The sequence below is a fragment of the Leopardus geoffroyi genome, chromosome A2, assembly GCF_018350155.1.
Source record: "Leopardus geoffroyi isolate Oge1 chromosome A2, O.geoffroyi_Oge1_pat1.0, whole genome shotgun sequence".
In the NCBI taxonomy this organism is placed as follows: Eukaryota; Metazoa; Chordata; class Mammalia; order Carnivora; family Felidae; genus Leopardus; species Leopardus geoffroyi.
Genome location: NC_059331.1, coordinates 2,482,556 through 2,552,353, shown reverse-complemented (window position 1 = coordinate 2,552,353; position 69,798 = coordinate 2,482,556). Strand labels below are relative to the sequence as shown.

Genomic DNA, 69,798 nt, shown 5'->3' with positions numbered 1-69,798 from the left:
TGCCGTCGCTGCGACCCGGGCACGGCCCTCGACAGTTTGCAAGACGCGTCTCCGGGGTCAGCAGCTGACCGGATTTCCTGCACCGCTCAGCGGGGAGGAGGCCGTTACTCACGCCCCGCCCCGCTTTGCCTGCTCTTTGACCAAACGGACAGAGACTGAATGAACTTGGCGGCTTGATGACGTTTGAGGGTCTGACACACTCCTGACTCCTCGACGGACAGGACATGATTCACGTATCGAGGCTGCATTCATTGCTATGGACACATCGTGGCCACGTTCACGGTCTCCTTCTGATTGGACGAGGAGTGAAAATCAGACCACTTCCTGGGTCCCTGAGCGTCTCTGGGCCACGGGCGCCACCACTTCCCCTGACTTCGGGGACACCGAGTCTCGCTGAGGCTGGGATCCCGCTCCCATCCGGGCCCCCATTCTGAACGCCGGCCTGCGCCCCTCAGCCATCTTGGGGGCTTTGATGTTCTGAGCATAAAGGGACCTCTTGAGAATCATCCGGACACTCTGCTTCAGAGGGGGGGGGGGATCCCCACCAGCTGGGGCTTGTTTGCTTCCTGTCTCAGGTGCCTCACTACCTTTCACCCACTTAGGAGAAAGTCTTTACCCTAGTGGAGCTGAGCCCGACAGACGCCAAGCTCTGCCCTCTGGGTTGTGCGGACCCTCCCGCCGGCCCTGCCCGGCTTCCTGTGCCCAAGGGCGGTCGGCTCTTGTGTTTGGGGGCTCCTCGCGGGTGGGGCTGGGGCTGGCCTTGTTTGGAGTTCCCGGATGACCCAGCTTGGGGCTGAGCCCAGAGGCAGGTTGAGGAGAACATGGCGAATTTGACAGAATTTGCCCGGCTGGCTTGTGTTCTGGGCGGAGGCCCTGACTCTCAGTCTTTCCCTGCAGGCCGGTGAACCCCGGCCTCTTTCCTCTTCAGGATACGTCCCGGGGTGACACCTGCCCTGGCTGATTACTGGCTCCCGATCCCCCCTGCCTCGGCCCTCCTACCTCTGTTGATAACACCGCAAGTTTGTACAAGAACGTTCTCAGTCTCACAAGGCCAGTGCGGCGTGACTTTCCGGGGACCCGGGAGCTGGGCGATGGGGACTCGGGACTCGCTGCCCTCACCTCTGCTCTGGGGCCGCAGGCCTCTTCTCCCGTTCCCAGCTCTGCCCTTCACTTGCAGGGGGACTTTGAACACGTCACCCCGTTATCTGCGTTTTCAAGTTCATTGTGAAGTTCCCGCCATTCTTTCCGCCACCCCCGGGTCCCCATCATCACTGGCCTGACGCTGTCCTAGCCTCCCCCCTGGTCTCTGGCTGCCACGTCAGCCCTGGACGACTTCTCCCCCACAGGAGCCCAAGGGAGCTTTTAAAAATGTGAAACAGGCCTCCTCTGCCCACAGCCCTCCAGGGCTCCCACCTCCCTGGGGTGGAAGCCCAAGTCCTCCCTGGGCCCCCAGGGCCCTGCACGACCTGGCCTGCTCCCTCCCTGCCCTTCCCTCCTCCCTCTCTCCCCCTCGATAGCTCTGTTCCAGCCACACGGGCTTCCTTGCTGTTCCTTCAACAGGCCAGGCCCAGGCCGGCCCCACGGCCTTTGCATGGGCTGTTCCTGCTGCCTAGAATGATGGTCCCCCTTCTCGTCTAATGAATTCTCTCATTCAGGTCTCACCGGGTCTCAGAGCAGAGGTCACCTCTTCAGCGAAGCCCTCCTAGATTGCCCAGTCTTATCGACCGCCTCCGGATCCTTATAACCCTTTCTACATTCGTGGTTGTCTTACTTTGCACTGCCCCAAGGGGACAGGGATCTTTGTCTGGGTCACTGCTGTGCCCCCAGCACGGAAAGGCGGTAGGTGTTTAATACATGTTGGCTGAATGGGGAATGACACATAAAACCAACGTGTGCCGCTGCCCAGAAGTGTGGGGAAATCTGCCCTCGTGGATCCCAAGATGGCGACACCCTGACCTTGAGGAAGGCGTCCCACCACCCCCAACCCCGCCCAGGTCAGATGGACCTGAGAGGCAGCGGCTCGGAGGGGTCGCGGAGGTCACCAGGCGCCGTCTCCCCCCCCCCCCCAGCAAGGCCCGACTCTCCCCAGGGAGCGGCAGGGCCCTGGCAGAGAAGCCTGAGACATCCAGGCCCCAAACCGTTTTCCCAGTGGCGGAGCCTGAGAATCAGAGAGGGGAAGCCACTGACCCGAGGTCACAGAGAAGGTCCAGGTCAAACCCAGGGCTGTATGGCTGACGGAAGCTTTCAGAGTCTGGCTGTGGGTGATGGGCCAGCTCCTGGGGGGACTGAGAGACCGGCGAGCGGGTCGGTGGAGTGGACAGTGGTGTGTTGGCCTCATGGCCTTGGCCGTCCCCCACCCCCCCCCGGCTGGATCCCCTCTCCGGGTCCTGGTCACACTGCCTGGAAGCTTCTGGAAGGGTGCTCGGTCTTAGGGGTGGACGCTGCAAGGCATCCACTCCCTCCCTGGGGTCAGGGGGGCCCAGAAGCGAGGCCAGGGTCGCCTTCGGTTCACCCACCTGGGGGCCCCCCTCGTCGCCCCGGCCCCCAGCCCTCTCTGCGCTCAGAACTTCGTGCCACAGGCCCCCGGGGCGACAGGAGTCACGGCCGCGCCAACACCAGCTCTGCACCCTGGCTGGCTCCCCGCCGCCCGCCGTGCCCTCCGCGGCCACCAAACGGGCGCCTTCCGGGCAGCCTCGGCCACGCTTCCAGACTCCGGCAGGGTGCTCCCTCCGTGGTCCGGCCTCGGTTTCCCCGCTCTGACCACCTCGCCCCCTTCTGCGGACGCCCGGGGCGGGACGGCCCGGCCGCAGCCCCGCCGGACCGCCGGGCCCCCCGAGTCTCGGGTCTCGGGGAGGCCCTCGCCGCCCCCGCCCCGCGCCCCACTCACCATCCACCACATCTTGGCCGTCACGTCGTAGCACAGCTGCCACTTGACCGAGGTCTCTCCCGGCTTGCTGGACACGGGGGGCCCGGGCACCTCCATGCTCGGCCGGGGGCGAGGGCGGCCGGCGCGCGTCACTCGGAGCGCGGCGCGGGCTGGGCCGGCCGCCGGGGCTGGGGGTCAGGGGAGCCGGCTCCCATCGGGGCGTCGGAAGAGGCTGCGGCGGCCCCGGGGTGGGGGGTGGGGGGCGGCGCCGGGCGGGGCGGCGGGGACGAGGATGCGCTAATCCGAGACCCGCCGGGCCATCCCCGCCGAGGGGCCACCCGCAGCCGGAGGCGGCCGCGCGCGCGCGTGTGTGTGCGCGCGTGTGTGCGCGCGCGTGTGGCGGCGACCCGCCCGAGCGTGGATTTGTGAATGAGGCTCCGACTGGGCATATGCCCCCCCCCCCAACCCCCCGCCCGCCCCCGGAAGGCGTGTGTGGCTTGTCCGGGCTGCCCCCCGCCCCTCTGCCTCCCCCGTCGCCTCCGTCAGGGCAGAGCGCCCGGGGCCACGGGGAGCCCCCTCCCACCCGCCCACCGCCCCATCCCGGCCGCCCCGGGAACAGGCCCGAGGCCCGAGGCGGTGGGACGGCGGAGGGTACGTCTTGAGGGGCTGGAGGTGCGCCCTGGATTTGGGGGGCGGCGAGGGCTGTTCAGCTCTGGCTGCGCGGATCTCTGATCTCTCTCGGCCCAGTCGCTGTCCCTCTCTGGGCTCCCCGTCTGGAAGCGTCCGGAAGCGGGCAGCGAATCGCCGAGGTTGGGGGTTGGGGGGGGGGGTGCAGAGAAGGGGCTGCTGTTCTCATGATTTCGGCTTTTCCTTCCTTGTCCCAGCCCCTGAGAAGAGGCGCGCCTGGGAGGTTCCTTCGGTTCCACAGCCTGATCGTGGCCGTGCATTTATGGAGCTCCGAGTGTGTGCCCCGTCTCCACGAGACCGTCAATGTTCTGTGTAAGTCCGTTGTCCCGGCCCCACACTGGGAGTGTTTGGGGGGTGGGGGCTGAAGGCAGACGGCAGGAAGGACTTCCCGGGCGCTCCGATGTGGCAGGGACAGGGGCTGGCTGGAAAGCGTTGCCTTTGGGTTGCCGGGTGGCCTGGCGGTGTGCCGGTCGGGACCCCACGCAGGAAGCAGGCGGGGTTTAGCAGGTGCTTGCACGTACATGGGGACCAAGGCTGAGCCAAGCAGCATGGCACACGGGGAACGTGGCTGCCCAGGCTCACCCTCTCTGCTCTGTCCCCCAACGACCTGGACCATTCTTCCTCACACGGGGCTCTGACTGGCCCTCTCATCTGCCTGCAACCCTCCATGGTTCCCAGCGTCCCCCAGTTCAGTCCCCAGGCCTGGCTTCCCTGCGTCCCCTCTGCCTGGCACACCCTTTGTTCTTTTGTCACCTAGGGACTCCTATGCATCCTTCAAAACCCAGCCCGACATTCCCCACCTCCCCCTGAGGGTGAAAGTTAGAGACAAAGAGAAACAGAGATACAGAGACAAAGGGAGAGACAGAGATAGAGTCATGAGAGAGTTAGAGAGAGAGAGAGAGAGAGAGAGAGAGACCCAGCCCTGCCCCGCCCACCGTCTGGGTCACACACTCTTCACTCGCACCCTGAGAGGCCTGGCTTCTCAGCCATATTTTCCTTCGCAAGAAGATGCCCACTGTGACCCACTCCCTCCGGTCCCCGGGCCCCACCCCGGGCACACAGGATTGAGACTATCTGCGCCAGCTTGGGGCCCCGTGGAGGACAGGACGGGGAGCTGAGTCCTCGCCGGGACTCTGGCATCACCCGGGGGGGGGGGGGGCCGCGCGTGCAGTGGGCTGTGATGGCTTCCAGAGACCCAATTATTGGGACCCTCGTCATTCGCAGCAGCCATTTCTTAACCACTGGCTCTGCTCCGGGCCGACGGTCACACCCTCCCAAGGGCCGTGTGAGGCCAGGACTTTGGGTGTCCCTAGTTTACAGACAGGGAAACTGAGGCTCAGAGAAGTCTGGTCAGGAGCCTAGGGACACACGGCAAGTAGAAGTCACCCCCGAGGTGTGGGAGGGCGGCACCTCCACCCAGCAACTCCCCTCCCCTCCTGTGGGCCTCAGCTCAGACGTCACCTCCAAAGGGAGGTGACCCCCCCCAGCCCCGTTTAAAATCGCGCCCCCTCCCAGCTTCGCTATTCTTTGTCGCGATTATTTCTTGTCTGTGTCCCCCGGTGGCGTGTCAGCTCCGGGAGGGCGAGGACCTTTGCCCGTCTTGTTCCCGCTTTGGCCTCAGTGTCGGGAACAGCACCTGGCACAGAGTCGACGCTCAGTAATATATTTGTTGAATGGATGAATGAGGGAATAAATAAGGGGTCAGGCCTTTGCCAACAATGGCGTTTCCTGCTGACTGTTACAAAAGGCATTTTCATCTTGCCACAAAAGATGCAGGTCTGGCAAGAGGGGTGGGGAGGGGCCAGGGGCCCGGCGAGGCCACGCCCCAGCCGCCTCACCCAGCAGAGGCCAGCGCAGCCCCGCCCAGCGGACGCGGTTCGCCCACATGCGGGCCCCCGCCCGTAACTATAATTTGCCTCAGTACCTTGTGGTCGCAGGAGACAATTACCCCACAGATGTGCGGTCGGAGTAAGGCATTCAGACGGCGGGTCAGAGCCCGGGCCTTGGCGGAAGGCAGATGTGGAAAGCCGGCTTCAAACAAGGAGGGGGGAGAGAGTGCGCGCGAGAGAAGCAGAGAGAGAGAGAGAGAGAGAGAGAGAGAGAGAGAGACTGGGGGAGAGAGACACAGAAGGTGAGGAACAGAGACACGCACACGGGAGAACGGAGGAGAGGGGGGAGTGAGAGAGAGACACACAGTAAGAGGCAGAGACGAGGAGAGACAGAGAGACAACACGAAACAGAGAGAAAGACGGAAACACAGAAAGAACCAGGAAGGCCCGGGGACAGGCACACCCCGGCCGCCGCGGCAGGCTGGGGGGCTGCTGGGTCACATACCATCCGCTCCCAGCCCCACGGGCCTGGCTTCTCAGCTACAGTTTCTGCTCAAGGAAATTGAGACCCCTGAGGACCGGCCCAGACCCTCAGCAGCACCTGAGCTGGGCCGGGGCCTGGGCCTCTGCGAGCTCCCCTGCCCTGACGACCTATCCCCCCATACCAAGGACAGAGGGCCCAGGTCCACAAGCCTTTGCCCACTCTGTGCCTCAGTTTCCCCAGCTACCAAATGAGCAGGCTAGTTTAGGGAAGCCCTGCTCTCTCCCCATGTTGCCCACGTATTACTGAACATTTTTTTTAAGTTTATGTACTTATTTTTGAAAGAGAGAGAGAGAGAAAGGGAGGGACAAAGGGAGAGAGAGGATCCCAAGCAGGCTCCGGGCTGTCAGCACAGAGCCCAATGTAGGGCTCGGTCTTAGAAACTGTGAGATCATGACCTGAGCCAAAATCAAGAGCTGGGTGCTAACCGACTGAGCCACCCAGGCACCACTGAACATTTTTCTTTCTTGTTTTTTAAGTTTATTTATTTTTGAGGGAGAGAGAGAGAGAGAGAGAGAGAGAGCGCATCCCAAGCAGGCTCCGTGCTGTCAGTGCAGAACCTGATAGAGGGCTCGAACTCACAAACCATGAGATCATGACCTGAGCTGAACTCAAGAGTCAGACGTTTAACCCACTGAGCCACCCAGGCACCCCAAACACTTTTCTTTTGATCAAGCTATTTATATTAAAAAAAGATGCAGATCTATTTTTCCTTCCCTTTTTATTTTCATTTTAGAGAGAGGGAGAGCAAGTGGGGAAGAGGGACAGAGGGAGAGAGAGAATCACAAGCAGGATTCACACTCAGCATGGAGCCTGACTGGGGGTTTGATCCCACAACCCTGGGATCACAAACTGAGCTGAAATCAAGAGTCGTACACTCAAACTGACTGAGCCACCCAGGCACCTCGAGACTTAGATGTATTTAAAGAAAAAAGGATAACTCACCACTCAGGCTGCCGTGAGTCAAGGTCAGCTGTAAAGATAAATGTAACAAACACCTCAATCTTATCCAACTCTGACCTGAGAGCAAGCCTAAAGCCTGCTCTCTCTTTGTTAAGAAGATAACCAAACATTGGAGAGGTGTTACAGACAGGTCAAGAGCATCCAGGGGCTGTGGGGCAGGAGCAAATGATCTAACACATGTGTAATCAGAATCCCAGAAGGGAAAAAAAAAAAAAAAAAAAAAAAAGAATCCCAGAAGAAGAAGAGGCTGAAGAATATTTTAAGAGAGAATGGCCAATAACTTTAAAAAATCAAAGACATTAAACCACAGATCCCATAGCTCAGAAAATACCAACAGAATAAATACCTACCCAAGCACATACTCAGGTGTCATATTCGAAAAGCATAAAATTAAAGGTACAGAGAAAAATTTTGAAGGCGGCCGAGAACAAAAAGACACATTACATACAGAGGACCATCAATAAGAATCACCACAGATTTCTCATCTGAAACTGCACGGGCGAGAAGACAATGGACTGATATCTTGTGGATGGGAAAAGACTGTCAACCCAGAATTTTATACCCAACGAAAGTATCATTTGAAAATGAAAGGAGAAAGGAAGGCTTTCTCAGCAAACAAAACAACTGGAAAAATTCGTGATTAGCAAGACACTCACTTTAAATATAAAGACATGGGGCGCCTGGGTGGCGCAGTCGGTTAAGCGTCCAACTTCAGCCAGGTCACGATCTCGCGGTCCGTGAGTTCGAGCCCTGCGTCGGGCTCTGGGCTGATGGCTCAGAGCCTGGAGCCTGTTTCCGATTCTGTGTCTCCCTCTCTCTCTACCCCTCCCCCATTCATGCTCTGTCTCTCTCTGTCCCAAAAATAAATAAACTTTAAATATAAAGACAGATAAAGTGAAATGATGGGGGAAATGTATGAGAGAACACGAATTTAAAATATACTGGAGTGGATACATTAAAGCCAGACAAAGCAGACACGGTAGCAAGGTACATACACTGATGATGGGGTCAATCTGCCAATCCTGAAAGTGTGTGTTTTTACACACATACAATCAGCAAACGATCTCACAAAGGACAATTACAATACAGGAAATGAAAATGAATAGAGCTTAATGGAGAGTTTGGCGAACCTACAATTATACTTGGAGGCCTCCACACTATTCCCTCGACAATTGATGGGGAAAATGGACAGGAGGTTGGCAAGGCTGTGGAGGACCCGCTGTCAACCAGCTTGAAACGACATGGACAGAACATTCTATCCAACAACAGGACAGTGTGCATCCTTTCCAAGTTCATCTGGACCATTCCCCAAGAGAGACCCTATTCTTTCATTGTATTCACCAAAATAGGGTGAATGAAAAGAACCTTAATAAATTTAAAAGAATTCAAGGCCATAACAAAACTATGTATCAATAACACGAAGACATGTGAAAAAAAAAAAACCCTCTCCAAACAACCAACTTCTTAATAACCCAGATCAAAGAGGAAAGCATAAAACTTGAGAAAATACTTTCAAATATAATTATTTATTTATTTTTGAGAGAGAGAGAGAGAGAGAGAGAGAGAGAGAGAATGAGTTGGGGAGGGGCAGAGAAAAAGGGAGAGAGAGAATCCCAAGCAGACTCTGCACTGTCAATGCAGAGCCCTATGCGGAGCTCGAACTCATGAACTGTGAGATCATGACCTGAGCTGAAAACAAGAGCCAGATGTGTAACTGACTGCACCACTCCAGGTGTCCCGAGAAACTGCTTTTAATTCAATGAAAATACAACGTATCAACATTTATGGGATGCAGCCAAAACAGGACTTCGGTGAAAAATTATAGCAGTAAATGTTTATATCATAGATTGTGTGAAAGTGCTTAATGCCATTAAGCTGTATGCCTAAAAATGGTTCAAATGGTAAATTTTATGTCACACTTGCTTTGCCACAACTGAAGGAAAAACACAAGAGGGAGAAAGTAACCTGGCCATGAGAAGGAAACCATCACCTTTGCCATATTCTCTTGGTTGGAGCAAGAGGGGGGTCCTGCCCTTGCCCAAGGGATGGCATGATCCAAGGGCAGGTCTCAGGGGATCAGATGCGCACAGCGCTCTTCTCCGCATGGGACAGACTTACCAGCTCAGGAACTTTCCCCCGACCCTTGAACCCCACATGACCTTCCCGTTGGGTGGCCAGCTGGATTTCATCCTTTGCAATCACATGACTCAACGCTTGCTCGTGCCTTCCTGTAGCCCTTGTGCTGGCCCTTGACCCCTTACCCTCACCCTTCCAGACCCCCCTGAAATGCCACCTTCCATGGATTAGGACCTTCCATGACCACCAGAGGGCTCTTTTGTGTCTGCCTGGCTTTGTTCAGGCAAACTTCTTCCCTTCTCTGAGTCTCAATTTCCCCACCTGTAAAATGGGTCTGATGATGTTTTCTTTGCAGCTTTGTTGTGAGATTCAATGCGATGTCAGATGCCTCCTAACCAGGGCTCTGGGCGTGAGACATTCATTTATTCATTCATCAGACTTTTATTGAGCACCTTCTGTATGCTAGGTCCTGTACTGAGCCCCGGGGAACACCGCAAGACTGAGGCAGACCCCAAGCCTGCCTTCAGGGAGCTCACAGTATGTTGGGGGAGATGGACATTAGATAATTGTATATTGTCATATTTAAATGATAAAGGTGACAAATCCTGACAGGGGGGGTTCTGGGAGCTCTGGCCTCATCTAAGCCACACCACTGTTTGCCTGGAAGCCAACATAAGCCTCCTCTTTTTACTCAGCTTCCCCTGCACTATTTTCTCCATCAGTCTCGTCCTGAGGAACATCCGCCTGGAGATGTCGGGCAGATTCTTGGATCAAGAGCTGGGCTCATTTGAGGCTTTGATGGAGGGCAGACAGGCAGAGAAAGAATAGGCCCTTGTTCCTGTTGGGCTGGCTGAGGGCCTGGGGTTCTTTCTGGATCCTGTCCCCAGAACCTTGCCACACAATCCACCCACCCACACAGGACCCTCCGGCCAGGCCCTGGATCTGTCCACGACCCCCGGTGCTGAAGCTCCGGCTGCACGCAGCAAACCCGGTGCTGGAGTGAAGTGCTTGGCAGGGAGTGAGCGCTCGAAACCTATCCCAGGGCTTCACCCAGGTGCCATTGGTCTGAGCCGGTCTCTATGCCCGGCACACCCCAACTTGCATTGTATAGACCTCCAGAGAGAGGCAGGCTCCCTTTTCTACAGGCGGTTACTGTACCTTTAAGGATCACTCACTGCGTCACTCTTTTTTTTTTTTTGGAAATTAATGTTCTTTTTTTTTTTAATTTTTCTAACGTTTATTTATTTTTGAGACAGAGAGACAGAGCATGAACGGTGGAGGGTCAGAGAGAGGGAGACACAGAATCCGAAACAGGCTCCAGGCTCTGAGCTGTCAGCACAGAGCCTGATGCGGGGCTCGAAGTCACGGACCGTGAGATCATGACCTGAGCCGAGGTCGGCCGCTTAACCGACTGAGCCACCCAGGCGCCCCAATGTTCTTTTTTTATTTTTTAATTTTTTTCAATATATGAAATTTATTGTCAAATTGGTTTCCATACAACACCCAGAGCTCGTCCCAAAAGGTGCCCTCCTCAATACCCATCACCCACCCTCCCCTCCCTCCCACCCCCCATCAACCCTCAGTTTGTTCTCAGTTTTTAACAGTCTCTTATGCTTTGGCTCTCTCCCACTCTAACCTCTTTTTTTTTGTTTTGTTTTTTTCCTTCCCCTCCTCCATGGGTTTCTGTTAAGTTTCTCAGGGTCCACATAAGAGTGAAAACATATGGTATCTGTCTTTCTCTGTATGGCTTATTTCACTTAGCATCACACTCTCCAGTTCCATCCACGTTGCTACAAAAGGCCATATTTCATTCTTTCTCATTGCCACGTATTACTCCATTGTGTATATAAACCACAATTTCTTATCCATTCATCAGTTGATGGACATTTAGGCTCTTTCCATAATTTGGCTATTGTTGAGAGTGCTGCTATAAACATTGGGGTACAAGTGCCCCTATGCATCAGTACTCCTGTATCCCTTGGGTAAATTCCTAGCAGTGCTATTGCTGGGTCATAGGGTAGATCTATTTTTAATTTTCTGAGGAACCTCCACACTGGTTTCCAGAGTGGCTGCACCAATTTGCATTCCCACCAACAGTGCAAGAGGGTTCCCGTTTCTCCACATCCTCGCCAGCATCTATAGTCTCCTGATTTGTTCATTTTGGCCACTCTGACTGGTGTGAGGTGATATCTGAGTATGGTTTTGATTTGTATTTCCCTGATAAGCTTCTGCACAGCAAAGGAAACAACCAACAAAACTAAAAGGCAAACAACGGAATGGGAAAAGATATTTGCAAATGACATATCGGACAAAGGGCTAGTATCCAAAATCTATAAAGAGCTCACCAAACTCCACACCCGAAAAACAAATAACCCAGTGAAGAAATGGGCAGAAAACATGAATAGACACTTCTCTAAAGAAGACATCCGGATGGCCAACAGGCACATGAAAAGATGCTCAACGTCGCTCCTTATCACTGCGTCACTCTTGACGTCACAACTACCCAGGGTCGATAGACTGGCTGGAGTTCCGGCTGCGGATTGGCTGATGGATCATGAATATGTAGATCACCTCCACCTCCACCTCACTCTGGTAGGCTCGGGGAAAGAGAGGGGGCGGGGTGAAGGCGGGGCTGGGGCGGGGCGAGATGCTGGGGGTGCCAATTGGGAATTTTGTGCATTTTGTTTCCTGTTGGACCTCCAGGACCTACACCGCGTGTAGCATACAGTAGGCGCTCAATAAATGCTGGCAATCCAGCAGGACTGATGTCTGGGAGTTCACTTTCCTGATTTGGAAGGAGGTTCTGTTTTGCCTTGTCACCTTACATTAAGTTGACAACGGCTGTTATTTATGTGCCTTAATTAATCTCCCTGATGGTCTCCCCAGTCCTGGATGCGCACTATCGTGAGTCCCATTTTGCAGATGAGGAAACTGAGGTTTGGAGAGAGAAAGAGGTTGCTCGAGGGCAGGCAGGCCCCGACTTGCACGTACTGAGAACCCAGAGGTGAGCGTCCCAGTCCGTGTCCTGGGGGTGGGGGTGGGGGGGCCCGCAAGCCCCGTTTGACCACCATGCACCCTGCTTGCGTCCTCTCTGCAGTCCTGAGGCCAGCCAGGCCAAGGGCCCCCTGTTCCGTCACTAGGACCTGGGAAATCCCTACCTGTCCACCTTAGCCACGGGTGTTCTCTGTGCTCAAGAGACTATGTGTGCCTCCATCCCAACCCGGCATCTCAGAAGCCAGGGCGGGGAGGAGAGAGAAGGGCTGGCGGCTGGACCACTGTCAACGTGGGGAGGAGCACGGCGAGGCGGGAGGTGGGGCTGATCCCGTTGACTTTAAGGGATAGGGTAGCCCTTGTACCCAGCAGAGAGTCCAGGGGTCCCCTCACCACCCCCTGCAGCCCGCGGAGCACTGCGTGGCACACAGTGGGTGCTCAATAAATGCTTGGTGGCATTTCAAAGTGGTGACGCCAATCCTGGACGAAGGCGTGGGTCTCTGCTGCCCCCTGCTGGTGTCCTGGGAAGAAGGCTTCGGAAAGGAAACTTCAAAGGGATTGATTTGACACCTGCATAGCGCTTCCTCAAGGCTTCCTTAACATCAACTCATTCGTTCCCACAACAACCCTCAAAAGGTGGTGTCCGATTAGCCTCATTTTGCAGAGGGGGGGACACAGAGATCTGAGCTGAGGGATTGGCCACTGGTCTGACGAGTGTCATAGTTGGGATCCAAACCCTGGGCAGAAGGCCTCCAGCCTTAACCACTATGCTTTTAGGACGTGTAGTTTTTACATTTTTATTTAAAAAAATTTTTTAATGTTTGTATTTTGGAGAAAGAGAGACAAAGCGTGAGCAGGGGAGGGCCAGAGAGAGAGGGAGACACAGGATCCGAAGCAGGCTCCAGGCTCTGAGCCGTCAGCACAGAGCCCGATGCGGGGCTCGAACTCACAGACCGTGAGATCATGACCTGAGCTGAAGTCGGACGCTTAACTAACTGAGCCACCCAGGTGCCCCTCGTTTATGTCTTTCTTTTTTCTTTCTTTTTTTTTTTTTTTTCAGCGTTTATTTATTTTTGGGACAGAGAGAGACAGAGCATGAACGGGGGAGGGGCAGAGAGAGAGGGAGACACAGAATCGGAAACAGGTTCCAGGCTCTGAGCCATCAGCCCAGAGCCTGACGCGGGGCTCGAACTCACGGACCACGAGATCGTGACCAGGCTGAAGTCGGATGCTTAACCGACCGCGCCACCCAGGCGCCCCTATGTCTTTCAATAAAATGTTATCATTTTCTCTCCAGATTCTTCTGAGGCTCATCCTGGGCATTTTGAAGCTTTTGCTGTGCTTGATGAGGTTTTGTTGATGTGTTAGCTATCATAGCTGCATAGTGACTTCTCTTAACCTCAGTGGCTTAAGCCACTCATGACCCAAGTTTCTGTGGGTCAGGAATCTGGGGGTGCTCAGCGGAATTCTGGTTCAGGCCTCTCATGGGCTGCAGTCAATGGGGTGGCCGGGGCTGGGTCTCATCTGAAGGCTCGACGGTGGAAAGACCCACATCCAACCGCGTGTGGTCATTGGCAGGACTCAGTTCCTCACGGGCAGCTAGCCTTGGCCATGTGGGCGTCCCCGTAGGGCAGTGGAGCAGGTATGTGAAACATAGATACTTTCCCCAAAATGCCTCCCACACCTGCCTCTTCCATTCTTTACAAAATGTATTTAAAATGAGGGGCGCCTGGGAGGCTCAGTCGGTTGAGTGTCCCGCTTCAGCTCAGGTCATGATCTCTCAGTCTGTGAGTTCGAGCCCCGCGTCGGGCTCTGTGCTGACAGCTCAGAGCCCGGAGCCTCCTTCGGATTCTGTGCCTCCCTCTCTCTCTGCCCCTCCCCCACTCTTCCTCTGGGTCACAGGGAAGCCAGCTGCCAGGTCACGAGCAGCCCCACGGAGAGGCCCACGTGGTGAGGAGCTGAGGCCTCCCACAAGCAGCCCCGAGAGGGCGTCAGCAAGAACGGCTCTTCCGGCCCCGGTCCAGCCTTCAGATAAGGCAGCCCCGGCAGGTCTGTGTTGACCACAACCTCGTGGGAGACCCTGAACCACCCAGCGAAGTTACTCCTGGACTCCTGACCCACAGAAACGTGTATTGCTAAATTGGGGGTGGGGAGAGATTTGTTTTGAGCGACAGCGAACCAACACACCCTGGGTGTCACTTTGCCTATGCCCCTGGATGAACAGTGACATCACAGCAGGGCTCGGCCGCCCCAAGCATCCCCCTGTTCGCTCCATGGAGACACCCAGCCGGAACGGCCGTATTGTATGGCTGCAGGTTCCAAAACGTTCAACAACTCTGAGTTACACTTCAAAGCTTAAATTGGAGTATTATAATGACCTGTATTACAATCTCATACATTTGAATTTTAGCCACTCCACACGGAAGTGAGAGAGCCCAGTGGTTCCGAGACCAGCCAGAGAGCCAGGATTCGGTTCCTGCTGTGCTGCCTCAGGCAGGTGCTTAATCTCTCTGGGCCTCAGTTTAGGAGCTCATAGAATGAGGCTATCATCGGGACATACCTCCCAAGGTGGTGGCAGGTGAAGTGAGTTCAGTCACATAAAACGCAGCCCAGGGCTGTCCGGAAAGACACAGAGCGATTGAGACCTTGAAATGTGGCTTAACTTGGCTAAAGAAGTGAATCTATGATTCGGTACATCAATTTAATTTTTTAAAATTTATTTATTTTGAGAGAGAGAGAGAGAGAGAGAGAGCTCATGCAAGAGGGGAAGGGGCAGAGAGAGGGAGAGACAGAATCCCAGGGAGGCTCCACGCTGTGGGTACAGAACCCAATGCGGGGCTTGAACTCACGAACACTGAGATCATGACCAGAGGTGAGATCAAGAGTCCGATGCTTAACCAACTGCGCCATCCAGGTGCCCCTTGACTTAAATTTAAATAGCCAAGGGGTACCTGGGTGGCTTGGTCAGTTGAGTGTCCGACTTCAGCTCAGGTCATGATCTTAGGGTTCAAGAGTTCGAGCCCCGTGTTGGGCCCGCTGCTGTCAGCACAGAGCCCGCTTCGGATCTTCTGTCCCCATCACTCTCTGCCCCTCCCCCGTTTGTGCTCTCTCCCTCTCTCTCTCTCTCTCTCTCTCAAAGATAAATAAATCTTAAATAAATTTAAATACCCACATGTGGCTAGCGGCTACTGTAGCGTATGGCTCAGGCTTGACACAATGCTTGGCAAATAGTAAGCGCTTAATAAATGCTGGGTAGGAATGTTACCCTGCCAAGTTATCTGCCAGGGTGCCGATTTCCATCCCATAGCAGCATGGAGGTCACCCAGTTGTCCTCCTCATACCTGACTCTGATCAAGAGCCTCTCCCCCGCTCAAAGCCCTTTTGTGGCTCCTCACCGCCCTCAAGATGATGGCCCAGCTTTGCTAACCTCACCGTGGTTACGACTTTTGGCACACTCTGCAAGTACTTTTTCTTGCGGGGATGGGCACTTCTGGTTTTTGCCCACCTTTCTCCTCGACCAGGGGCTTGGGAGGATGGGGACAAGGTCTGGCACTGGGTAGATGCTTACTCACCAGAGGCTGTCTGGAACTGAGTCTCTGTCGCCTCGGCATCCGCTTCTCCACCCAGGGCCGCAGTCAAGTCTTAGCCAACCGTCCAACCGCCACAACATCTCGGCCTCTGAGCCTTTGCCTAGGCTGTTCCTTCCACCCAGAAAACCCTTCCAGGCGGACTCAGCCTCATCTTTCCAGCTCCCACCCCGACTGGGCCTCGTTCTTTCTGCAGTGCTCCCTGCTTCTGAATTTCCTCAACTCCAAAATGGGATGCGTTATCGATAAGGTTAAAAGACAAGGCTACTTCCGGGTGCCTCATTAGTGGGGGCATCAGCTGCGGGGGTGGCCGTCTCCACTATTCACGCCCCCGCCCAGCCAGACCCTGTCCCGGAGCCTGGCGTCCCCCCAGCGAGGCCTCCCCAGGAGCACGGCAGGCCCCTCCTTCAGGCCTCACCTCCGGAACACCACTGGGTCCTCCGCTGCTTCGGTCCAATTGCGGGATTTGTCTCTACCGCGCAACTGGCGCGGGCGAGGGTGCAGAGAAGGCGGAGCCCCGGGCCAGGCTGGCGGGGCCGCCTCGGAGACTGGCCTGGTGGCGCCTCAGGGACCTCGACACCCAGCGACCCAGCAGGTCCCCGCGCTGTACCCAAGGGGACTCAAGCAGGAGCTTTCCCGCACACGCGCGAGTATTCATAGCGGCACGATTCACGATGGCCAAGAGGCGGCGACACCCCAAGCCTCCGGCAGACGAATGGCTACGCGCGTCCACCGCGCACGCGCGCGTCCACAGATGAGCGTGTCCACTGCGCACGCGCGCGTCACTCAGCTGCGTCCACTGCGCACGCGCACGGCCTTCGGCCGCGAGCAGGAGCCAGGCGCCCACACCCGCTTCCCGGCGTAAGGATCTCTGAACACACGACGCTCAGGGAGAGAACCGGCCACGAGAGGCCACACGGGGTGTGAGTCCACATTTGTGAAATGTCCACAACAGGCTCGTCCACGGACGGGAAGGGAACCAGGGGCTTGGGGAGGGGGGGGGGGGTGTGACTGTTAATGGGGTTGCTTCCGCAGGTCAGAATGTCTTGGTATTAGAGGTCATGTCCGCACAACCTTGTGAATGTACTTAATGCCGGGTTGTAAACTTACTTTAAAATAGGAAGAATGGTGGATTTTATGTTCCATACATTTTATTTCAATTTATCTTATTTTTTAAGTTTATTTAGTTATTTTGAGCGAGAGTGAGAAGGGGAGGGGCAGAGAGAGAGAGAGAAAGAGAGAGAATTCCAAGCAGTCTCGATGCTGCCAGTGCAGAGCCTGACGCGGGGCTGGATGAGATCATGACCTGGGTTGAAACCAAGAGTCGGGCGCTCAACCGACTGAGCCACCCAGGTGCCCCGATTTTACTTAAAGAAAATGCATATTGTGTAGCGTCCCTCTCCTCCGCTGGGCCACCTCCACGAGGGCAGAAACCAGAGCCACCGGGTCTCCGGTCTGCTACTGCGGCAGCCCTGGTGGCCAGGACAGGGATGGGGACACAGTAGGTGCCCAGTGTTTGCAGAATGAATGAGCGCGGGAACCCACGAACACAGGCACCTGATCTTCTGGAGGAGGAAAGGTTCCATTTCCTCAACTTCTGGAAGAATCAGATGGATTCTTCAGACCTCCCTTCTCGGAATATCTCCTCCCGCATCCCCTCACTTGAAACCTGGGTTTTTCTCTGGCCCCGCGGAAACTCGCTGGGGCCAGACGCACGCGGGCTTTTGTGGACGAGAGAGGGAAAATCAGGGAGGACCCGGTCCTTTAGCAAGTAAAACTTTTATTAAATAAACTTTCAGTTTCTCCAGACCGAAGAGAGGCGTTTGGACATTAAGATGATGGTTGCAGCTTCTCACCTGAAACACACCACAGTGCCAAGGACCTCTCCAGCCAGAAATGCAAACCCAGTCCACCCAAAGTTCCCTGTAAGTTCCTTTCTTGTCTTCCTTTTCTCTGTGTGTGTGTGTGTGTGTGTGTGTGTGTGGCGATTTGTCTCCAAAAGTCGGTTTGCAAGTTGAAACTTCATGAAATTACTCGTAGCAGAAATAAAGTACATCGTACAAATCACGTAGGTCTTCGATGTGGAGTATAAAAATGGTATTTACAGCCAGTAAACATGGACCAGAAGGACGCAACGCCACTGCACGCCAGCACGCTCTCCCAAGCAGGCCTGGCCGGGGCTGGGCAGGTGCCGGGGACGCGGACGAGGCCCCCTCGTGGCCCCTGAGCACACGCTTGCACACGCAGACGCACAGGACACAGGCACGCTAGAGTGTCTCGGAACAATTATCAAACTCTGGAATATCGAAACAAGTTGGTCATAAGATTTTTTTTTTTCTTTTCCTTTTTTTTTTTTTTTTTTTGCTATGTGTTTTTTTTCTTTTTTTTTTTTTTTTTTCTGGGTCAGTCAACACATTTTGGTAGAAACAAAAGGGAAGGCTGTTTTTTCTTTACAAATTTTTTTTTTTTTTCTTGAGCTTATGAAGTTCTCTGGTGCCTCATTTGGCAAGAGGCCCCACTGGACGTCCAACGAACTTGACTCTGTGCTTCAAGATGGGTTTTCGCGGTTTGAGTAGCTATACAGAGGCGCCCCACAAGACCTCCCTCCCCGCCCCAACTAGGAAACAAAAATCCACTGTTGTCTGATTTTTTTTCCCCATTTTTTTTTTCTCTTTTCTTCTTTGTATCTTCTCAGAAAGACCAAAATTCAAAAAAAAAAAAAATTATTTGTAGAGGTATCTCTGGTAAAGGGGTGCTGGGCCAGAGCGGGTTGGGTTTGTCCAACGCGCGTGGCGATCTTGGTCATGAGATCGTGAACTCCAGGCTGGTGATCCGAAGGCAGGGAGGGCGGCTGCCTGCCCTTGGGAGGGGGCACGAGGGGCAGGGGGGCTCCCCCGACCCTGTCTGCCCCTGACGGAAAGCTAAGGGCTATTGGTCACATGAGTAAGGCTATGACGGGGGTGGGGGTGGGAGGCCAGGGGGGGTCTCTTCTTTGCCTACGTCGGGGAAGGCAGGGCCCTGGGGTGAGGGAGGGGGTAGGGGTTCCAGAAGCTGCAGCTAAGACCAGGGACACTCGAGCTGGCCGAGCCCAAGGGCCTGCGAGAACGTCGGTGGCAGGGGCCCAATGTCCTGGAGGTATATCGCGTTGGCTGATGATTCCCAGTGCTTCTCCGTGCCCTGGTCTGACATGACAGCGGGAGGTGGGGACACACTGGGCTGCCCGGTCATCCTCAGCCCTTCTTATGTCCCTGCTGAGTGACCGGGCCAGGGTCACCTTCTCTTGGATGGAAGGAAGTCGGAAAAGTTTGGTCCCATGATCTATACTCAAAAAATATATATACTGTCTATAGCTCTATATATATATGCATATATATATATATAGGAAAAGTTGTGATTTAATTTGGGGAAGCCACCAAGGGTGGGGGCAGTGAAGCCCTCGGCCCCCAACTCAGGAGCCCCCCTCCCCAGCTGGGGCGGACCACGAAGCCCCCTTCCCACTCCGTGTGGCCCGCAGTAGTGTTTCACATTAGGGGGCAGGCGGGGGGGGGGGCAAGGGGAGACGGGAGGGGGTGGGGCTGGTGTCCAAACTTGGTTGTAATTTACGGAAAAGTCCGGGGTCGGTTGGAAGCGGGAGGCCCTCCTGGGGTGGGAAGGCCCCTCACCTGGCGGAGAAGGGAGGGGCGTTAGGGTGCGGTGATGGGGGGCATGCAGGCCGACGACATCGCCCCCCACCCGCCCCCTTGCCCTGGCCAGGCTGGGTTCCAGGAACCCAAGGGCCCCTGTCTGCTCAGAGAGAGTCCATTTCCAGGTTCAGAGGCCAGCGGTCCGCCTTGGAAAGGACTGGCCACCGAGGCTGTTTCCTCATCTGGCAACCCCCCGGGGGCAAACAGTTGTGTTTATTCTTGTCTCATCTGGTCTCCCCTGCTCCCTGCCACGAAGGCAGTTCTCCCCCAACCCCCGCCCCGTTTCTGGTCATTCACAGCTGTGTCCCCGAGCGCTGTCCCCAAACAGTGCCTAGCGCATAGTAGGTGCTCAGAAAGGATTTGCTGTCCCAGGGTGTTAAAGTGCATGGGTCGCCTGTTAGTTTTCTGATCCCATGACCTTCGACTCTGCGGGTGCTGATTTGGCAGGGTCTGAAAAGCATGCGCAGCCCCTAACTGAGCATCTACTTCGCGCCAGACCCCAGGCGCGGCGCTTTGATGACGACGGCGCTCATGATTAAAAACAAAACAAAAACAAAATGAAAACCAATGATCAAGAGCTTTCCAGGTGGCGGGTCCTGGGCTCAGCTGGGAAAACACCGCATCCCCGAGCAGATCCTCCCTGCTGCTTCTGGGGAGGCGACTTTCGTGAACCCATTTCACAGATGAGGCTCATCAAGGCTTGTGGTCAGTTATGTTTCCCTACTGGCCCCTCAGGCTCACTGTTCATTCCCCCAAAGAAGGTGCTTAGTTGTTGATAAAGTTGTTCTCTCTGGTGGCAAAATACACTCTTGGGGATTTGTTGGGGGGGGGGGTCTCTTTGGGGGGGGCATGCTGGTGAGCGGGGCAAACATTCCACTTTTTCGCCAGTTCACTGAACGCGGGTGACACCAAATGAGGAACTTGGACAGGGGCCCAGCTGGGAGAGTCACAGGACAGGACAGAAGCCCCTCCCTCGCAGCATGCCCCACCCCAGACCAAACCTGGCCTCTCAAGTGAACTTCTATTCATCCTTCAAAACCTTCTGGAAGGATTCCCCGACCCCCCTGTACCCCGGTTCCACCCTCTGTCCCAGCCCCGATCAAAGGGGGACTGGAGGGTGACTCTCTAGCTCTGTCCCCACCATCCCAACCTGGGGGCTCCTTGTGGTCTCCAGCGGCATCCCCCCTGGGGGGTGGGGAGGGCATGGAGAACGAGGGGGTGTTTGGCCAAGACGGGGGGGGGTGGGGGGCGGGGGCGGGTGGGGCCGCCTGGCGGCTCACCTGGGCCAGGCCCGCAGCCTCCGGGCGGCTGTGGGCGCGGTCAGTAGGGGTGTCCCGGGTCTTTGGGCCGCTTCAGCTGCACTTTGAGTCTCTTCATGCCGATCTGAAAGCCGTTCATGGCCTGGATGGCGGTCTGCGCGCTGGCCGGGTTGTCAAAGCTCACGAAGCCTGTGGAGACCGGGGCGGAGCCGCGATGGTGGGCCACGTGGGCGTCCTCTGCTGGCTCCAGGGCGGCAGCCCAGGCTTCCCTGGGGTCCTGGGGGCGGGGCGGGGGGAGGGGCGGGGGGGGGAGGGGAGGGCTGGCCAGGCACGCAGCAGCCCGGGCCTGGTCCTGTCGCCCTCTGCACTTGCTTCTGGGGATGGGACGCTTGCTCCTTACCTGGGGTCTGCTGTGCTGAGACTTCCCGACCAGCGGTGGGGGACAGGTGAGGCCGCATCCTCCCTCCCTCCCTGTCCTGAATGGGTGCCTCCATCTAGACCCCGGATGCTAACCGTGTGGCCCCTCCAAGACCACTATCCCTCTGGGGTCCTGACTGTGCATGGGACTCTCTCTCCCTGTCTGCAAATGTCCTGGGTCTCTCCTCTCTGCCCTTCTTTTCTCCCTCCCTCTGCCTTTTATCCCTCTTTCTCTATCTCTGTCTTTGTCTCTGGCAGTCTCTCTACCCCTGTCTCCCCTGAGGCCATGAGAAACATTCCAGCCTGGGGTTCCTCAAACTTCCACCCCCCAGACCACCCTGCCCTACTCCTGGCCCCTCACCTCTTGGTCCTCGATGGTGTGGAGGCCACAGGGGCTGGGGGGCCCTCTGGGGCGAGGGTCTGCGTGCACAAGCATTTGGAGGTGGGGGTCCCTGAGCTCCGTGTAGGAGGCCGGGTGGGAGGTCAGGCGGAGCTGGGGGCAGGGCTGAGCAGTCTTGCTGAGGCCCATGGGGAGCCATGGGGGAATGAGGAATTAGGGAGGGGTGACATCTTATCTATCATCTCCCCTAACACCTGTGCCCCATCATATGGATGAGGAAACTAAGGCTCAGAGAAGGCATAGGACCCCTCACTGTGGACAGGGACTGAGTGCCCCCCCCCCATTTCCGTCTTCCTCCTGGAAGCAGGATGCAGAGGAGGGACCTAGGCACTGGCAGAGGGTCCTTCCTGGTGCGGCTGCTGGGCCACTCTGTGCCTCTCTTTCCTCCAAGGATAGTGGGGCAAAGCTTCTTTTTTCTTTTTTGGAGATTTTTTATTTTTACATAATCTCTCCACCCGACGTGGGGCTTGAACTCACAACCCTGAGATCAAGAGTCACAGGCTGCAGCAACTCTGAGCCAGCCAGGCACCTCTGGGGGCAAGTCTTCTATTTTGCGGCTGGACACGGAGTATATACAGGAAGTGCTTAATAGGCAACAGTTAGCCTTTTGAATAACACAGGGTGGGATTAAGAGTCCCGAGTTTGGGGTCAAACAGACTGGTTCTAATTTAGGTTCTGTCTCTTTGCTGCTGTGTGAACTTGGACAAGTTGCAGTGCCTCTCTGAGCCTTAATTTCCTGTGTCCGGGGACAAGGAAGTCCTCCCAAGGCCTTGCACGACGTCCCCTCCCTGCCCTCCCCTCCTCCCTCTCTTCCCCTTGCTCACTCTGCTCCAGCCACATGGGTCTCCCCCTCGCTGTTGCTCCAACATGCCAGACAGGTCCTGCCCCAGGGCCTTTGCATGTGCTGTTCCCTGGAACCCTCTACCCCACATATCCCTTGGCTGGAAAATCTCCTCATTTGGGTCTCAGTTGAAACATCACCCCCTGCAGACCAGTTTCTATTTCCTTACTGATGGCGTTCTGCATTCCATCTATAGCCCCCTGGCCTATGTCCCGCTTTATTTCCAGCTCCTACCCAGAATCCTGTGCTTTTCAACGCCCTCATCGCTGACCACAGGCGGTTATTTAAATTTAGATTTAATTAAACATTCCGTTCTTTGGTTGAACTGCCACACTTAAGGTGGCCGGTAGCCATATGTGGCTGACGGCTCGGGTGGCAGAGAGGCGCAACATTCCCACCGGTGGAGAATATTCTGTTGGACGGCGCAGCAGGACTGTGAGCTTTCGAGGGCAGGAACTTTGTTGGTTTCCTTCACTGCCGTGTATCCGCACCCAGCACGGGGCCTGGCACGCCGTAGGTGCTTCATAAGTGCTCAGTCTAATCCACAAATGTGATCCCTTTGGACCACACTTGTCTCATGGCTGACTACGCCCTCCCTGGCCCCTGTTCCTTGGCAAGCGGAGTGGGGGACGGGGCGGGCGGGGGGGGGGGGGGGTGCCTGCAACAGGGACTCACCAAAACATTTGCTCTGGTTGGTGGCCCGATCCATAAACACCTTGGAGGAGATGATATTGCCGAAGGGCAGGAACATCTGCGTCAGCTCCGTGTCTCCAAACTCCTGGGGGAGGTGGTAGATAAACAGGTTACAGCCTTCGGGACCTGCAGGTGGGGGAGAGAAAGACATAAAGCCCCCAAGGAGAGGAGGCGGACCCCCCCGGGGGAGGGGCGCGGGACCGGAGCCCACATCCGGCATCTCCAGCTGTTGGAGGACGGCGCCGTGACGTCAGGAGGGAGGGCGTGGTGATGGCGGGGAGGGGCGCGCGGCGTGTGCCTACGTTTGCCTGTCTAATCCCACGCTTGGGGCCTGCGAACCTCCGGTGGCCCTCCGGCCCCGGATAATTTACAAAACTCAGCCGGTCCCTCCCCCCAAATCTGAGATGAATCCCTCAATGCCAGACCCTGGATAATCCCCAAATCCCAGACAACCTGAACCCCCTGAAAAGCCCCTGAAACTCCAGACCATTTACAACAGGAGATGAATTGTGTGTGTGTCTGTGTGTGTCTGTGTGTGTGTGGGGGGGGGGGGGGGTATACGGACACCCTGTACTATCTTTGCACCAATTCTGTAAATCTAAAACTGGTTTTAAAATAAAATGTTCATTTTCTTTTTCCCTACAAGTCCGATGATCACAGAATACGGTACGACAACCAATTCCTGGTCCCAAACCCCAAATATCTAGATGTTTTTCAAAACTTTGGCTAATCCTCCAAACCTTGAATCATCTTCGAAACTCAGACGACACAAAAGTAAAATCAAGTAAAAGAAAAAAAAGAAAATTCTCTCGTCCCCAAACCCACATATCCCGAGACCGCCAGGTCATTTTAAAATGATATACTACACCACCCGGAAAGAATTTTTTACCGGCACAGCCACCTCTCCAAACCATCCCCTCTCCAAATAATCCCCAACGCATGACTCATGTAGAATCTGGAAATAATAATCCAATTAAAAAACCTTCACTGTCTGGAGTCACGAACATTCTCCAAACCTGCCCCTAATCCCCAAGCAACAGATGCCCTTCCCCCACAGCCCCCACAAACCAAGGGAGAGTCCCCAAACCACCAGAATTCCCTTCACCCCAGAAATGAGCACTCCCCGCCCTGGCAAATGTTAAATCCCAGATGACACATTCACATCCAACCCTTCCTTCCTGATTAGGACCCGAGTTCTCATCATGCTTGTTTTTAAAATACAAGCGTGTTCCCACGTGATCATCGCGACTGACGCGGATGGCACGGTTTTGACCGTAACACAAATTTCACGTTCGCTTGTGTGCTACCTCATGTCCACGACACGGGAGGTGAATGCAGAAGCCGCACCCAGCTGAGTGGGACCTCGCGGGAAAACAGTGTACACCCCCCCCCCCCCCCGACACACAGGTGGCTCCAACACCTACCACTTTCTCGGGCCCCCAAGCGTGTTGCGAGCCACACGCATCCCCCTCTGGGGATCCGACGCCCCTTCTGACTTCAGACAAGCCTCTTTCTGTCGCTTAACAGCACCTCACAGCTGCAGCCCTGCCTGTGTCCACGTCCACGCGCGAACGAACGTGAGGTCTTTTCCAAGAGAGAGTGCCACATCTATTGTATTTTTTTTAAGCCCGCTAACATGCATACCGCTGTGCTATCATTGCTCTTAGGGTTCTGTCTCTTGTTTTGTTGTGTCACGGACACAGCTTTTGAATGGTGCAGCCTGACCCCATTCAAGCAGGAGCCTTGCAGATTGTATTGCGAGGGTCTGCATGCTGGGCAGACTCCCCAGAACCCGCGGCTTGACTGCATCTGAGCTAACGTTTACCTCCTGGGCCCAGGGTTGAGGGAGGTTGGAGAAGGGGGACACCCAGGTCTGGGCCATCAGACCTGAGACACCCGGGCCCTCCCTGGGTGGGGGGGCGGGTTTGGGGGGGGCAGGCCCTGCCAGATCCTCCCGTGTGCTGTCTGTGACTTTGACCACAGAGCCCCCTGGAGACAGAAAATCTGGGAACGGGTAGCAGCTGGTGGGCAGAGCTGGGGACCCCTCAGCCCAGGGCTCACCTCCAAAGCTCAGCGCCTGGACCCTGGCAATGCCTCCCCGCCTTTCCCAGGCCAAGGGCAAGGGAGAAACGGGGCGGGGCCTCAAAGAACTCAGTCTGCGGGACTCCCCTGGCCACGGGAGTGTCTGGGGGCTTTTCTAGCTGGTCACCTCTCCCCCACCCTCACTGGCCGCATGACAAGAGAAGGGGCCTTGGGGGTGCTGAGCCACACTCTGTGTCAGGACGGGCCCCGTCGGAATACTTCCCAGTAGCGCCTCTCGACGCGGATGGCTGCTCCCGCTGCAAGCGAGGAAACTGAGGCACAGGGCAGCGAGGCGCTTTCCTTATAATGTCACAGTCAGTACTGGGTGCATCTTAACCCCGGTTGTCCGACTCCGGAATCCACCTCCTCCCTCCTTCCACTTCGCTGGGGAGGCCTCAGCTCACCCCAGACACCTCCTCACCACCGCCCCCCACCACCTCGAAACGAGTGTCCTTTCCAGAAATTCAGAGAACCATCCACATCCCGTCTTGCAGAGGAAGGCTGGTGGGAGTGGGGTGGGAGGAGGGCCACCGCTAGTCCTAGGGGGTCGAAGCTAGCACGGTTCCCACATTCCAGAAGAGGAACCCAGGTCTGTCTGGCCCGCGGGCCGCACTCTTAGAAAGCCGCGGTTCCCTGAGGTCTCGGGGTCCTGGAGGTGGAGGGGGCGGTCAGAGAGGGCTGGGCTGGCGCCCGGGGGAGGTCGCGGCCCCCTCACCTTCTCGCTGCTGCTGCTGCAGGAGGGGCGGCGGCTGGGGGACGCTGTGCGCGATGGGCGTGATGGCCGCGGTGGGGTACATGGCTGCGGAGACCGGGAGCGAGACACAGGGCGGAGGCAGGTGTAAGGCCGGTGGGCGGGGCGGCTCGAGGCGGGCGGGGGCGGGGCCACGGTGGGGTGGGGCCACAGTTGCCTTGGGAGCGGAGAGGGGCGTGCCCACGACGGGGGGGGCGGGCCCAGGGAGGGGCCAGGGCAAGGGGAAGAGTGGGGCGGAGCCATGATTCGACGGCGTGGGGGCAAGGCCTCCTAGCGGGAGGGGGCGTGGCCACAGCCGAGGCCGGGCCTGAAGGAGGGGCCAAGGCCACAGGAGATCCGAGTGGGTGGAGCCAGAGCTTGACCAGAAGGCCACGGCTGAGGGCCGGGGCCCTGGCAGGACCCAAGAGGCGGGACCAGAAGCTGCAGGGGGCGGGGCCAAGACCTGGGATTGGGCCAGGGCCAGAAGTAGGAGGCGTGGCTAGGTGCAAGCGGGAAGGCCGAATGAGAGGGCGACCGCCGAGGGGCGGGGCCAGAGGCGGGGTGTGGCTAGGGGCGTGGCTAGGCCAGGCGGGAAAGCCGGGGCCCAGGGGCGGGGCCGCGCCCGGACTGGGCTGGACTGCCTTCCGTACCTGTGTACTGCTGGACTCCGGAGAAGGCAGGATGGAGGGTCTCGGCCACGGTCGGGCTCTGAGCTGCGGGGCAAACGGAGGGACTGAGTGGGACGGGGGCAGCAGAAGTCTTCCAATTACCCCAGAAACTTCGGAGCCAAAAGGAGAGCAACATCCGCCCCAGCTTCACCTCCGCATTAACCTTTTACAGGTGTGGCCCCCATTTTACAGGTGGGAAAACTGAGGTTCAGAGAGGTGAAGCAACTGGCACGGGGCCACTCAGATAGATAATGGCGAAGTCGAACAGGACTCCAGAGAGGTTAACCATCACCCCCATCTCTCTGTCCCCATCTGGACCCTTTCCCTCTTCCCTTTTATTCTCTGGATTCTCCAGGACTTCAGGCCTCTGCTCCCCATCACCCCCCACCCCCATCCCTTTCCCTCTCTCGCACCCCCCCCCACATGTCACTCATCAGACACCCCCTGGATCCCTCATGTGGCTGTGACCACCCATCACCCAACTGCCCCAGGGCGGGGAGGGGGGCGGGGGCGATGGTGGAGGTAAGGGGAGGGGAGAAGTTGTCCAGACCACTAGAGCTGGTGCCTCCGGGGGGAAATTCAGCCAAAAGATTCTGCTCGAATGGAGAGAGGCTGCTAGAGGACGGGGTGGTGGTGGGGTGTGCCCCTAAAGGGGTCACACGCACCAATCACTCTGTATTGATGGAGAAGTTTTGTATCTTGATTGTGGTGGTGGTTACCCAAATCTATACCTGTGATAAAATGGCACACAATGCCCCCCCCCCAACACACATACAACAAGCGAGTGCACGTACAAAGTGGCACCCTCTGAGTAAGATCTCCAACTCCTGTTGAGTTCACTGTACCCCACCAACGTCAGTTTCCTGGTTTCAACAATGTGCTGCGGTTATGTAAGATGTTAGCATGGTGGGCGGGGGGGTGGGGGTGGGGGACTGGGTTGGAGGTACCGGGACCTCTCTGTACTATTTTTGAAACTCCCTGTGAGCTCGAATCATTTCAAAATAAAAATAAGTTCTCCTCAATGGTGGAAACACAGATACTGCCAGATACTGGCAGATGCTTGCCTGGGGATTGTGGTCTAAGAAAGGGAAAGATGGGGCCCCTGCTTCAAGGCAGGGCCGAGCCTAGCTCAGGGCATGGTTAATACTGAATGAATGAATGAATGAATGAGGCTACTGACGTCTTCCTAAACAGCAATGATTAATAACTAAGATTGGTGGTGCTGCTGTTCTCAGTACAGGTGACACGTTCAGCATTTTATATACTGAGTCCACTGTCCGTGCAACCTCATGCGATGTCTGATGTTATCTGCCCCATCTCCCGGGTGAGCAAACTGAGGCCCAGAGACTCATAGGGCCGCCAAACTGGAATCTGCACCCATAAATGCCTGGGTATAAAGTTCCCATGCTTACGCACCCGGCTACAGCCCCCTTCTCTGTGCCCACCGCTCACATCTGTCCAGCTGAGACCGCCTCTGTTTCCCAGGCACCAGGGCACAGGAACTCGCGCTTGTCCCAGAGATGCCTTCCCGGCCCCACCCCCTCTCCTCGGCCCCTAGGGGAACCACTCACGTTACCTGGGTAGGGCACAAGGCCATTGGCATACACGGTCTCTAGGGCAGGGTGCCCCCCAGGGAAGGGCACGACACCTGCGAAGCCATTGGTGATGGGAGCCACGAGCCCGGGCACGGCAGTGGAACCAAGCAGCGGGGGCGAGTGCAGTCCTGTGGGGCAGAGGAGCGCGATGGGGAGCCTGAGCCTGGCCCTGGCCCCGGCCCCGCCCTGCCCACGATCCTCAGGCCCCTGGCGGACTCTCACCAGAGGCAGGGGCGATGGGTGTGGCAGGCAGCCCGTTAAGGCTGACGGCGCCGATCTGCTGGATGTGGCAGGGTGAGAAGGCCACGCCAGGGCTCAGGTAGCTGCCCGACGTGGACAGGACCGTTGTCTGCTGCTGCATGAGCTGGGGGTGGAGAGGGAGTCAGCGTGCACAGTCGGGGTGGCACCTGCCCTGAGGTCATGACGCCCTGGGGGAGGCCTGGCCCTCTGGTAACTGGCGGGGGTGGGGGAGCGGTCAGCCTGGCTGTCGTGGCTCAGGCCTCAGTTAGGAATTGTGGGGCTCAGCCTGGGATCGAGGGTCAGTCTAGGATCAGGGTTCAGTCTTCAGGTCAGGGCTGAGTCAGGAATTTGGGCTTGGTCCGGGATCAGGGATCAGCCAACACTGAAGTCAGCCAGGGTCGGGTCTCAGTTGGGAGTCAGCCTGGATTTAGAGGCTCCTTTTGGAGCTAAGCATGGGGTTGTGTCAGTCCAGAGTTGGGGTTCAGCTTGGGCCTGGGGCTCGGTTCGTGGCTGGAGGGCTCAGCTGGGGCTGGGGCTCAGGAATCAGCCTGGATCTGGGGACTCGGCCATGGCCAGGATAGGACCCCGAGTCGGACAGGTTGGGCAAGAGACAGGAAGAGGAGCAGAGAGGCAGCGGCCCTCGACAGAACGCAGAGAGAGAGAGAGACTGAGCTGAACCCCCAGAGTGGCCTTGGGAGACAGAAGTGCGTCTGCCGGGGCACTCACAGCCTGGGCGTAGGCACTGTAGGGGCTGAAGGGCAGGGTGAGGGACGGCGTCAGGATGCCCAGCTGGCCCACCATCTGCTGCATGCGCCGGAGCGTCCGCTCCTTGTCCGTGTCGGCAAACTTGACCACCAGGCTGGAGGAGGCACCCTGCAGGGGCGGCGGCGAGCAGGGAGGGAAAGAAGGAGGGAGGTAGCCAGGACTCTGGGTTCCTGGAACCACGCCAGCTCAGGGCCTTGGCCGCGCGGTGTAGGTGCCGGGACCTCTCAATCCCGCCCGTGGGCCCGCCGCCGCGGGACACGCACGTCGCAGCGAGAACAGCTCAGAGCTCGGCGTCCTGGGTCTCGCACTTGACCGTGCGGCCGCCCGTGCGCACAGGTGGGGCCTCTGGGCCCGGGGGGTTGTGTCTGGGGCCCGGACTATCAGCCACACTCTCAAAAGTGGAGAAGCCGACTGCTGGAGAGGAACGACGGGGACCTATAACTCACTCACACCTGAGAACAGGTGAGACACCGACCATCAGAGAGGTTGCCCCCTTTGATGGCGAGCTCACTCCCTGAGGCACCTCCTCACTGGTCAGCTCCCTGCAGGAGAAAGCCTGAATGAATCCTGCCACTCTAGGGGCTAAAACTGATGCCCGAGTACCCAGCGAGCAAGGGACCGGAAGCTCTGACACTGCCCTGCCCTTCACACCTAGTTTTGTGGGGTTTACTTATTTATTTTGAGAGAGAGAGACAGAGACACAGAGAGACTGAGTGGGGGAAGGGCAGGGAGAGGGGGACAGAGAATCCCAACCAGGCTCTGCGCTGACAGCACAGACATGGGGCTCGAACTCACGAACGCTGGGGTCACGACCTGAGCCGAAATCAAGAGTCGGATGCTTAACCGACTGAGCCCCCCAGGCGCCCCCTGCACACCCATTTTGAGACCAGCTGAGAGCAGAGTTGGTTCCGGAAGGCCTGTCGTCCCCTGGCAGATTTGGACATTCACGTACAGTGATGGTGGCCCCCGGCGCCTGCTTCCTAGAGGGCAGGGCCACTCCCAGAGCCGGGCTGCTCCTCCCCGGCCTCTCCCTGTGCCAGTCCTGCCCCCTGCCCATCCCCACCCTGGCCCAGGGGACGTGTCCAAACCGCCTTCCCTCCCCTGTCAAAACTTTCCATGGCTCTCATCACCTTAAGAAGCCGTGCCCCTCAGCTTTGGACCGCAGCCCCTCCAGCCGCCCCCCCATCCGTGTCATCATCCCCCACGCCCCACACGTCCCCCTGCTGGCCTTGACAAAGCCAAACCACCTCTCGGGATCTCGCCCCTCCAGGACACCCTCTTGTACACCCACACGCGTACACACGCTCACACACACACACACACACGCGCGCGCACACTCACACGCATACCCACACACGTGCACACAAATGCCACTCACGCAGACCTACACGCTCACACACACGCATACACTTGCCCTCACATATTCCTGCAGATGCACACATACGCCCCTGCCCCCCCCACGCCCCCCAGGGACACTCACACATACACACGCAGGCACTCAATACACACACGTGCCCCCACCCACGGACGTACTGCACCGTCGACTCGCACAAAAACACCCACTCGACACACTTACACGTGTGCCAGCACACACACTTATCCGCACATCTTCTCACACGCACACAGCTCACGTGCACGTTAACAATCACCCACTGCCAGGCACACACACACGCACTCACACCCACGGGCATGTGCGCACGCCCACGTATTCTCTCCCTCGCACACACGTGAACAGGCACACACGCGCTAGTCCACGCGCAGCCCCACACTCACTCGCACGCTCGCGTCCTCGTACGCCCCGCGCGTGCGCAGTCACCCTCGTGTGCGTGCGCCCGCCCACGGCGCCATCAGAGACGCGCTCCTCCTCCGCCTGTGCCTCGCTGACGACCAGCCAGAGGCCGAGGACGGCTGGGACGGTGGCGAGCGTTTCCGTCCCTGTCCCCTCCCCCCTCCCCCCTGCCCGCCCCAGGGCCCGGGACAGTCCTACTCACCGGCATGGTTTGGCTGCCGTGCAGCGCGTGGATGGCCGCCTGGGCCTCGGTGTGGGAGGAGAACTTCACAAAGGCACAGCCTGCCCCAAGAGAAGGAAGGAGAGTGCGTGAGGGCAACGGGGTCTTTCCGGGGGGGAGGGGGGCAGGGGCCGCAGGAGAGGGGACCGGGAGCCCTGGACGGCCAGTGTCAGACAGGCAGCCGGAAGGCCAGTCAGAACAGAGAGACAAGCAGTCATGTGTCCAGACAGACAGCTGGACAATAAAGGGTCAGGCAACGAGACGAGCACACAGCCAGCCACAGAGGTCCACATCAGCCAGTTGGCCGTCCATTCACTCAGAAAGCCAGGCAGCCACACAGCTGTTTGTCACACGCACAGTCAGACGGATGTCGCGAAGGGGTGCACAGTCGGGGAGGCAGGCCCTGCCCGCTGGAACAAGGGAAGGGCACGGGCTTCGAGAACACCCGCCAACCCCTGGCACCATGAGATCCAGAGCTGAAATCGGATATGCAGAGGGATGGTGACAAACCTTCAGACACAGGCACAGAGATACAGTCCTGTGGGTACATTCAGACCCAGACAGATATGCCCATGTCACCAGAGTTAGAGAGATGGGGACAAGGAAGAAAGAAAGAAAGAAAGAAAGAAAGAAAGAAAGAAAGAAAGAAAAGGAAGGAAAGAAGGAAGGAAGGAAGGAAGGAAGAAAGAAACCAGACAGGGCAGACCCAGCTGGCTAGTCACACAGGACCAAATCAGAAATCGGGCAGACAGATAGCCAGGGACCACCAGACATAGGTAAATTCAGACACACACTCATAGGGAGAGACCACTAGACATAATTCCAGAGAGAGTACTATGGAAGAGCCAGGCAGGTGGGGTGAGACGATGGAATGTTCTGGAATTAGAGAGTGGCAATGGTTGCACAATTTTTTGAATATACTGAAAAGCACTTCACTGTACGTTTTAAAAAGGGGAGTTTTACAGTACATGGATATCAATTTTTTAAAAAAGAGAGAGAGCCAAGCAAATAGGGACCATGGGATACATTCAGTCCTAGAAGAGTAAAAGTTGCAAGAGCCAGAGACAGGCAGGCTGAGAGTTGGTGCCAGACAGATGGACCAAACGGGAAGAATCAGGTAGACAGACAAACACCACCAGACTCATGAAAACCCAGACAGCAATAGTCATTTAGACACTCAGGCATAAAGAGTCAGAGACTAAGAGAGGCAGGCGTCCATAGTCACATACAGCCACATGGGCAGACAGGGAAACATTGGAGACCATGAAAGTCTTTCCTGGATGGTACAGCCAGGATCAGGCCGACAGTCCACAGGAAACTGTCCCACAGAGCCAGGTGGACACAGGCAGCGCATCGGGACATGGCACACAGTTAGGACCCCGTGGGACGTGACAGTCCCGGCCACCCAGTCCGCGCCCCCAGCCGCCCTGCCCCACTGCCTTCAGGAGTCAGTCCCGGCCCATCAAGTACCTGTAGGCCCCACCCCCAGGAGCCAACCCCGCCCTCCCACGTGCCTGGCCCCGCCCCCAGGAGCCAGTCCCGCGTTCTCAAGTGTCCAGCTCCACCCCCGGGAACCAACCCCGCCCTCTCACGTGCTCTCCTCCACCCCCGCCTCCTGGAGCCAGTTCCCACCCCTTCAAGTATCCTGCCCCGCCCCCAGGAGCCAGTCCCGCCCCCCCACGTGCCCGGCCCCGCCCCCGGAGCCAGTCCCGCCCCCTCAAGTGCCCAGCCCCACCTCCTCAAGTGCCCTGCCCCCGCCCCCAGGAGCCAGTCCCGCCCCCCCACGTGCCCGGCCCCGCCCCAGGAGCCAACTCCGCCCTCCCACGTGCCCGGCCCCGCCCCCGGAGCCAGTCCCGCCCCCTCAAGTGCCCTGCCCCGCCCCCAGGAGCCAGTCCCGCCTTCTCACGTGCCTGGCCCCGCCCCAGGAGCCAACTCCGCCCTCCCACGTGCCCGGCCCCGCCCCCGGAGCCAGTCCCGCCCCCTCAAGTGCCCCGCCCCTAGAAGCCAGTCCCGCCCCCTCAAGTGCCCCGCCCCGCCCCCAGGAGCCAGTCCCGCCCCCTCAAGTGCCCAGCTCCGCCCCCAGGAGCTAGTCCCATCCCCACCTACGCGCCCAGCCTCGCCCCAGGGCCAGTCCCGGCTCGCCGGTCACCTTTGCTGCTGCCGTCAGGCCCGCGGAGCACGGTGCATTCGTCGATGACCCCAAAGGGCTGGAACAGCCGCAGCACGTCCTCTTCCGACTGCTGCTTGTTCAGCATCCCCACAAACAGCTTCCGGTCCCCTGTGGGCGGAGACACCCCCTCAGCCGAGTCCTGGCCTCCGGGAATTTCTCGGTCCCTCCAACCGAACGGAGGCAGCAGGGCCCGGGGGGAGCACTGCCGGCCCCTGCTCTGCCTGTGAGCGGGAGGACACAGCCACGAGCTTCCCCGCCCCGGGTCTGTCCCCCCTCCCACGTGCGCTGCTCGGGCGCATCTTGGAGCCTTCGCTCACGCAGTGCGCCCCTCCTGGAACGTCCTCCCTTCAGTCCTCAGGGCCACCGCTCACTGCTCCCACCCTCGGGCAAAGATGCTCTCTCCCTCCTCGCCTTCAGAGCACCCACACACAGTGCTGGCGTGAGAACTGCCTGGCCTGGGCCCCTGTCTGTCTGTCTGCCATCTCGATTTCCCCGTCGGGGGTGAGCGCCGCTGGCTCCTGCGTCCTCCAAAGGAGCCGGGCAGGTGCCTGCCGAATGAGTGAGGGCATGTGTGTGCACAGGACCGGGTGCCTGGAAGCCTGGAGCCCCCGTCTGGTGGGGTTGGGGTGGGTGCCTGGCTGCAGGCCTGGCTGGGCCGGCGTCTGCCGTATGAGGCACCAGAGTCCTGCTCCCTCCGGTAACTGCGCTGCCCCCCTGTAATCAGGAACGTGGCAGCTCCGTCTCCCAGGGATGCCGAGCTGGGTTACTATGGAAACCTGTTCTCTGGCAGCTGTCACTCATGAGGGTGGGAGGGAAGGAGGGACAGACGCGGAGAGACTGAGAGTCGGGGAAAGAAACAGGTGAGAGAGAGAGAGAGAGAGAGACCGAGAGAGACAGTAAGAGACAAAGCGAGACCCAGAGAGAGGAGTACGGAGAGAACCAGAGAGACAGAAGGAGAGAAAAAGATAAGGAGAGAGGAAGAGGTCTGGAGAGGGAGAGAGGGTGAAACAGAGAGAGGAAGAAGGAGGAGGAGAAGAAGAGAGAGGAAGGGGAGGGGGGAAGGGGAGGAGGAGGAAGAGGAGGAGGGGGAGGAGGGGGGAGGGAAAGGGGGAGGAGGGGAAGGAGGAGAAGGAGGCGGAGAAGGAGGAGGAAGGGGAGGAGGAGGAAGAGGAGGGGAGGAAGAGGAGGAGAGGGAGGATAGGAGGGGGAGGAGGAGGGGGAGGAAGTGAAAAAGGAGGAGGGGGAGGAGGGAGGGGGAGGGGAGGGGGAGGAGGAGGGGAGAGGAGGAGGGGAGGAGGGGGAGGAGGAATTACTAAAAGAGGGAGAGAGAAGGGGAGAGATGGAGAAACACAGAGCCCCTCTCCAACCCCTGCCCTACACTCGCAGCCAGCTTGGAGAGTGTGAAACAGGCCCCAACCCAGATGGGCTGTCCCGGGCTCCTACACACACACAGGAGTCCTAACAGCCCTGCCCCGCACGCCACCCAGTCCAGCTGAGATGGGGGCGGGGAGGACACTCGCCAAGAATGACGAGCCCCGATGCCACTGGGGACAGCCGAGCACGCCCCCGTGGGCAGGTCCCCGACACGGTCCAGACCTGCAGCCGGAGAACCCGCTCGCCCAGCCTCGAAGGTCAAGCACACACGCTCGAACACGCACGCCCACGCACAGACACGCGCACCGGCAGGCAGGCACCCCCACCACAGGAGCCGCAGACACGCGCGTGCACATGTGCACGTGCTCACGCACGTCTGTACACAGGCGTGCCAAGGCATGCGTGCTCACACGCACACGCCCACGCCCACGCACAGAGAAAGCGATTCCCCTCAGGGACCCCCTTCAGGGATCCCATCCCGTCTGCGTCAGAAGACCCCCAGTTTTGCACCCTAGGGGAGGGGTGTATTTCAAGCTCTAGGGGCCAGCGGCGGGACCCAGCCAGACCCCCTACTCCTGACTCCTGGGCTGGGAAGAGAGGACAGAGCCCCCCTGCTCTCCTGCCCCTACCCTAGCTAGGGGACTCTGCCTCTCCCACCACCATTAGGCGTGTGAGCGGAGAGGTGACGGCTACATCCTCCTGATCAGAGATTCCCCTCCTTCCCCGGCTCCTCCGCCGACCCCCGGCCTGGTGGCCACGGACAGATGACAACTACCTCCGCGGCTTTCACTGTCCGCAGGCTTCACCTGGATCGGCCGCGCCATCTGTGGAGAGAGAGGGGAGGAGGAGGTCAAGGCTGGCAGCGCGGCGTGGCGGGGGGGGGAGGCTACGTCCGAGCCCCGCCGGGCACCCTGCCCCCCTCCCCGGGCTCAGCACCCCACCAGCTTCCAGCAGCAAACCAGCCAGACTAAACGGACACACAGTCCCAGGTACAGGGCTTCACTCATGCTGCCTGGAAAACTCCTACTTTACCTTCAAAACCCAGTAACAATATTTCTTGCTGCAGGAAGCCTCCTTGCCTTCCCAAGTGCTGTATGCTCCTTGGAAAGATGCCCAACTCCTCTGGTCCTGTGTGTGATGTGACCTTGCAGTTTCTCTCATCAAAGACTGGAGTCTATTTCCCCACCCTCTGCATCTGGACTTGGCCTTGTGACTTGCTCTGGCGAGCGGAGTGTGGTGGCGGGGAAGTGGGGGGAGTTCCAAGCCCCGGCCTCGAGAGACTCTGCAGCTTCCTCTTTTGGGACCCGCGCACTGCCAGCTGGACAAGCCGAGGCAGGACAGGAGGACGGGAGACCTCAAGCACTGAGAGGCCCAATGACAGGCAGCCTGTGGGAGGAAGGCCTGTCCTCTCCCGGCTCGCCCCGCAAGCCCTGACCGACGGCCACGGCACGAGTGACCCTGGAGCGACCAGCAGAAGAACCGCCCAGCTGAGCCCTGTCTGTGCTCGCCGACCCGTGGAATCATGACCAAATAAGAGGGTTGAGTTGGTTTGTTACTGAGCACCAGCTGACTGACACCAAGGCAACTCCTTTTAGCCAGCTCTCTGAGCCTTGGGTGGGAGGACTGTCGTACCTGAGTGGGCCAGCTTTCAATGTGGACTCGGTGTTCTGGACCCTCCTGTCCTCCACCTCCAGCACCGAAACTGACGTTCGATGGAAGAAATCCTCCTGTAATCCCCACCCCCAAACTCACCCAGCCATGGGGAGGAGCTAAGGTGGGTATCTGAGAACCAACTCAAGGGATGTGGGAAGCGGGTGACATTCGCTTCTCCACTGGTCTGAGAATGGGATCCTCCTCCAAGCCTGGTGCTTCTGGCGAACTCTTACTCATCCTTCAAAACCCCGCTCGAAAGCCCCACGCAGGCAACCCTTCCTCCCTCTGCTTCGGGGCAGCGAGTGCCTGGGTCTTGCGTTCTCGCGGCAGCAGGGAGAACCAGAGAAGCTTGCCGAACTGAACGGACCAGGAGGAGGCGGCCAACACACAACAGCATAGAAGGGCACCAGGCCTGGGGTTGGAACACGTGCCCGTCCCAGACCCCCTCCAAGGTCAGACGGTCCCCATGGCCATTCGGAGAAGGTGCTTGGGGGACGTCAGCCCTCTGGTCACTGTGCAGCTGCCCAGCGAGCTGCAGCTTTCCCCAGGTTTTACAGATGTCAAAACCGAGGCCAGGAGAGGTTGTCTGTCCAAGGTCATGGCGGGTGAGTGAAGGCACTAAGCCTCCCTAGACTTCAACTCTAAGGATCTTTCTACCCAGTCCCGTGAGTAGAGACCCCTCTCCAACTGTGAACCCCCAGCTCTCCTTCCCCTTCTCTTAGACCCCGAACTGCCCCACACCCCCAGTCTGAGTCCCCTCCCTCACCCTGCACCCTCTTTCCCTGCGCCCCCCCTCCCCCTCTCCAGCTTCCCTACCCTCTCTGAGCCCCTCCCCGTTCTGCGCGCATATGGGCGGCCTCAATTTGAACTCAGCCTTGGGAGCCCCAGAAGCAGAGAGGCCTTCCAGTGTCCCCAGTTCCTGCCACCCACGCAGCCACATCCTCAGAGGGACCCTGACCACCTGGGAAAGGCTCTCCCTTCCCCCACCATGTCCACACACACACACACACACACCCCGGGCCCTCTCCACCTGGGTACCACACCCAGCTAGCTGGAGGCGGGAGGGGAGATTTTGTTCAACCAGATGGGACCAGGTTCTGGGCTGCGGGCAGACTGAGGTTGTGAAGGGAGGTGGGGGGACAGGGGGCACCTGAGCTCCAGCCTCCTGTTCGCCCCCCACCCCTCCCACCCCGCCTCCGCTGGCCCTCACCTCCCCCCCCCCCCCTGCCGCCCAGCACCTTGGGCAGATGAGGATGGGGTTGCCATGGCAACGCTGATTCACCACACGGAAGCTGGCAATTGTTGTTGCCATGGAAACCGCCTCTTAGGGGCGAGCCCAGCTCCTGCCTCGCGCAAAAGAGATATTTAAATATAATCTTCTGGAGACGATGCGCTGAGGGAGGGAGCGAGGTGGGGGGGCCACGGGGAGGGAACCTGTGCCCATCCCCGCACCCTCCACCCCCGCCCCACTCTCGTGGCCTGGATACCTGCGCCCCATCTCCCCTCCCGCCCCCCCCCCCCCCCCCCCCCCCCCCCCCCCCCCCCCCCCCCCCCCCCCGCCAGCCCGGTTGCGGAGCCTGGGACCTTCCGCCTCCTGGGAGGCCCCTTCCCCCTCCTGGGTCAGCTCGGCGCGGGGCAGCCGCGGGGGTCTGGGTCTGGTCCCGAGAAGCCAGGCGGGCAGTCAGTCCCCTCCTCCCCGGTCCCCCCCTCGAAAGCCGAGGCTCCGAGGCCTGGCCGTCCGCACCCCGCGGCCCGCCTTACCCACCGGCCTGGAGACGCGCGCCAGGCTGGCCTCGTGCCGCCGCCCGCCCGGCCCCGGGCGCACAGGCGCGCACACGCCGCACGCACGCACGGGCCCCGCGCCTCGCTCCCCGCGCCCGACGACGCCCGGCGGGCGCTGACGATCCGCCCGCCAGAGGCCGGGCCCTGCCGGCGTTGCCCGCCCGAGCCGGGAGGAGGCGTGCGGGGCGGGGGGGGGGGGGAGCTGGGTCTCCCCACACCCCTCCTGTCGCCCCTGCCCGCCCATCTGGCTCTGCCCACCTCCTTCCGGCTCCCTCTCTCCATCTGTCCCGCCGAGGTCTCTGCCTAGTGCCCTCCCTCCCTCCTCCACCTTCTCTGGCTCCCCATGGCTGCGTCCCTTCCCTCCCCCCTCTCGTCCCCCTTTCATTTATTCCACAACATTCCCAGCGTGCCCCATTAGGAGTCAGGCTGCAACCCCAGGGAGGACCCCAGGAATCTGGCCCAAGGGGAGACACAGGCAGACGCGGGCACTCCCAGACTTGAGAGGTCAGGATTGAGCCAGAGCTAGGGATCAACGGCTGCTGGAGACCCCAGAGCTCAGGGCAGTGAAGAGCCCAAGGCTACTGGGGCCGCACTGGAGATGGAAAAGTGCAGTGGGTTTTGAAGTATGAGTAAGAGTTTTTTTTTTGGGGGGGGGAGACAGCTTCTCATGCTGGAGGAATACCTACACCCCCTGACTCATTCAGTCTCCAAACAACTTTATGAGACGGACACATTCGCGTTTTGCAGATGGGCAAACCAGAAAGGGAGAGGAGAACGTCAGAAGCAGAGTCCGGGTCTCCTGATGGTTTCCTCAGGGTCCCCTCGATATGCAGCCAACCCTTCAGCCAAGGGTCCTGTGGGCTGGGGCTCTGGGGGGCGTCTGTGTCTCTGGGGGCGGGGCGGGGGGGCACACATCACGTAGCTGAGGTCCAGTCCTTGCTCTGCCCCCAGCTTTTGCTGGGTGACTTCAACCAAGTCGTACGTCGTTGAGAAACCGGAATCCCTGCGTCTGACCTGTGTGTGTTACAGATGGGGAAACTGAGTCCGCTGGGGGAGGCGCCTCTGGTAGTCAGGCTGGGGCCCCGAAGACGGTCCTTTAGAAGACGTGGGGGCCCGGGAGAGGCCCCAACCGGGTTGTTTCTGGGTAGTATGGAGGAGAAGAAAGCAAGGTGGGGCCCAAGCCACCATTACAGCCTCCCCTTCTCCCGCGGGGGCCCCGCCAGCCTCCGTCAAACACCCAGAGCAAGCCTCTCTCCTGCTCGAGGCGCTGCTGTGGCTCCCTACTGCCCCGGGAGTCGCATCCTGGCATTCCTCCTCTGCCTTCCTCCCATGCCCCCGGGACATCACTGCAACTCACCGCCCCCCCCCACACACACACACACCCCATCCTCACTGCGAACAGGCCCCTCCGAGGCCACCTCTCCCTGAAGGCCACCTCTCCAACTCCACGTGCTTCAATGCTTTGTCAAGGCATCACCTTGATTGTGGCACATGCCCCAACACACACACATCGTCCCTCTTGGGTGACTTCCTAGGGGCAGGGCCCGAGGGGCTGTGCGCCCCTCCCCCACCAGAGGCCCGGCCCGGGGTCCCCAAATGGCAAGTGAAATGAAATGAGACAAAACCTATGGCTTCCAGACTCCGCAGAAAGTGAAACCCAGTCCCTGTCCCCGTGGGCAAAGAGCAAGCTGGACCCGTGCTGGGCCCAGCGCCCCGTGCGGGGAGTAAGTCAAGAGCTTGTGCCCAGCTGTGTCTACGCTTCAGGGGGAGAAGCCGGGCTTGGGAAGACGAGACCGGCCCAGAGTCCTGCAGGCTTGACTTGCCTGCGACGGTTCGTTCGTTCGTTCATCGTGGATGTGCCAGGCTCCCGTTGCCAGGCTCAGCAGCTGGCAGGTGTCACGCCCAGGGCCCTCAGTCCCATTGACACTTCTGCAATCCCATTCACAAATGAGGAAACTGAGGCCTGGGAAGGTCAAGCCACCGTGGGGCCCCTTGAGCCTTCTCAGGTTCGGCTTGGCTCTGAGCCAAGTCGTGGGATGTGGGAGGGGGTCTTGCGGGGGGGGGGGTCACCTCAGAAGCCCCTGTGTGCATAGAAGGGGTGTCAGGAGGGGTCCGTCGGGGGGATCCGCAGCCAGACGGACAAACCTATCCCTTTCCAGGGTGCACACAAGAACAGGGGGGCAGCCGGCAGAACTGGGGTGTCCTCCGCCCCTCGAGACCTTCACGAACAAAGGACGGATGGTGTCGTCTCTGATGGCACGGCCCCCGAGAGACCCAGCTGGACCCGCTGTCCCCACGGCCCCCCGTTCCAGGTCCAGGAACCCCATCCTGGGGTCGGACGGCCCAACGGAGAACATCAGCTCGATCTGCGGCATCTGCCCAGCGTGGACTCCCGGGCCCTGCGGTCCGTTCCGGGTCCTATTCTGGGCTTCTGTGATTAATTTAGGATCCTACTCCAGAATGCTGAGATTTGATTAAAACCGCATCCCCCACGGACACCGCTGTCACACGCGACACGGGAACCGGTCTGCTGCAGAAGCGGCAGCGTGGCGGGGGGGGGGAGCACAGAGCCAGCGCGGGACCCGGCGCCCCCCCCACCCTCCCCGTCACTCTTCCTGCAACCCGCGGACGAGGCGTCAGCTCTGGCTCTGAAAGGCTGCCCTGGGGGGGAGGAGGTTCACCCGCAAGTCAACCCCCTTCGTGGCTTGGCGGGGAGGTGTCGGCCACGGAGGCCACAGGCCTAGGTCCTCGGGGGTCCCAACTCCCGAGTCGGCGCCCAAAGGAGACGCGGCACGTGTCCATCAGAGACAAAGCACGGCAAGATCTCTCTCGAAGGTAGAGATCTCTCCCGTCGGTAACGGCCCACCCACAAGACAGTGGCAGGTTGTGTGGGCCCGCTGTGGAATACTACACGGCCACGAAAAAGCACCAGCCACTGAGAGACCTGGTGAAGACAGGGGGACACTGGGTCTCAGCAGCTGCACAGTCAGTGACAGAAAAAAAATGCAGGGGGGTAAAGACGACATATGATATGATTCCAGTCGCTTTAGGTAAAAAGCAAAACGGGAAAAGGTTACCCGGTCTTCTAGAGATATATTTATACGCACGAAGAACGTGAGCAAAAACAGGGGTCGGTTACCGTGAAAGTCAGGATGGTGACTCCTCCAACAGGAAGACGGGGGCTCAGGCGTGGGGACATGACAGGCATGGTTTCTGGGGACTGCTAGAGATCCTCCCTCCCCCCCCCCAACCACGAGCCCGTATCAAAAAGAGACCCCCAGACTCCACAATCTAGACATATGATGACATTGCATCATGTTCCTGGTTCTAGAACATTCTAGGTCTAGAATGCCCTGTCTAACGTGGTAGCTGATCCCTGGTCTACATCTGTGCTATCCAAAACAGTGGCTGACTCCTAATCTAGGATATTCTAAGTCTGAACGCTCCAATACAGGAGGTGACCCCCAGTCTAGAACATTCTACATCTGCTGCCTAACACAGTAGGTATCCCCTGACCTAGAACATTCTAGGGGCACCTGCGCGGCTCAGTTGGTTGAGCGTCCAATCATGATCAGCTCGGGTCATGATCTCACAGTCTGTGGGTCCGAGCCCCGCGTCAGGCTCTGTGCTGACAGCTGGGAGCCTGGAGCTGCTTCGGCTTCTGTGTCGACTTCTCTCCCTCCGCCCCTCCCTTGCTGTGCTCGCTTTCTCCCAAAGATAAATAAATAAATGTTTTTTAAAAAGAACATTCTAGACTTGAGCTGCCCAATGTGGGAGCCACTAGCCACGTGTAGTGGTTTAAGTTTAAAACATTTTTTAACGTTTATGTATTTTTGAGAGAGAGAGAGAGGAGAGAGACAGAGCATGAGCGGGGGAGGGGAAGAGAGAGAGGGAGACACAGAATCCGAAGCAGGCTCCAGGCTCCAAGCTGTCAGCATGGAGCCCGACGCGGGGCTCGAACTCACGGACCGCGAGATCACGACCTGAGCTGAAGTCGGACGCTTAACTGACTGAGCCACCCAGGCGCCCCCCAAGTTTATTTATTTTTAATTGGGGGGGGGGAGAGGGTCAGAGAGGGAGAGAGAGAATCCCAAGCAGACTCCATGCTCAGTGGGGAGCCCAGTGCGGGGCTTGAACCCACGAACTGTGAGATCATGACCTGAGCCCAAATCAAGAGTCAGACACTGAACTGACTGAGCCACCCAGACGCCCCCTCCTGGAAACATTTAAATGTTAAATGTGGCTCGCGTTCTAGAGCAATGCGCACTGCTCTGGAACCTTCGCTGCTCCTTATTCTCCTGATCAGTGGATGCCAGCAGCATCTCCCAGTCATGACAATCACAAGTGTCCCCAGACGTCACTCAGGGTCCCTCGGGGGCAGAATCGCCCCCCGGGCTGAGACCCCTCCTCTGACCTAACGTAAACTCCTCCACGAGACAGCGGAGGCTCCGCTGTGTCTCCCGCACTCAGCAGCTCGCCTGGCACATTCCTACCTCCCGGCTCGGCACACGCCGTCCCCACGCCACCCCTGTCTCCATCTGCCACAATCTTCCCCATCCCTCGAGACACGACGTGGCTCAAATGCCCTCTCCTCCGAGAAGCCGCCTTGTCTGCCGCCCGAAGTCACCAGTGCGGGGCCCCGGCTCCCCCCACCTAGAGCCACCGCGATGCTGTCCCGGCCGCCACACATTCGCTGCTCATTTTGTGCTCGCCCGTCATAGTGGGTTGAACGGGGACTTCCCTGAGATGTGTCCAAGTCCCAACCCCCAGAACCTGTGGAATCTGGAAAAGGTGTCCTCACAGATGTGATTAAGTCACGGATCTCGAGATGAGTTTTAGGGTGAGCCCTAGACCCATCGACAGGTGTCCTTATAAGAGAAGGGCAGAGGGGGAGGGGAGACGTATCGACACAGAGGGCGGCCACGTGGCCACAGAGGCAGGGATTGGGGTGATGCGTCCACAAGCTGGAGAGCCACCGGGAGCTGGAGAGACGTGGAACAGAGTTCCCCACAGCGTGGCCCTCCCGCCACGTCGCTTTCAGACTTCTGGCTCCCAGAAGTGTGACAGCATAAATTTCTGTCGCTTTCAGCTCCCCAGTGCATGGCGCTTTGTTACAGTGGCCCCGGGTCACTAACCCGCCCCCCCCCCCCATTCACTCCGACCCGGAAAGCTTTGCTCCAAAAGCATCCCGAACCCCCCATCCCTACCTCCGCTGTCCCTGCCCCAGCCGCTTGCCCGAACAACCACAACTCCCTGCGGTCCCTCTGGCCCCTGATGCTCAGAGAAGGTCCTTGAGCTTCCTGTCGAAACAGAACCCGCATCCTGAGTCTGAAAATCGCTCTAAAAGTCCCCCCCGCCCCCGTCGCCTCTGGGCTCCGTGGTGTCCTCACCACCGGAAGTCCTTTCATTGGGGTGTTCGTTCAGGCGCTCAGTAAATGTCTGTTGAGTGAACCCATGGGTGTTGAGGACTCGAGGGGCCCCCCCTCTAGGGAGAGACCCCCCCCCCGCCTTCTTCTGGCTTCCCTCCCGGCTGCTGATGGAGCCCAGAGCCCAGCTTCGGCCCCCAACACAGAGGGCGCTGCTTCCCAGGCCCCCAGGGCCTCAGGCAGTGGAGGCAGAGGCTGGCTTTGGCTCTCAGTGATTCCTTCAGTAAAATGGGAGAAGAGAACTAAGAATGACTGAGCTGGGGCCACTGCTAGAAATCTTAGCGGGTCTCCAGGTGGGTACGGATTTCTCCGGGCAGATGGCTCAGAGCCCCCAGCCAGAGCCTGGTGCCACGCGCCGGAAAACGGTCCACGGACACGGAAGGGCTGGGCGCCCACACGGGGTCGGCCGTCAAGTCCCCATTCTGCCGTTGGCTGGCTGCTCGACCTTGGACAAATCCACTACGAAACCGGTTTCTTCCTCTAGGCGCCCAGAGCCCCCAGAGGTTCCTGCCAGAGGGAGTGTGGCAGACAGCGTGTCGCCCCACGACGAGGCGCGAGGCGGTGCCCTCCTTGCGCCCTGGGGGAAGCCGGCCGCCATGCGGTGAGGCTGCTCAAGCTGTCCCCCTTGGGAGGAACTGAGGCCTCTTGTCCACGGCTGCCCCAGGGGCCAGCACGGAGGCGGACCCCTGAGTCCCAGTCAGGAGAGACTCTGAGCCACGACCCTGCGGCAGACTCGCTCCCTAATTCTGGCCCCCCGGCCACTGGGATCACGAATGCTGCCTGTTTGAAGGCACCAGGTTGTGGAACAATTGTTAGGCCACAGGAGATAACTAATGGGGTCCACAGAAACTCCACTGTGCCCCCGGGGGCCAGCCTGTATGGATGCACCTGCCCTCCAGTCCCCAGTTGGTTCGGGGAGGTGATGGCAGAAGGTCCGATGGAGGGAGAACTGTGAATCCTTTCTCGGATGTCACCTCCTCCGGGAAGCCTTCCGTGACCCCCTTCTCTACAGTCTCCTCCCTCCACCCCACCCCGTTATACTCTTCCAATGCTGAAGACCAGAGAGGTTAAGTCACCGGCTCACTGCTGCTCAGCAAGGACTGCTTGCTGCCACGTCACCTCCACCCCTCTTGTCTTCACCCCAAAAGGGGCACTCTGTTCTTGACTATGAGGTTGAGGCCAGCCCCTGGGCCATTTCCGGTGCTTGTTCAGACCCAAGTCAACCCTTGCCATGATGGCATGCTCCTGGCGGGTGCACCCGGTCAGCCCTGTTGCACCCCGATTCCCAGCACTTGTGTCTGCAGATGTCACCCAAGCAGCCCCCAAATGTCCCTGATGCTGAAGAGTCCACGAGAGTCCCAGAAGGAAGGGTGAACACCCCAGAGCCCATGGGATGCCGTGGGTCTCACTGTGCCTCCTTCGATTTCCGTGAACAGACGCTGCCTGGGGACCGGGCTCAGCTGGCTCAGGCCGACCGCCCTGCCTGCACTGGGGGCAGGGGCTTCCTGCCCACCCCAAGAAGGCAGGGCTGACAAGGGAGAGCCAGCGGAGACGGAGCCTGGGCCAGCCTCCCCTGGGGGTGGAAAAGCTGCCCAAACACCCCCTTCATCAAGGGGCCGTAGCTCTATCTGCTCGTAAGGATGAAGGGTAAGAAAATCCCTTTCCTTTTCATATGGAGAAGCAGGCAGCGTCTAAGCTCCTCCTGGAGGCCCTCAAGGCCCTTAGGACTTGCCCCGTCCCCTCGCTGCCCTCCCCTCCTCCCCCTGGCTCCCTCGCTCACTCTGCTCCAGCCGCACAGGCCCCCTTGCCGTTCCTCCAACGTGCCAGGCACGATCCTGCCTCAAGGCTTCTGCACATGCTGTTGCCTTTCTCTGCTAATGCTTCCTCGTCCTTCAGGTGTCGGCACAATGACACTTGCACGCTGGGCCAGGCCTTTGTGCCGTGTGCAACCTGCACGACCACACACAACCACTCTGGTGTGAAGCAGGGAACATGGCGGGCAGTAGGCACTCAATAAATGCTCTCTCTGGTCACTTCTGTCCCTCTGCACCTTATCCCTCTTTCTGAGTCCAGAGGCACGCGGGCCTCACCGCTGACCCCAGGCAGGGCCTCAGCCTTCCCCAGGGTGAGAGCGTCCCCTCCATCCCCACACCCCAGACAGCACCCAGGACTCACCCCGGGCAAGGTCTTCTGTTCGTGCAGGGCAGTCTGAGCTTTGATGGCGGAGTCCCTGGCACAGTAGGTGAGAAAGGCACAGCCTGGAAGGGAGACAAATGGGGGCGTTGAGAGAAAAGGAGATCGCAGACCCAAGTTCACAGCAGCATTAATCCCAACGGCCAAAAGGGGAAGGGAGTCAAGTGTCCACCAATGGATAAACGAACACAATGTGGTCCGTCCACACCCTGGAATATCATTCTGCTTTGAAAAGGAAGGACGTCCTGCCGCCTGCCGCCGCGTGGACGGACCCCGAGGACACTGTGCGGTGACAGGAGCCAGACACAGAAGGACACGTCCCGCGTGACCCCACGCACGGGGGCTCCCCAGAGGAGTCCCGTCCACAGGGACAGAGAGTGGACGGTGGGAGCCAGGGCTGGGGCAGGGGGCGGGGAGTCCGTGCTTCATGGGGACAGAGCCTCAGTCTGGGGAGATGGAAAGTTCTGGAGACGGGTGGTGGGGGCGGCTGCACGACAGTGTGAGTGTGCCTGATGCCGCTGAGCTGTGCGCTTGGAAAGGGTGAGGAGGGTGAATTTAATTGTATTTAACCACATTTTTAAAAAAAGTGGAAAAGAGGGAAAAATCGAGGTAGATTTTATGTTCTTTTTTACTACAAGCCAAAAAGAAACAGGACACTGGAACCAACGGTATTGGGGGGGGGGGGGGACAATAGCCGTGGTCCAGCCGCCCCTCCCCCTCGGTGAGCTAGGGAAGGGGAGAGGAGAGTAGCTGTTAATTAAATCCGCGTCCGACGCCAGATGAAGAGATAGGCAGAGCGCGGGGTGAGGGCCGGTGGGGCAGTGAGGCCGCGGTTGCCCGAGGAGGACGGTGGGGAGTGCACCTGCAACCCCAAGGATGCAGAAGGTGCTCCAGCACTGGGAGGAGGAGCACAGCGGCTCTGCCACGCACCTGCTTCGTGGCCTTGGGCCGGGCGCCGCCCCTCTCCGGGCCTCAGTTTCCCCGCTCCGAGAGGGTGGTCCCAGAGCGTAGAAGGATGGGTCAGGGGCGGGGGCGGGGCTGGAGGGGGCGTGGCGCAGCGGAGCCAATCAGGAGAGGGCAGGGGGCGGGCCAGCCCAGAAGTGGTCCAGAGCGAGGGTGTGATTGGTTGGACGCCGTCCTGGGCCGGGTGGGGGCTGGGGAGGGGTGCGAAGCGCGAGAACTGCAGAGACCAGAGACACGGAGAGAGACGCAGAGAGGCCCCCAGAGAAAGACCGATGAGATAGATCAATGGTGTTTTGAAAGATGTCTGCCTGAGGCGGGGTGTGGGATGCAGGCAGGTGGCAGGTCCCCTGAGATGGACCCGGGGGGCCGGGCCTCAGCCCTGGACTCTGCCTCTAACCTCTGTGGACCTCACGTTCACTGCGTGTGAAACGAGACCATCGTCGTCTGCTCTGGCGCCGTGGACCCTGTGCCCACCACCCCCAGCTCCCCCCTGGAGCCTCTCTGCCTCCTCCGACCCCTAGGGCCCCCTGTGCAGAGCCCTGGGAACAGCCCCGTGGTGCCCAGTTTTGCTCCGGGCAGGAGCGAACTAAAGCCGCGTCCTTCCTTCTGGGATGTGGTCACCACGCTGCCATTCCCACCGGCTGGGCCGGTTGCTGGGGAGGGGTCCTCTGGTGCCCTGGGGAGCAGGGCTTTCTAGCGTACAATGGTGCAGCCCCCGTGGAAAACGGTTTGGCGTTCCTCAGAAAAGTTAAACATAGAGTTATCGTAGGACCCAGCAACTGCACGTCTGGGTCTCTACCCAAAAGAATTGAGAGCAGGGACTCGACAGATATTTCAAACAGATATTACGCATGTTCACAGCAGCATTATTCACAACGGCCAAAAGGCGGCACCACCCAAGCGTCCATCAACAGATGAACGGAAAACACGATGGGGTCCATCCACACGCTGGAATATTATTCTGCCTTAAAAAGTGAGGAATTCTGACCCCCGCTGCAACGCGGATGAACCTTGAAGGATGTTATTATGCTCAGCGTAATAGGCCAGACACAGAAGGACAAGGACGTCCCGTCCCCAGAGGCAGAGAGTAGACGGTGGGAGCCAGGGGTGGGGCAGGGGGCGGGGAGCCGGTGCTTCAGGGAGCCAGTTTCCATGTGGGAAAATGAGAAATTCCAGAGACGGATGGTGGGGATGGTTACACAACAATGTGAGCATGCCTGATGCCGCTGAGCTGTGCACTTAGACGCGGTTAAGACGGCGAATTTAATCTTATGTGTATTTTACCCACAATAAAAAAAATTGTCATGGAGATATATTAAAAACAACCCCCCTCCCGTGGGGCGCCTGGGTGGCTCAGTCGGTTGAGCTCCTGACTTCGGCTCAGGTCATGATCTCACAGCTCGTGAGTTCAAGCCCCACGTCGGGCTCTGTGCTGACAGCTCGGAGCCTGGAGCCTGTTTCGGCTTCTGTGTCTCCCTCTCTCTCTGCCCCTCCCCCACTTGTGCAAGCTCTCTCTCTCTCTCTCTCAAAAACAAACATTAAAATATATATATATATATATATATATATATATATGCCAAAAAAGTGCAGAAGTGTAACAAACAACTATAAAATCACGTAACCATTTTCCAGGTCGAGGAATAGAACACAGATGCTCCCAGAAGCCCGGGTGCTCCCATCCCATGACAATCTCCCCCAGAAGTCACTGCTACCTAGCTCTTGTGATAATCACGTCACTGTTCTTCATTATGGTTCCCTGCCGGGGCGGGGGGGGGGGGGTGGGGGTGGGTGGGTCACTAATCAGTGTAGCTGAGTGCTTCCTGCCTTTGAACTTATATAAATGGAATCATAGCATATGTACACTTTGTATCTAGCTTCTGCCACTCGACAACAGGTGGTTGTGTGTATCAGGGGGTTAATTCCTTTTCCTGGCTTGTAGTGTTTTGCCCTGTGAATATACAGCAAGGCTATCCATTCTCTTGTGGGTGGGCGTCGGGGTTGTCCCCTGTTAAAGGCTATCATGAATAAACATGCTGCGGAGCGTTCTTGCACAGGTACTCTGATGCGCAAGGGCATATCCGGAAATGGAATTGCTGGTTACAAGGTAGGCTTATGTTTAGCTTTAATCGATTCTTTCAAACAGTTTGCCAAAGTGGGTTGTACCAGAGCATTCTCCAACCAACGGGTCTGACAGTATTTATGCTTCGTTTTCCCCAACCCTTGGTTTTGCCAGCCTTTTAGATGTTAGTCATTATGGTGGGTGTATCATTGTATTTCATTGAGATTGGAACATACATTGCTATAGTTATTAATAAAGTCGGGCACCTTGTGGCTTTGCAGGAGTTCTTTATGTGGTGTGTAAATAAAGAATACTTTGGGGGCGCCTGGGTGGCGCAGTCGGTTAAGCGTCCGACTTCAGCCAGGTCACGATCTCGCGGTCCGTGAGTTCGAGCCCCGCGTCAGGCTCTGGGCTGATGGCTCAGAGCCTGGAGCCTGTTTCCGATTCTGTGTCTCCCTCTCTCTCTGCCCCTCCCCCGTTCATGCTCTGTCTCTCTCTGTCCCAAAAATAAATAAACGTTGAAAAAAAAATAAATAAAGAATACTTTGTATTCTTTTATGGTTACATCTGATGCACACATCTTCTCCCAGCCCATGGCTGGTCTTTCTACTCCTTTTTTGGTGTTTCTATTTTCTGAATTTAATCCCCCAAGGTCTTCCGGGAAAGGAGAGGCGCTAAGACAACTAGCCTAGGGCCTGAGAGAAATTAGGCACAGCCAGAAAGAAATTGGACTGCAGGGAGATGTAAAATAGAGGCAAAACCCTTCCTCCTTGGGTCCTCTCTTGCCCGTGGGGCCTCATTTGCAGAACATGGAGTGTGCTGGTCCTGGGAGGGGAGGGTGGGACCCCCGAGCAACCTTCAAGGCCAGGAGCCTGTGGGTCTGGAAGGTTTGCAGCCAGAGGGACGCAAACCAGATTGCGTGCCGCTGTCCTCGGTGCTGAAACGCTTCCCTGTTCTTTTGACCCGCTCTCTTCCTGGCCTCTTTCTCTGCTCTGGTTGGTGAAAAGGTGTGATGTTTACCCCTTTCTGGCTAAATACAGCCTTGATTTCCAGTTCTTATCAGGGCTGAATTGTATTCCCCTCCCCAAAACTCATATGTTGCTGTCCTAACTCCCCAGGACCTCAGAATAAGACCCATTTTGGAAATTGAGTCATTGCAGATGAAATTAGTTAACCTGCACCAGATTCTCCTTTAGTCTCAGAAGGAACCAACTCAACCAACACCTTGATCGCAGACTTCTGGCCTCCGGGGAGGTGAGCAAACACGTTTCTGTTTTTGAAGCCCCCTGGTTTGTGCTAGGTTGTTTCTGCAGCGCTCGCAAACTAATACAATCCCCAGTCAGCACAGACTTGTTAGTGATGTTAATAAAGCTCACTGACTTCTAATCCGAAGAAGCTTGTAGTCCATAGCGACTACTTAGTCCTTACAACAAACGCACAAAGTAGCTGCTAGTGTTGCCCTATTCTGCAGATGAGGGGCCAGGGCACAGAGTGGGGGTGTGACTTGCCCAAGGTCACACAGATGGGGAATGGAATATCCAGGCCCCATGGGCTGTGCTAACCACTGGGGTACACTGCCTCGAGCTCGCATCTTTTCTAACATTTTCCCCAAGGCCTAGGGGAGGGTCATAGGCACCTGACCTGCCTCTCCGTGAAAGGAACTTTAAGACAGTGCCAGGATCCAATGCTGGATCAAATGCCATGAGCCCCATTTCAACCGTTACATCCTAGTCCCAGAGGGACCTTCTGACAGAAGTCACAGCCCATGCAAAGCCTACGCTGGATGAACCTCTCATCTCAATTCCAGCCCCGGCCACCCCTCCCTCCCCTCACCCCCCACCGGCCTCATCAATGACAAGGGGGCCAGGTCTTGTGTCCAGCAGCTCCCTCCCATGCTGGCCAAGCCCTGCGTTCTTCCCAGAATGCTTGGCTCTTGACCATCCCTTCACACCCACATGCATTTTCAAAGCCTGGACCAGGGTTGATCTGGGGGGTGGGGGTGGGGTGAGTGGGGTCAAGGCCTGCAGATCCCTCTAGGCCCAAGGGCAGAGCAGAGGCCAAAACGAGGGAATCACCGTATATATGAAAGTTTCCTAATAACTAGATCTTTCTCATCACGGCTCCTTTGGGAAAGGAGGGAGTTCCCCATCTCTGGAGATGAGCACCAGTGGCTCCCCAGACAGGAAACCTCCTTGCCAGAGACTACTGAGAATCCCTGCTCATGCTGAGATCCCCTGCTCTCTGCTCTCAGTTCTGAGCCTTTGGGGATCTCATGGCTCAAACCTGTAATAATGATAAGAGTCGATGTCCCCCGGAGCACCAGGAATCTTACAGGGGCTCCCCACCCATTGCAACCCTTTGAATCCTCAGACTAGCCCAAGAGAATGGGATGATTGTATTCATTATTATCCCCATTTCACAGATAGGGAAACTGAGACAGCACCTAGTGAGGAATGCGCCTGAGGTTTCATCACATCGGGGCCAGAGGCGGGATTTGAACCCCGGAGGACTAACTCCAGTCTGCGCCTCCTCTGCCAATATTGTCCCTCTTATAAAGATAACAGTAGTAGCCATAACAGCTGATTCACAGAGCACTTCGACAGGGTGGCCATTATCCTGGGAAGTTGGCTCCAGGACCCCTCCTCTCTGCAGGAGCCCTACCAGGCGGGTATTATGCAGAGTATGCAGGAAGCAGCAGGTAAGGGTTGAGCTGGAATTTGAACCCGGGAGTGGGGGGGGGGGGGCTGGAATATGACATCATGGGCCTCCCTGCCATCCACTGTGCTTGGAGGCTTTGATCCCCAGGGTGTGGAACCACAGGGGCACCCAGTCCTGCCATCTTCCCTGAAAGTCGAAGCCTTTCATATTTTAAGACAAAGGTGGCCTTAAGAGCATCTACGAAAAGACAATCGTACTCCACCTACAATCTAGTGTAGACACGGACTGTTTGTATCCAGATAGACTGAATCAGTAGGGGGCTACTTAAAGATACAGGCCTCCCAAACGTGGGGCCCTGGGGTAACGCCACAGAGCCTTCGAGAATAGTGCCCAACTGACAGACGAAAAGTCTGAGGGTCACAGCGGCCCAGGTCACCCACAGGTAGCGACAGAGCTAGGACTTGAGCCCATACCCGCATGACCCCCTTGCACAGGGCTCTTTCCCCAGCCCACAAGGACACTCCTCTCTCCGGCCTCGGAAATGCCGTCTCTGAGGAAGGGAGCAAAGGTGGCTGTCTGGTCCCTCCGTTGCAACCCGTCTCTGCTCATTCTGTGCTCTGGGGACAATGCCCCGACTAATGGGTGACGCTGACAGCTCCCAGGCTGGGAAGAGGCACATCGACGCACCCCCATGTGTGGTCAGCATAGAGGGAGGACTAGAGCACAGGACAGAAGTCAAGGGGGGGCAGAGCCGAGGGCAACATGGGGCAGGGCAAAGACTGAGCCCGGGCCAGGCGGGGCAGAGAGGAAAGATGGATGGGACACTCCAGGCAGGGCTCGGACGCCCTGGCCGTCCCTGAGAGGGTGTCGTGGATTGTCTTGTCCCCCGGAAAAGTCGTGTGTGCATTCCACACCCTGTGCGTGGGACCCAACTTGGAAAAAGGGACTGTGCAGATGTAATTAAGGATCTGGAGATGAGGTAATGAGGTGGGTCCCAGATCCACCTGGAGGTCTGGGGGGCATCAGGGGAAGGACCCCCCCCCCCGGGACTGACTAAAAATCCCCCAAAAGGCCCAGCAAGGAAGTGCCACCAGCACACAGAGCCAAGTCCTGGGTCAGACCCCCCCCCCCTTAGCTGGAATCCTCACTCCCGAGGGCAGTTGTTTTTATCCCGTGTTACAGATGCGTGAACCCAGGCTCAGAGAGGCTTAGTGCTTTCCTGAGGTCACACAGCAAATCAGAAACAAGCCCTTCAGCTGAACCCAGAGTCAGGGTTTGTGGCTGGCGGGGAGGTGGAGGTGGGAAAGAGCTTTTGAGTTTCAGAAAATCCCAGAGTGCAGGAAAGAGGCCTTAAGGGGCCTAAAGAAAAATCTGTTTGAAAATGAAATAGAACAATAAAAATTGTTGTGGTTTTTTTCCTTCTTACTGTTCATGGTCGTCACTTACGTGGGTAAATCTGGGATTTCTGTCGCTTGCGCGGAGCTGGCCAGGTCTGGGGACCGGCCACGGCCACGTGCCTGGCTGCACCCTGTCCCCCTCCCCTGCACCCCACGCTCGGCATCTCCCCTCCCCCACCCCCGCCCCGCACGCGGCGGCGAGCCTGTGCGGGGCGCTCACCGCCTATCCTGTCGGGAGTCATTCTCCCCGCGGGACAGGGAGCTCCCTGCGGGTGGGAACCAAGCGTGCAGGTCACCGATGTGTCCCCAGAGCCCAGCACTGCGCCCAGCGCGCTGTGTGCGCAGCAAGCACTTGGGGGCAGCTCACGGCCTCCAGGCTGGTCCGGTGCCCATCCACGCCCTCCTGGAGCTGCGGTCCCCTCCGCCCCCGGGTCCCCCCTTGCTGCCGCCACCGTCTTCGCCACCCCCCCCAAATCAGCCCTGCCCCGGGGGCCACAAGAGGGCGCCCGTGAGCATTCCTCTGCCCCCAGCCTTCAGGGGCTCCCACCTCCCTGGGGGCAAAAGCCTCAGTCCTCTCCGTGGCCCCCAAGCAGGACCTGCCCTCCCCTACTCCTCTCTCCCCCTCGTTCACTCTTTCCCAGCCACACATGCCTCGTCTGTTCCTCCAACACTCCAGGCCCAGTCCTGCCCCAGGACCTTTGCATGGACTGCTCCAGAATGCGCTCTGCCAGATCTCTGCACGGTTCACTCCCTTCCTTCAAGTCTTGGCTCAATGTCACCTCCTTAGTGAAGGCTCCTTAAGCACCCTGTTTAAAGTGACGGCCCTCAACCATCCGCTCACCCTGCTCTGTTTTTCCAGGGCCCTTACAGGCCGCATACAGGTTTCCCTCGCTATCCGAAAGCAGAGCGTTCCTGTGAAACTTTCCCGTAACTTTCCGTAAAGAAGCAATTGCCACTGGTTTATGTGGAAAACTTTTGAACATTCCCAGACCCCCGAATTGGCCTCTCTTAGGCTTTTCTGATAAGTTAGGACACATCTTGCTAATGGAGGCACAGAATTAAACGAGACAAGGCCCAGATGCTTGCAGACACGGTTCAGAGCTCCGGCTGCAGGCATGCCCGAGTGTGGTCCCGGGGAAGGCGCTCCGTGGGGCTGCCCTCGCTGCTGGGGGCTCGCACTGCCTCTATAAGCCTTCCCCGAGTGCAAAGCCAGAGCTGAGGGCTGTTTTAGCGTTTTGCCTTTTTTCATAAAAGCAAGAATCTCCTTCAGATTTCTTTCGGTTACCAAAAAAGGTGCTCATGTAGGCCTTTCATAAAAGCAGAGGGAGTAGCATAATACGGACTTTCCAGGAGCAGAGGGTACCTGTATTATATTTATTTCTGTCTCCCCGCCTCCCCCAGCCCACTGAAATGTCCTGTCCACAAGGACAGTCAGTTTTTCATGGTTTTTTTTTTCCCCCCAGGGTTCCCAGGACCTAAATAGTGCCAGGTACACAGTAGGCGCTCAATGAATACTTGTGGACTGAATGGATGTGTTTTCAAACCGACCTGCTCACATGGAGACCATCTCTCTTCTGAGGGCAGCGACATTCGATCCCTTTTTATCCGTCCCCTTTCCTCCCCCACGCCCAGCACGGGGCCCATTCAAGATTTCCTGAACACCTATTATGTGCCAGCTGTACTGTGGAAACAGATGCAGGAAAGACACGCTTGTTCGTCTCTGATCGCCAACAAGGACCGCACCACAACAGGTCGAATCCCTTTGCTCCCAAGCCCCCTGCATGCCAGGCGGCCCACCTTCTTGGCCTTTAACCTTGGCTCTGGGATCTCGCGGCTAAAGATGGGCTCAAACCCTGCCCGATGCCCCTCTCTGCTGTGTGATCTTGGGTCACTTAACCTCGCTGAGCCTCCACTACGGATTACGGAAGACATCTCCTTGTGCTGTGGGGCCACCCTTCACCCACCACCTGCCCCCCGCACCTTCTCTCCTCCCCCCATCCTCTTAGCCCCAGACCGTCCCCACTTTGCTAAGAACAGTGGGGCGGACAGCCTCTCCCGTACTCATTGCCCCTCCCCTCACTTACAAACCCACTGGCTCCCGTGCAGAGGGCATGACTTCGTGCGCATGGCTCCCACCCCTGGACCCCTCACCCCAGCGCATCATCTCTGGGGTGACCTTCTGCCTCCCTGGCCGGGCTCCTTAGCCTCCACTGCTGACACCTCCTCTGCCCCAGACTTACACATCGGGGCTTCTCAGGCCTCGTCTGGACACACCCTCAGTCTCCTGCCCCCAGCCGTCTTGACTCCTCCCACAGACTCTCACCATTGCTGCACAAACCACCCACCCATCCACCTGTCCATCTGTCTATCCCTCCCCCTGTCCATCCCATCATCCGTTTTCCATTCATGTATCTACCTGCCTGTCCAGCCACCTATCCACACATCAATTCACCCATCCACCTGTCCATCCATCCATCCACCCACCCACCCACTCACTTGTCCATCCGTCCGTTCACCCACCCACCTGCTGTGTCCCAGGCACTGTTCTAGGCCCTGGGGACACCTCCACCCTCATGCTGTATTCACTCTAAGGGGGGGAGGGAGGGAAAAACAAATAGCGTAAACACAAAACCTATGATCTACGGTGTGTCAGGAGTCTTCATTTTCACAGGAAAAAAAGGAAAGCAGGGAAGAGGGGTCTGGAGTGCTGGAGGGTGGCTGTGATTAGAAATCATTTCTGCAGGGAGGCGGCACTGAGAAGGTGAAGGTTGAAAGGCAGGAGGAAGGAGGCATGTGAGTATCTGGGGGAAGAGGAACATTCACCAAGTAGGTGACATCTGAGCCAAGACCTGAAGGAAGTGAGAGAGTGAACTCTGCAGAGATTTGGGGGAACGGCATTCCAGGTAGCAGAGACGGCTCATGCAAAGGCCCTGGGGAAGGACCGACCTGAGGAGCAGCCAGGAGGCCCGTGTGGCTGCAGCAGAGCGAGCGAGGGGGCGAGAGGGAGGAGGGGCGGCCAGGGCGGGGATGGGGCTGTGTCCCCAAATCGTGGTAGAATATACATAACGTAAAATGTGCCACCTTAACCGTCTCTCGGTGCACTGGCATCAGGCACGCTCACGCTGTCGTGCAGCCGCCCCCACCACCCGTCTCCAGAACTTTCCATCTCCCAGACTGAGACTGCGTCCCCAGGAAGCACGGAGTCCCCGCCCCCTGCCCCACCCCTGGCTCCCACCGCCTGCTCTCTGTCTCTGTGGACGGGACGCCTCTAGGAGCGGGGTCACGCGGGACGTGTCCTTCTGTGTCTGGCTCCTGTCACCGCGCACCATGACCTCCAGGTCCATCCACGCGGTGGCAGGCGGCAGGACGTCCTCCCTCCCTGGGGCTGGGTCACATTCCGGCGTGCGGATGGACCACACTGTGTGTACTGACATATCCACCAGGGGACACTTGGGGCGTTCCCACTTTGGTGCTGCTGTGAACACTCCCCCCCCCCCCCCCCGCCACTCATCACCTCCGTCCGTCTGTCCGTCCAGGCCAGCGCAGACATCCTGTCCACTGCTCAGAGCGCTGGACTCCCTACGGACACACGCCAGGTTCCGATCCTGAATGTAGCAGGACTCAGGAAATAGTGGAGAGAGGGGGCAAGTAGGTGGGTGAGGAAACGAGCCCCAGCCCCAGCCATCCGCCTCGGGTCGCTCTAGATGATGCCAGGTCCCTTGTGGCACGTGACGAATTTGCCGTGTGTCCTGGGGGAGGTCTTCCCCCCTCTCTGAGCCTCTGTCTCTCACTGTGCATGAGGCTGCTCTAGGGCCCCCAGCCACGGGGGTGGGGGGCGTCATCTGCAGAGGGTCAGGGACAAGGAGTCTCTCCCCTAGCGCTGGCCACACCTCCAGGCAGTTTGCTGTCCTCAGGAGCCCCTCAGAGGGACCGGGTGCAGCCATGGTGGAAGGAAGCTCTATCCCACACTCTAGGACGCTCTGTGCCTTAGCTTCCCCATCTAGAAAACGGAGAACCCAGAGTCCATAGTCTCCAGATCCTGAGCTCCATATGGGATGCTGTCCTTTCCCTGCCCCCTGCCTTCCAGGGCTCTCACCTCACTCGGAGTAAAACCCACGATCCTCTCCAAGACGCATGAGACCCTGAGCGACCTACCCTGTGTCCTCCCTGCCCTCCCTCCTTCCTCTCTCCCCTTGCCCTCTGTGCTCCAGCCACACAGGCCTCCTCACTGTTCCTCTCACAGGTCAAACGCATTCCGGCCTCAGGGCCTTTGCATGTGCCGTTTCCTCTCCTGGAATGCCTTTCCCTTGGCTTCAGAATCACAGCTTTCTCATCTGCCATTCAGGTCACCTGCTCAGAGAGGCCATCTTTGGCCACCCAAGCTATCACCTCCCGACACACATCTTACTTTTATTTTCTTCATGGAAAGTCAATCCAATCTGAACCTGACTTGTTTGTTACCCAGGTTATTATCAGTTCCCCTCTCCCCTGGAAGGGTTTGTGTCCCTAGACCCCAGTTCAGCGCCTGGCACCTAACAGAGACATGGAAAACAACTGCTGGCTATCTGACTGCCTGCCCATGTACTGAGGACACCTGCAACATGAAGGACATCACTCAGAGTACGTGCATTAATCACGTTATGTAAGTGAACGCCAATTTCTGCAACTACTCTGGAAGACAGCTTTCAATATTCCTTGTCTTTTACAAATGAGAAGCCAAGACTCAGAAAAGATGAGGTGGCTTGTTCAAGATCACAGAGAAACAAGAAAAAAAAAAAAAAGAAAAGCACAAGCAGGAACAGAAACCAAGCCTGTGAGACCACAGACCCGATGGGTCGTTCCCTTTCATTACGTGTCGAGGAAGGTGGCAAATGCTGGGAACGTATCCATCCACCCCTCCATCCCTCCGTCTTTCATCCATCCATCCGTCCATCTGTCCATCCCTCCATCCACCCATCCATCCCTCCCTCCCTCCCTCCATCCACCCATCCACTCATCCATCCATCCATCCATCCATTCATCCTTCCATCCCTCCATCCCTCCCTCTCTCCATCCATCCATCCATCAACCCATCCCTCCATCCACCCATCAATCCATCCATCCCTCCATCCATCCAGCCCTCCATCCACCCATCAATCCATCCATCCATTCATCCTTCCATCCCTCCATCCCTCCCTCTCTCCATCCATCCATCCATCCATCAACCCATCCCTCCCTCCTTCCCTCCATCCATCCATCCATCAACCCATCCCTCCATCCACCCATCAATCCATCCATCCATTCATCCTTCCATCCCTCCCTCCCTCCACCCACCCATCTCTCCTTCCCTCCATCCACCCATCCATCCCTCCCTCCCTCCCTCCCTCCATCCACCCATCCATCCACCAATCCCTCCCTCCCTCCATCCATTTATCTATCCATCCGCCCACCCACCCATCCCTCCCTCCTTCCTCCATCCATCCATCCATCCACCCATCCCTCCTTCCCTCCATCCATCCATCCATCAACCCATCCCTCCATCCACCCATCAATCCATCCATCCATTCATCCTTCCATCCCTCCCTCCCTCCATCCATCCCTCCATCCATCCATCTACCCATCCATCCCTCCATCCCTCCCTCTCTCCATCCCTCTCTCCATCCACCCATCCTTGCATCCATCTACTCACTTATCCATCTATCTGTCCATATTGTAAGCAGCCCACCCTCCCATAACCATTCCCCATCCCCACCCCCCAACGTCTCATTCCCTCATGCCCTCATCCATCCACATGTTCCACTTCCAAATGACAAAGAAGACACAGTCCCTGCCCCCACAGAGCTTACATATCAGTGAAATCCCCATGACGCCAGGCCAACAGGACTATTGCCAGGTCAGTGTCTTCCCAACCCAGCAGCCCCTTCCTCTGGCACTGGTCACCTTCAGTCCAAGGAGAGCCAGTCCCCTTGATGGCTCTCACCCTGAATCTTCACCGCCACAATCACATCTCTTTCTTTGCCTCCTCTACTCCTCTTCCAAAGTGGGTCAAGACTCAGTCTGGGAGGTGGAACCCCTAGCTATATTGCTGTGTGACTTGGGGCCGAGTGCTACACCTCTCTGAGCCCCAACTCATCATGTGATCCATGTGAGGGAGGGGAACTTGGTCCCCTGAGAACACAGGTCTGCTTCTTTGCATTTCTAGTTTCCCCACAGTGTGGGCTCACCCCAAGGGGAAGCTTCCTCTTTTCCCATCCTTCTGCATAAGAAGCAGGCATATCCTGAATGAGGCTGGGAGGCTGGAAAGGGGCTGGCAATGGCAGGTGAACAGACATGAAGCGCCCTTTCCGCCCAAGTCTGAATTCCTCCCCTGCTCTAAATTCTTCCATGGCTCCCCAGTGCCCTCCGTCTGGGATCACAGGCCCTCCGGGGTTCAGCCCATGCTGACCCTCTGGCTTCACCTCTGGCTTCACCTCCCAGGTCCCACCTAATTCCTTCACCTCCTCCAGGTACGCCCTCCACACCTCCAGGCCTCTGTAAACCCAGCTCCCTCTGCCCACATGCATGAGGACGTCTGCCTAGCTGACTCACAGCCATGCCCATCCCAGGGCCAGGAACACAGTACTTGTTTCGGCGAATAAACAAATGAAGCACTTCCTTAACCGGGCAGGCTCCTGTTCTCCTTTCAAAGCCTCTGTTCTACAGCCCCTCGTCCTCGCCGCCGCCGGAGTTCCCAGGCAGAGCCCCAGATTCCTGTCCAGTTCCCTCAACCCTGCCTCCCTCCCTCCGACCCAGCCCTGACCATCACTCTGAGTGCTAGTGCCTAGCTCTGCCTTGCCATCAGAGACCTTCGCGTTTCTCGTGCCCAGTAGCGGCCCCAAAAGGCTTTCAGGAAGTGTTGGCCGAACGAACGCATGGGCGAGTAGGCATGGCCCTGCCTAATGGCCAGGCTCTCATCTGCCAATGTCAAGGGTGAAAGAGAGACAGGAGCCTGTGTCAGACATCCCCAGCGCCAGAGCCTCTCAGAAGAGCCCCCCAGGGAAGTCCCACAACAGAAGGGGACGCTGGGGCTCCCAAGACCCTTTGTTCCTTTCTCATCAGGGCAACCCCCCACCCCCTTCGCCAGAAGTTTCCAGAGGTGGCACTGCTCTGGGCCTTTGCACATGCTTTTCTCTGTGCCAGGAACACCTGTCCCCACCAACGGATCCTTCTCACCCTGTAGGCATCAGCCCAGTCCCACCATAAGCCCAGCTCCTGCTGACCAAGCATGTACTCTGTGCCCGGCTCACGGTCCTCCCCTTCCCCACTGCTCTGACAGTGAAAGCCCCGCCGTCTCCCGACCCTGTAGGCGAGAGCACGGTCTGCCAGTAAGATTAGAGAAACCAGATCATCTCAATGCCAAGCTCAGAACTGCTCTTTTATACTGACCACCTCCTCCAGGAAGCCCTCCTGGTCTCCACACCTGCAGGGGCTCCTCTGGGCTGTGTTCCCACCATCGCAGCCTGAACATCAATGCCTTTAACCTCCTCCTTCCTCACTGAGTCCCTCCTACCAGACTGGCCTTGAAGGCAGGTCAGGTCTTGGCAGGGGAGGGTAATCTGTGTTGCCCAACATCATATCCTGGGTCTGGAACGGCGCCTGGCACACAGCAAGTGCTCAATAAGTGTTGGTTACAGGGATTCGTGTCTTGTTCAACCCATCGTGAATCCACAGGGATGCCTGGTTGCACGGATTCCCATCTCCCCATGAACGCCGCACACAGTAGGTGCTTAGTCAACACTCTCTGCCCGAAGGAGGGCAGACATGATGTCACAGTACGGCCTGTAAGGCCCCTGTTAAATCGGGGAAGAACGGGCAGCTGGGGAAACTGAGGCACGGGGAGGGGCACGCCCAGCTCAGAGTCGGGCAGCCGGCCCTGGCGGCTGGCCCCCAGCACCCCCCGCGCGCCGTGCTCACAACTCCTCCCTCGGTGCCCCCGCCAGGCAGCCCTCCGTCTCCCTGGGGCTGGCGCGTCACCCTCGGAATCTCACGCCTCAGAGCTCAGCGTGCTCCAGCCTCCCCTCCTGCCGCGGAGTGAGCAGCTGGGGCTCCCATGGAAACCACAGGCCTCCACCCGGCCCCCCCACCTGCACCGGCCCCCCTCACAACCTCCGCTTTAAGACAAATATTGTCATTAACATGCAAATGCATATGTGATTACCATAAATGGGGGGCCTCTCGGGCGGTGGCTGCCGAGCCCTAGAGCCCTATCGTGGGAGCCTGCCCCTGGCGGGGTGGGCATCGAGGCTCCTTCGGCCCCCATCGGGAGAGAGAGGGACAGCCCGGCCACGCCAGGCACCCCGGCGGGCCCCCTCTGCGGGGGCTGTCCCCTGGCCGGAGCCAGGTGGGGGGACATGGGGACACCGGCTGGTGGGAGCCCCCCAGTTCACCCAAGCTCCTGGCTGGGCTCCCTTTCTGGTCTGAGTGAGGAAGCGGCCTTGCAGCCTCCCTGCTCCCCCTTCTCCGTGGCTCTCCCTGACTCCCCCTCCCTGCCTCTCCCTGGGTGTGTGTGGTGGGGGGGGGGCTCCACTTGCCTCGGTTTCTCTCTCTGTCTGTGTGTCTGTCTCCTGTCTCTCGTGGTCTCTCCTTGTGTCTCTAAATCATTTCTCTGTCTGTCTCCATCCCTTATCTTAAAAGCAAAACAAGCCAGAGCCCAAGGGCCTGCCCTCTTGCTGAGGACCCTGTCTTTCCCATCCTGCCCCCTACCCCGACACTCAGGTCCCAGAGCCCCCCCCTCCCCCGGCACGGCTGGGCCTCCCACCTGTCACTTGGTCTCACGGGGGCCCCACAGGCCATCAGGCATCGGGGTGCCTCATGCCACAGCCCCTTCCTCCCCAACACCATCTTTGAGGGGCGCCCGACTCTTGGCCTGGGGGGGGGGAACCTGTCACCCCTCCATCACACAGATGTACTTTTGCATTCCCTGGGTTGGAGGGGACACAGGTGGGAGACAGTGAGGGCCCAGGTTCTGGTGGGTGTTTGGGAGCCAGTACTGACCCCTCCCGGCCTCAGTTTCCCTTCCATGTGAAATGCGCTGATGCTCGCAAGCCCACCCCAGTGGCTATCCGTTCGGTGGGGGACTGAACAGGCCCCAGGTATGACAGTTAAGGATGAGATGATGGTCAGGACAGGGATGCTGATGACCCATGCTGCTGTCCCTTCTAGCACCCCTGGCGTCCGTCGTCATGGGATCCCCTGGCATTCGGGAGCCCAGAAGGCTCTGGGGCTGGGGGGGGGGGGAATCTCTCCCCCCCCACCCTCACCCCCGCCAGGGCCACACCCCCAGCCCTCGCTGCTCTCAGCCAGCGCCAACAGCAGGCATCCTGTGCCCATTGGCTCCCCAGAAATGAAACCAGGGAAGTGTTGGCAGGAGGCGCCTGAACATCCCCTGTACTTCCCATTCATCACTCCACCTCCCTTTGGCTGAGACCCAGAGAGGGGCAGCCACTGGCCAAAGGTCACACAGCGGAGCCATCATCCTAGCTGCTGGCCCTTGAGACCCCCTCACCTCCAGCTCCCTCCCACAGGTGAGGCCCAGCCAGGCCCAGCACAGGGGGTGTCAGGAGAGAGATCCGGTGTTGGAGGATGGGCGGGAGGAGACGTCCCCCTCCCCACCCCAGGCCCTGCAGCCGGGGGGGGGGGGGCCTGGGAAGTGGAGGGTGGGAGCTGGGTGTCACGGACACCCGGCTGCCTAACTGTCACCCTTCTGGGAAAGACCCCGAGACGCCCCTAACAATCCCCAGCCAGAAAAAAAATAACCCGACATTCAAGAGGCCCTGCTTTGCCGACAGTGGGGGAAACTGAGGCTCCAGCCCAGGCGGAAACCCAGCCACAGTCCGTCCCTTCCCCTGGTGGGGGTGGGGGGTGTCCAGGGGAGATTTAAAAATGAGCAAAGGGAGGAGGGCCACCCAGGGTGTGCACCCCCTGCCCCCCATCAGCTTCCCTCACTCAGAGCCCACCGACAGCCTATCGGTTCAACATTTGGGGGGGGCACGTGGACACCCCCTCCAGCCCCCACCAGAATCTTTCTAGAAATGGGCCCTTCGGCCGTACCGGGGGCGGGGGGCTTGTGCAAAGCGCCCTCCATGCAGCCATGGACCCCTGAGCTTGACTCATGGGCAAATGGGAGCCCTCTGCCCTCCTAGTTCACATAGAGGAATTCAATTTTCCAAGCTCCCCCCCACCTTTTTTTTTTTTTTTGGTGATGGTTGGATTTGAAAAGAGGTGGGGGATGGGAGGGGTTTCTTTCCTCCCCCTAGGATACCAGCTGGAGGGTCTAGCTACAGTGACAGGCCCTGGGTCCATCCCACCAGACTCTCCCTATGGCCTGCCCGGGTCCATCATCCACCCATTCATTCATTCATTCACTCATTCATTCATCCATCCATCCATCCATCCATCCATCCAACAAGCATGTATTCATGCTTCCCATGGCAGCCACAGAGAAGAAGGGGGACAACGGGGTCTGAAATAGGTCATGAGCCCCGCTCCATCCCCAAGGAGCCTCCAGGGTCCTGCCAGGGGTGTCCAGCACAAAGCCTTCACTGTCCCCACCCTCGGTCACCGACACCTGATGGGAGAGCCGTCAAAGCCACCGTCATTCAGACACTGGGCCCATGATCTGAGCCCAGGGCTGGGGCCACAGTCCCTGGGCGCCTCCTCCCAGCATCCCATCTGAGGGAGAATCAGGTGGGAGGGAGGTGGGCAGGCCTCCCCACCCCTCCTGCCTCCCCCACTGTGCTCCCGGGTCGCCCACGCCTCCCCGTCCACCTTAGGATCTGGGCTCTGCCAGATGGACGGTCCAGGCTCATCGTCTTTGGCCTCAGACCTCAACACATTGCTAACAGGCTAGGCCAGTTTTAACTTGAGCCAAAGGTGGAGGCAGGGAGGGGGAGGGCAGAGAAATGGAGGGGGGATGCTGATCCAAACAGAGAGGATGGGCGGCGGGGGTGGGGGGGGAGGGCAAACCATAGCATTTTAACCACCCAGGGCTGGGGAGGCTGGCGCCCACCCCCCCACTAGCCTGGCTCAGCTCCCTGATACCCCCACCCCGCTTTCTTTGTAGTTACCGATTAGCCCGGGGTCCTGGGCATCCGTGTCCCCTGCGGCTGGCCGGACCTGCCCCGCTGGCCTGGCTTTGTGAAAATGACCAAAGCAATGGAGTCCAGAGGTGCAAACTTCCCCGACGGGGCCTGGGGAGGCCGAATGAATGAGGGGGGTGGGCAGGGAGGGGTGGCGAGGTCCGGGCAGCTCCTCCAGCAAAGGGGCAGGAAAGAGTGGGTGAGGGAGGGAGGAAGGGGTGGGGGTCCAGGGGGAATGGGAGGGAGAGGCAGAGAGAGAGAGAGAGAGAGAGAGAGGGAGAGAGAAGGATGCTGGGGGGGGAGAGGATGGGAGGTAGAGGGAGATGGGAGAGGAGAGAAAAGGAAAGAGAGAGGGAGAGGGAGAGGGAGAGAGAGAGAGAGAGAGAGAGGATGCCGGAAGGTGGGGAGGGAGGGAGAGGGGGCGGAGGAGGGGAGGGGGCCAGCTCGAGTCTGTCAGCTGCACCCCCAGAGGGGGGAGGAGGGGTAGGTGGAAAAGGGGGAGAGCAATGATGCTGTGGCGGCGGCGAGCGGAGGGAGGAGGTGAGGAGGGGAGGGCTGGGGGAGAGAAGATGCCGGAAGGTGGGGTGGGGAGGCCGAGGGGGGAGAGGGGAGGGCGGGGAGGGGGCCGGGGCGCCCACCTTTGTGCATGCCCGTGTAGGGGTCTTTGAGCACCGTCAGCTCGTAGATGCGGCCGAACTGCTCGAAGAGCGGCTTGAGGTCCTTCTCGTCCAGGTTGCGCGGGATCTGGCCCACGAAGAGCTTGATGGCGTCCAGGTCCTTCATGCCGTCGGGCTGCCCCCCGGGGGGCTCGGGCCCGCTGCTGCCCACGGGCGAGGGCCGCGGCTGCAGAAGCTGCTGCTGCTGCCGGCGCGCCTCGCTCTCCGTCAGGCGGGCCATGGCGGGCGCGGGCGGGCGGCGGGCGCGGGACCGAGCCGGCGGCGGCGGCGGCGGCGGCGGCGGCGGCGGCGGCGGGCGGCGGGCGGCGGGCGGACTCGCAGCTGGAGCGACGGACGCCGCCTCCCGCCTCCCTCCCGCCCCGTCCCCGCGCCCTCCTCCCTCCTCCTCCGCGCGCCCGCTCGCTCCAGCATCAGGACCACAAAAGGGCGGCTCCGCAGCGGCCCCTGGCGGCCGGAGCGCGCGTCGACGCGGCGGCGCCTCCCGCGCCCCGAGCGGGCGGGGGACCGAGGCCGGGGAGAGGGGGGGGGGGGGGGGGGGGCCCGGCCGGCGCCCAGGGGCACCCGCGGCCCCCACCGCCACCAACAGGAAGAACGCTAAGGGTGGCGCGCGGTCCTGTAGGGTGCCTCCTGGGCGTTTACCCCGTCCTCGGCGCTGGTAAGCGCGTAACTCGGTAACGGTGGTGATAGTTAAGAGGATCATGGTAATAATAGTAATGAAAGTAATAATACCGGCAGCAAAACATAAAGGAACACTTTATATATATATATATATATATATATATATATATATATATATACACACACATACATGCATATATATGTATATATACATCTATGGATACAGGGATAGATGCATCGATGCATCGATGCATAGATGCATCTATGTATCTATGCATCTATGCATCGATGCATCTATGCATGTATAGATGCATCTATGTATCTATATATATGTATATACACACATATATGAATTAAAAAATTTATATATATAATTTTTTATATATATTTATATCTATATATATGTATAAACTTATTGTCAAGTTAGCTAACATACCCCGTATACAGTGTGCGCTAGGCTTTGGGAGTAGATTCCCATGATTCGTCACTTACATCCAGCACCCGGCGCTCATCCCAAGCAGTGTCCTCCTGGATGCCCATCACCCACTTCCCCCTCTCCCCCATCAATTCTCAGTTTGTTCTCCGTATTTAAGAGCCTCTTACGGTTTGACTCCCTCTCAGTTCGTATCTGTTTTTTTTTTTTTTTTTCCTTCCCCTCCCGCATGGTCTCCTGCTAAGTTTCTCAAGTTCCACATGTAAGCGCAAACGTCTATCTGTCTTTCTCTTACTGACTTATTCCGCTTAGCAGAATACCCTCCGGTTCCATCCACGTTGCGCAGATGGCAAGATTTCATTCTTTTTCTTTGCTGAGTAATATTCCCTTGTAGAATATACCCCACATCTTCTTTAGCCATTCATCTGTTGATGGACATTCGGGCTCTTTCCATACTGTGGCTATTGTCGATAGTGCTGCTATAAACACTGGGGTGCATGTGCCCCTGTGAATGAGCACCCCTGTATCCTCTGGGTGTATTTGCAAATGACGTATCAGATAAAGGGCTAGTATCCAAATTCGATAAAGAACTTACCAAGCTCAACACCCAAGAAACAAATAACCCAGGGAAGAAATGGGCAGAAGACATGAATAGACACCTCTCTAAAGAAGACGTCCGGATGGCCAACAGGCACATGAAAAGATGCTCAACGCCACTCCTCATCAGGGAAATACAAATCAAAACCACACTGAGATGCCACCTCACGCGGGTCAGAGTGGCTAAAATTAACAGCTCAGGCAACAACAGATGCTAGCGAGGACGCGGAGAAAGGGGATCTCTTCTGCACTCCTGGTGGGAATGCAAACTGGTGCGGCCACTCTGGAAAACGGTGAGGAGGTTCCTCAAAAGACTAAAAATAGACCCACCCTATGACCCAGCAACAGCACTACGAGGGATTTATCCGAAAAGGAACACTTCAATACTACCATGGGCAAGGCACTGTGTTCAGGACTTTTAAGTCTATAGCTTACTGAGTAGAAATAGCAATCATCCTCCGGGGATTTGGCAGCAAAAAACTCCCAAAAACCAAAAAAAAACAAAACAAAAACAAACAAAAAAACCAAAGAACAAAGATTTAAAAAAAAAAGAAGAAGAAGAAGAAATAGCAACCGTTGTGTTTTTATCAGCGGTAACCAGAAATAACATTTTTTTTTCCCTCACACTTGCTGTGTGTGCACATACTATTCAAAATATTTCAAAGGATAGTGACACAAATTTGGACCGAGTGCTCTATGGGCATCATGACACGCTGCCTTAAAACTCTTCAAAGATGTCCCCAAATGAAAACCAGAGTCATCTCCACAGCCCACAAGGCCCTGCAGGACCTGCCCCGTCCCCTCCCTGCCTTTCCCTCCTCCCTCTCTCCCCCTTGCCCATTTTGCTCCAGCCACATGGGCCTCCTGGCTGTTCCTCCCACACGCCAGGCCCAGTGCTGCCCCAGGGCCTTTGCACAGGCTGTGCCCTCTGTCTGGCGTGCCCTCTCCCAGATGGTGCATGGCTCACTCTTTCCTTCCTCATCACCTTCTCTCTCCACCTTATCTAAAGTCATTCGGCCCCCATCACACGCTTCCTCAGGCTTGCTTTTTCCTCCATAGCATTTACACCCACTTTAACTTAATTCTAATATGCTATATCTTTAATTGTTTATTAATAAACCACATAGCTCTGTCCAGGTGCCAGGCTCTGTGCTAGGTGTTCGACATGTACAAACTCATTTCATCCACACAACAAACCCTTGGGTGGGTACACATAAACAGATTCTTACAGGCTGTAGTCAGAGTCAGTATCCGACGTGACTCTTGACCTCGGGGTTGTGAGTTCGAGCCCCCCGTCGGGTGTAGAGATGACTTCAAAATGAATTAGATAAATAAACTTAAAAAAAAAAAAACACTTAGTGTAATGTTTAAAAGATCAAATGCAAAAAATACAAGGGACACGATATCAAAAATTTACATAAAGGCAGAATTAGTATTCCTGAGTTTTCCCGTTGACTCAGCATGGCAGTGTTACTGATCCCTGATTTTAATTTTTAATTTATTGTATTTTTATTCATTTTACATTTAAAATGGTATTTCAAAACCAAGACGGTATCAGTGACAATGTCCCGCTGAGCCCAAGGAAAAAATCAGCAATACTGATTCTATTTAAAATGTCGACATTCCAGGGGCGCCTGGGTGGCGCAGTCGGTTAAGCGTCTGACTCTTGATTTCAGCTCAGGTCATAGTCTTGAGGTTTGTGGGATCGAGCCCCGTGTCGGGCTCTGTGCTGACAGCACGGAGCCTGCTTGGGATTCTCTCTCTCTCTCTCTCTCTCTTCCTCTCTGCCCCTCCCGCGCACGCTCTCTCTCTCTCTCAAAATAAATCATTAAGAAATAAAATAAAATGTTGACATTCTGTTCGTTATGGATTTGTTGTTCATCAGTGTTGATTTTTAAAATTGCATGAAAAGAATCCCTATCTTGATGACTGAATTTCCTGCACCCCCTTAAACTGCTCCGCAGGTGAGCTCACCCCGGTCCCTCCCTGCACAACCAACCCTCAGAGCAGCCGTAAGAGGGAAGTAATGTTTCTATACTCACTTGGCACAGGGGAAACTGAGGCTCAGAGAGGTCGAGTCGCTGGTGCAAGGCCACGCACAAAGAGCGCCGGGGTTTGAACCCAGCCGGCCGACCCTGGAGCCCGCAACTTCCCACGACCCCGCACGTCTTCTTCGAGCTACAGGTGGCTAAGCCTTCGGTTCCTTATTTGCCAAGTGACACCCCAGAGCGAACGGGGTGAAGTCCCTGCGTGGATTCAGCGAGCTCATGGGTGAGACTCCGTACAGCGCCTGGGACACTCTCAGCCCCCCCCCCCGCCGCCCCCAATAAACGGCTGTTGTCACGACTATTACTGGCAGGGACCTGTCCACCCCCAGACTGGAGCAGGACATCAGGCTTGGCTAGGAAGCGGGGGTGGGAGGGGTCACGGGTCCTCTTACAGCCTCCAGCCCTTGGTCCTGACCAGCCCCCCCCCCCCTGCCGTTCCCGCTCAGCCCCAGGATGGGCTCGTGGAGCTGAGCTGGAGGCAGGCACCGTCTCCATGGAGATCTGAGCCTGATGCCCGGAGCCCTGTGGGCCTCTGATGTGCCAGGAGAGTGGGGAAAGGACAGAAATTAAACCCAGCAGGCCCCCTGGGAGCCAGAGATGCCTTTTCCTCACTCTCTTACTTCTACCCCAAACAAAGGGGTGGGGAAGGCTCTAGAGAGAGCCCAGCCCCGCTCCAGACTGACCTTGGGGACGTTAAACCCAGCATCCCACCGTCTGAACGATACCCGTCCCTGGAGCTCATTCCCTGGCCCGGGTGGGGTCAGAAAGCAGCCTGTGCACCTGGAAACATCTGGAGCCCACACGGCCGATGCTCCAATTTGGGAGACCCGGTCACAATCAGCATCCTAAGAGTTGGGACGGTACTGAAGAAGCGGGGGTGGGGGGGCGGCGGGAGCAGAGCCCGGGGTGGGGGGGGGGGGGTTGGGGGGAGGCTTCCAGAAAGTCCCTCGGCTCCCCGGTCTTGGGGACCCGTGCCTGCCAAGACAGGTGTCAGAATGTCCTCATCATGGCGCCGTGTGGACCGACATGCCGTGGACGCCTGGGGGGCCTCCGCCTCCCGGCCACTGTGAATCCTCTGCTGGGAACAGGGGTGTGCAAAGCATCCGTTCATGGCCCAGCAATCGGCTCTTTGGGGTATAAACCCAGAAGCTGAATCGATGGGTCAGATGGCGACTCTATCTTTAACGTAGTGAGGACCCGCCAGACTGTTTTCCACCGCGGCTGCCTCGTCTCACATTCCCCCAGCCGGGAGCGAGGGCTCCGATCTCCCCACATCCTCGCTGACACCTGTTATTCTCTTATTTCCTCTTTTTTTTTTTTTTAAGTAGTCGCCACCCTGGTGGGTGTGAGATGCACAAGCACTATTTACGTGACATTTTCCTTGTTATCAGTCACCTCTTGAAAAAAAAAAAAAAACACCTTAAATAAATTTATCTTAAAGGCAAATTTACATTGTTGCCTTTGAAAGGAACGAGGTTCAGGGGGGCCTGGGGGGCTCAGTCGGTTAAGCGTCTGACTTCAGCTCAGGTCATGATTTCACAGCTCGTGGGTTCGAGCCCCGCGTCGGGCTCTGTGCTGACAGCTCAGGGCCTGGAGCCTGCTTCGGATTCTGTGTCTCCCTCTCCCCCCGCCCCCCGCCCCCACTTTGCTCACGCTGTCTCTCTCTCTCTCTCTCTAAAATAAACATTAGGGGCGCCTGGGTGGCGCAGTCGGTTAAGCGTCCGACTTCAGC

The 69,798-nt window shown here is 57.9% G+C and overlaps 1 protein-coding gene across 6 annotated transcripts; it reads right to left on the bottom strand.

Annotated features, from left to right (window-relative positions):
• Positions 1-17,303: 17,303 nt before the first annotated feature.
• Positions 17,304-64,727, bottom strand: CELF5 (CUGBP Elav-like family member 5). Of its 6 annotated transcripts, none has more exons than XR_006715574.1 (13): positions 64,332-64,723; positions 45,503-45,585; positions 35,239-35,290; positions 33,072-33,200; positions 30,905-30,984; positions 28,875-29,021; positions 28,131-28,272; positions 27,890-28,036; positions 26,296-26,358; positions 25,631-25,714; positions 22,816-22,918; positions 20,504-20,671; positions 17,304-19,202 (listed from the first exon to the last, which is right to left on the bottom strand). XR_006715574.1 is itself a non-coding variant. In XM_045491428.1 (13 exons), exons 1-12 carry the CDS (start codon positions 64,588-64,590, stop codon positions 20,544-20,546), a joined length of 1,455 nt encoding a protein of 484 aa, XP_045347384.1. In that variant the 5' UTR covers positions 64,591-64,722; the 3' UTR covers positions 17,304-19,202; positions 20,504-20,543. The 6 variants fall into 6 exon arrangements, 5 of the variants coding, with proteins under 5 accessions (XP_045347384.1, XP_045347383.1, XP_045347388.1 ...); XM_045491428.1 differs by having other exon boundaries at positions 22,816-22,959; positions 35,242-35,290; positions 64,332-64,722; XM_045491427.1 differs by having other exon boundaries at positions 22,816-22,959; positions 64,332-64,721.
• Between the last annotated feature and the right edge of the window lie 5,071 nt (positions 64,728-69,798).

Bases quoted from the DNA above. Each gene is read 5' to 3' on its own strand.
- CELF5 (XM_045491427.1), bottom strand. From the start codon at position 64,590: ATGGCCCGCCTGACGGAGAGCGAGGCGCGCCGGCAGCAGCAGCAGCTT. The intron at 33,201-35,238 runs GTTGTCATCTGT...CTCCGCCCACAG, and splicing joins CAGTGAAAGCCGCGGAGGTA to GGGACCGGAAGCTGTTTGTG. The intron at 29,022-30,904 runs GTGAGTAGGACT...CCGCCCCTGCAG, and splicing joins ACGGCAGCCAAACCATGCCG to GGTGCCTCCTCCAGCCTGGT.